This window comes from Lactuca sativa, chromosome 3 (genome assembly GCF_002870075.4).
Source record: "Lactuca sativa cultivar Salinas chromosome 3, Lsat_Salinas_v11, whole genome shotgun sequence".
NCBI lineage: Eukaryota > Viridiplantae > Streptophyta > Magnoliopsida > Asterales > Asteraceae > Lactuca > Lactuca sativa.
This window is the reverse complement of record NC_056625.2, coordinates 10,340,463-10,403,868: the sequence shown is the minus strand read 5'-3', so window position 1 is coordinate 10,403,868 and position 63,406 is coordinate 10,340,463. Positions and strand designations below refer to the sequence as shown.

The window sequence follows — 63,406 nt, the reverse complement described above, 5'->3', positions numbered from 1 at the left end:
CTATAAGCTCAAAAATGGAATTCTAAGCTCTTTAAGAGGTCATGCACTCCATGGGGTCCTTAATCACTTCAACCACAGCAACTTTATGCTTCTAACACGTCCATAAAGTCTAGATCTGAAGTCCTTTCGGATTATCAAGCACAAACACATGGAGTTTGGTGTTTTAGGGCTTGCAAACCACCAAATTGGGACAAAATGGGATCTAAAGAACTATAGATCAAGGTAGAGACTTTACTACCTGAATGAAAGCTTCTCCCAAAGTAGATTTCGGATCTACTCCCTCTCTTGCACTCTTCAAACTCTTCTTTTCTTCTTCTAAGCTCCAATTCCCTTCACCAAGCAAGGACTCACTCACAAGCACAAAATGGGGGATTAGGGACTCTCACTACAGCTCTCTGGAAGTGTTAAGGACAAGGGGTCGAGTTAATGTGCTTAAATAGGGTGACAATGCTCGGGTTAGGTTTTTTTCCCAAACAGGGCCTACTCGCCGAGTCGGGAGACCTACTCGCCGAGTCGGGAGACCGACTCGTTGAGTCCACGGCTCGGACCCCGTGTCCGATCTCGCTCCTACTCGGCGAGTTGGTCCTTCAACTCGCCGAGTCCAAGGCAAAATGCAAGAATTAAGAATTTAAAATTACAAGAAGTACGTACCGGGAACCAGGTGCTACACGTTTCTAGCAGAAGTTCCACGAGAAACTGGGCACGAGGTTGCATTCCAACACTGCTTATCGTCTGCATACCGGTTGCCAAAGTGAGCGTGCGATACAGACCCTTGAGGATATGTTGCGGGCCTATTTTATTGATTTTGGTGGGAGTTGGGTTTCCTACCTACCTCTTGAAGAGTTCTCATACAACAACAATTATCACTCCAGCATTGGTGCTCCGCCTTTTAAGCTCTTGTATGGTCGTAGATGTCGTACCTTGATTTTTTCCGGGGAGGTTGGTCATAGGTTCATGGGAAGGACCAAAGTAGTCCTTCAGATCACAGAGCTTATTCAACAGATCATGCAGAGACTGCAGACCGCTCAGAGTCGACAAAAGAGCTATGTCGACCGCCGCCGATCCGATTTGGAGTTTCAGGTCGGTGATATGGTATTACTTAAGGTCTCACCTTAGAAAGATGTGATACACTTCAGGAAGAGGGGGAAGTTGGGTCCCCGGTATACTGGACCTTTTCGAGTGGTTGCCAGGGTTGGTAAGGTTGCTTACAGGTTGGATCTACCTGTGGAGCTCAGTTAGATCCACAACACTTTCTATGTATCGCAGTTGTGAAAGTGCGTATTGGATGAGGATGTAGTGGTTTCCTTGGATGATATTTAGGTTGATGAGAGCTTGAACTATGTTGAGAGACTGATAGCTATTCTAGAAAGAAAGATGAAGGTCCTTCGCAACAAGGAGTTACCTTTGGTAAAGGTACAGTAGCAGCATCGGAGGGGCTCCGAGTGGACCTGGGAGCCAGAGGCTGAGATGCGGGAGCATTATCTTGAGTTATTCGCTGCAGCAGACTTCAAGGACGAACTCTTGAACAAGTGGGGGAGAATTGTAACATCCCGATGATAAGTTACTTCAAATTTCAACCCTATAATTTTATTATATTGCATTTTGGTCTCAGGTTCAAGTAATGTATGCAAAAAGGGCCTCAATGACATTGTTGTAATTTTTTGCCTTCGGAGTATGCCATGCGTACGTGGTGTACACTAAGCATACTAGGGTGCGCCCTAGTACATTGGGCGTACATCAGTCTACGCTGGGCGTACTTGCCAGATGAGGAAACCCTAATTTTTAGGGTTTGGTTAGTATTTAAGCATCCTTATGACCGTATTTCCCTCACCTCATCAGTCTCCACCCTCTCATTCGTGTTTGTAACCCTATTACACCTTGAGAAACCATTTTTAGCCTAAAAGTGTGTGTTTGTGTGCTTAGAAGAAGAAGGAAGGAATCCAAGATCATCTTGGAAAAGGGAGGCACTTTAGATTTGGGGCTTATTCTTCATTTGCAACCCTTCAAAGGTATAAAGCTTGCAGCTTTATCTTTCAATTATGTAGATCTAGAAATGGGTGTTTTAGTGATGCTTTTTGGTCCTAAATGTCTTATCTTGAGCATGACATGTTCTTGACGATTTGATTTGTCCTTTCAGACCCAAAGATGGATCCTAAGCCATAAAAATGAAGTCCCAATGGTTAGTTTTGCTTCATGCATCTTGTAGAAAGTCGTAATGGATTAAGACCTAATCCCACTAATGACCAATTTCATCAAAATCCCAAAATACTCAAAATACCCTCAAGTTTTCGGTTATCTGTTGGTAGAGGGATGTCGTAGGGACTATATATAGTCACATAGGATAGACTGGGGACTTTTGATCTAGGCTCTCTTACCGGTTCATTTATATCATTATGTATTCAATTTACTTTATTAATTAAGGAGCTAATACTAAAAAAAATATAATTGTCTAAGACAAAAAGAGTTAACTAAAAGTCAGTTAATTATAATTTTATAAATTTGAAAAAAAAAATATTAAAGTAAACATTTAAATACATTATTTATAAAATTACAATTTAAAAAAATATTTATTAATTACTAAATATCAAAAAGAATTAACTGAATAACCAACCATAAAAAAGCATATCAACTAGTTTTTTTGTTTTATATTTAAATTCAAAAAATAGTAAAGTTATGTTTTTGTGATTTCGGTTCATTTGATTATCAATATCTCTTCTACTGAATATGTTAAAATAACATAATAAGTGGATAAAAATTACACAATTGAAAAATATTCAAAAGGAGACCACCTTCTCCTTTGCACTCCCGTAAACCACATAAATCCTCCCTCCTAAAAAATCGCTACTCTCCCTCGATTTCCTCCCTATCTCTGCTTCCGATTCCCAACAAATTCAGGTTCTCTCGTTATCCTTTCCTGTAAATATAAACGTATATATATTACATACACCTAATTTCGATCTCTAAGCTTCTTATCGAGCTGCAAATTCTTAAAATTAACGACGAGTTCTCTGCATATTGCTCTATCTCTTTCGGTGTCTGCTCCTTGTGCTTATTTAATTGATTAGGGTTTCTGGAGCTGTAATAGATTTACGAATTTATATTATTCGACGTTAAAGTTCGAATCTTTCTTTCTGAAGCCTGTTTCCCTTTTTTATGCGTTTCCCCCTTTTTGCGACTGTCCAGAATAATTGATACAGTTTTCCCACAAAAAAAAAATTCCTTTAACTTTGTGGGAATCGAATCTTTAAGTTAGGGTTTTTGTTGATTCCACGATTGTCGTTTGTGTGAGCTAAAGTGGAAACTATCCAATTTGGTTAGATTATCAAAATTTGGTCGAACCAGAGTTTGATAGTTGTAGACATGGTTGAATCCGTCGCTGCAACATCCCTTTTAGGGCATACACCGATTTTAGGGCATTACTTGAGAAATGTTTCTGTTAATCAATATGTGGCTATGCCGTCCCGATTTCCAAGATTTCCAGTGATTAAAGCCCAAGCAATGGAGTTGACTAAGGAAGCGAATTTGTACAAAGAGAAAGACCGATTCCCAAGATTTCCGCAGAGTTTCAAGGAAGAAAAACCAGAGTTGTTTCCACCTAAAAACAAGGCTGATAATCCTTCATTACATAACCCATTGGCTCGACAAGAAAGAATGGGTTGTGGTTGGTTAGGCGCTATATTCGAATGGGAAGGAGTTTTAATCGAAGATAACCCAGATCTGGAAAAGCAATCATGGCTTACACTTTCTCAAGAAGAAGGCAAATCCCCACCTCCAGCTTTTCTTCTTCGAAGAATACAAGGCATGAAGAACGAGCAAGCAATCTCAGAAGTCTTATGTTGGTCAAGAGATCCATCTCAGTTGAAACGAATGGCTTCAAGAAAAGAAGAGATCCACCAAGCTTTACAAGGCCGGATTTACCGATTCCGTGATGGGTCTCAGGAATTCATGAATATCTTAACCCGTTACAAGATTCCAATGGCATTGGTCTCGACCCGGCCACGTAGGAATCTTGAAGAAGCGATTTGTGCGATCGGAATCGAAGGGGTTTTCAGTGTTGTGGTGACTGCTGAAGATGTTTACAGAGGGAAACCGGATCCGGAGATGTTTTTGTATGCAGCTGAGCTTTTGCGGTTTATACCCGAAAGATGTATTGTGTTTGGGAATTCGAATTTGACTGTAGAAGCTGCTCATGAGGCAAGAATGAAGTGTGTTGCTGTGGCTAGCAAACATCCGGTTTATGAGCTTTCTGCTGCTGATTTGGTGGTGAGGTCGCTTGATGAGCTTTCGGTGGTTGATTTGAAGAATCTTGCTGATGTTGAGTTGACTGAATTTGGGTCAACGCCGGAATTGGAAATGGAGTTGGAGGAAGAAAACGATGGGCACCCGCCTTCATCCGTAGCGGTTGATGATGGTTTCTGGTAGTTTTATGGGAGTTTGTACAGTGGTTTATGGTGGTTGGCTGGTGATTGGGTGCCCTTTGTAAAAATGTAAATGGGAAACCTGAAGTTGGAAAGGTCAAAGGGTTATCTTTGATATATAGATTACCAATTGTGCGATGGTGTGTCATGATTGTATGTATGTATCAATTGTTACATGGGTTTGTGTTATGTATAGAAAGGTACTTATGTTCTCTTGTTTATGGTGTTTTTACTCTTTGTATTTCATAGGAGTGCGCAAGTAATGGAAAAACCGACAACAAAACAGAAATTAACTGAAAAATTGAACCATCTTCTTTCTATATTCTGGGAAAAAAAAGTTAAAAAATTAAAAAATAGCCAATAGACCGTCTAACTAGCATCCATCTATTTTGAAGATATATTACTCAAAGAAAAAAAAAAGGCAGAATAATTAGGGGTGTTCGTTTGGATGGATTGGTTTGATCCGATCCAATCAAGTAAATCCAAATTGATTTCGATTTTCAAAACATGGATCCGAATTGTCCAAACTAAATTCAAATCCGATCCAATTACAATTCGGTTGGATCGATTTTTATAATTCGGTTTTCAAAAACCGAAACATTTTAAAACGACATATAATTATAATATTACACAACTTTACACAATAAGCAAAAACAAATCATTTAGTTGTGATTTGAAATTTATAAACAACTAATAAGAATATATATTATAGTTAAATATTTTATAGATACAAAACTTTCGAGAGAAAATTAATATTAATGTTTTTTTTATCGGGTGAAACATTTTGAACCTATTTGAAAAAATAAATTACAAAATTAATATATATATATATATATATATATATATATATATATATATATATATATATATATATATATATATATATATATATATATATAAGAAATGTTTATTCGGTTTTTTTGGACTTTTCGGTTCTTATTTTATAAATCAAAACCAATCCGAAATCCAAAATACTAATTCGGTTTTGTTGAAAACCGATCCAAAAATCCGAATATCCAAACCAAATAGTCAGATCCAAATTGTCCAATTGGATAGTTCGGTTTTATCCGAATAGTGAACAGCCCTAAAAATAATACTTTCCAACCTCTTTTATTTATTTATAGTAAATCTCCGATAAAGTCCCAATATTTTTTGTCAGTTTACGGTTTAATCCAAACATTTATTTTTTTAACAGAAAAATCTTGATTATCTATTTTTATACGGTAATTTGTAATTTTTTTATTGAAAAAAAAAAATAAGAAATGTTTCGCTAGATTTGGCTAAATAATATAATCAAGACTTTCATGTTTTAAAAATAAAAATAAAAATTAAACCATAAACTAACCCAAAATATTTGAACTTTATCAGAGATTTCCACATATCTTTTATGATAAATCTATCAACTTTATCCGAAAAAGTATGGATTTTGCAATTAAAAACGTAAGGGGGATATTTATTTTGTATTTGTTGTTCAAAACATATAACTTACAAGAAAATGTTTCCTTGTATGGATATTGGTCATATCTGATTTTTCTAAACTTGAAGTTGGGGGAAGCAGAAAATCATTCAGAGTGATGCTTTGATTGCTTTCCCTTTACAATAGTGTGTTGTTTTAAGTTGTTCTAAACTTGAAGTTTGAATACACACATACATAAGAGCCACAGATACGTTCCTTCTGTAAAACGGGGCATTTAATATATTATTAGATAGCTTGAGAATCGGCACTACAACCAACGAGCATTTGGTAAAGGAGGAGAAGGCATGAATCAATCAGAATTCAGAATTCAGAATTCAGAGCAAATGCATATGAATACCATTCAGTTAAGTTAGTAAGTACATATAGATGGATGGGGTATGAACTGGAAAACCGAGTTTAAAATATCCAGACACAACATAACATGCCATATTGCTTCACACTGCTCTTGTATGCATTCTCTCTTTCTCTCTCTGAGTGGTGTATTTTGTTTAGACAGACATAAAATATGATAAAGCCTAGAAGTCTGCAGTAAGGAAGTTCTCAGACAAGGTCACCTGCAAAAACCATCAAAATAACACACATTAACTATTATTTATTTTCAACAACTCGCCATGTTAACTCATGTTTCATAACCACAAACACAAACCAACTACTTTGTAAATACAATGTTGAAAAAAAAAACTTACCTTCTGGCCCAGTTTGAAAGGAGGAAGACCCTTGTAAGGGCATGTGCCACACCTGAATGCATCACCTAGTCCACACTGCATTTTCAATTTCAAGATTCAACTATTACTATTAAATATTCTGAATAACAAAATATAAACACCAGCTTCAGCTTCAGCTTCTATGAGTATAAGCATAAACAAATATAATATGTTGTAAACATGGAAATTAAGTGGTAATGCAAATATGCAATAAACAAAAGGGACTTGACTTACACTGCCACAGGCTGACTTGGGGTTCTCCAACTGTTCCATAGTCACTCCCAGCTTTTGCACTTTCTCCTCTTCTTCAGCACGTCCACATGAGCAATTTTTGCATGCTTTCCTTGTGCTTCCAACTTCACAATCACCAACTGCAAAAATAAGAAAAAAACAAAATTATCATCCAATTTAACAGTTCACATCCTTATCCTAAAAACAACTAAAACTCCTAAACAGTTACCAGGTGGAAGCTGAGGTTTCTTCAAGTCCTCTTCAGATAACAGGCTGTCCTCATCAATAAGATCCATGTCATCAACAATCTGGACTTTAGGTAAGCTTTTCACTGGCTTCTTAAGAGAAAACGAAGAACCAATCTTCCAGGTAGGTTTCTTAGCCTTAATCTATGGATAACAAGATTATTAAACCAATTTATAATTCTCACAATATTATCTTGTATCCAGCCATGGATAATGGGCTTAAAACAGAACAATATGACATTGGACATGATGGATATAGATTCAAATGAACTTACCCCAAAAGATTGTGCTTCTGCGATCTCAACCACCTCTATATCTGAAAACCCTACAACCAATAGTTTACGCTTAAGAGAAGATTTCATCTGCAAAATGGTCAAACAAGATTATTAGTATACTCAAACTCAACTCCATCCATCATGACTCTGCTTTAAGATACTAATCAGATGCATTACTGTCTCCTTGGCAGCAGCAGCAGCACAAGTGTGATGGAAAAAGATTTCTCCACCAGGCTTCAACACCCGTGACAATTCCTCCAGCAGCTTATCACCAGGAAAATCTGATGACTTACACATGGATATCACAAAATCAGTGGATGATGAATCCACTGCCAAAGAACCTGCCACATATCAATGTAAAAAAATAATAATAATAAGAAACTTGAATCATTTTTAAGCAACACAATAGTTTGCAATCAATACACAAGGTCCTAAAAGAGGTTAAAGACTTGTTAATGCCAGTTACTGAATTACATCATTGAAAAAATAAAAAGCTGGGACCTTGTAGTTTCAGGTCCAAGTAGCACATACTGCAATTATAAACTAATGATGCACCATCAAGCATCAATATATTAAATGTGAATTGTGAAGGTGATATACAAAGTTACAAACAAACAGGGTATGGGACTCAAGATGAAAGCATATATATTAACAGTTACAGATTCAGAGAATGGTAGAGACAGAAAGGTACTTAGTGATGCAGCTTGATTGATGATCAAAGGATTAAAATCCTGAACCACCTCCTTCTTGACCATTCTTACAGCATTCAAAACTTCATCCAGTGACACCACGACATTGTCAGTGATTGCCAACACACTACCTTGCACCACTTTTGTATCCTACAAAATCAGCAAGCAAAATTAATAAATAAAATCATAAATCATTATATGTGTAAAACTGTTTCTATGTTTAGATACTATATTCTCTTTCAATATAGTATTCAAACCTGACGTGTAGATGCTGCAAGGGGAATACGTTAATTACTATCAGCTGTCAACTGACCCCGCCTCAAGGATAACCCATGGAGGGAGTTGTCAGCGCATCAAACGGTACATCCATGGGTATGATTTATTCAAAACAGGTAATTGATAGACTAGTGAATTCATCTTTGATCCTTGATTTAAATATCAAAAGCAGTCGAAACTAACGCATAAACCCACACGAATAGGAAATACCGAGATGAAAACAATCAATATTATAGAAATTCTAAATAAAGGGTTTTTTAGGATGGAATCTCACCATTTTAGCACAACCAGTATAGCTTCTGTACGACTGATCAATAAGAAACCAAACAAAAGGCGAATTAGGGCCTGCACGTATACGGATATGAATGCGCGGATACAATATTACCACAAATCGACGGAGGCGGCGACGGGAAGAGATGGAGAATAGCGACTTTGATAGGAAAAAGAGAATGAAAATCTTGGTTGCGTGAAGCCGTTTAGTACTTCGATACATGTACGTTAAACAAATATGGATACGGTCCGACCCGGATAGGTTTAGACTTTTTCATAGGATTTTAGTTTTATTTATTTATTAGATTACAACCCGTGAAAATAACGAATAAGAAAGAAAAAGAATATTGATGATAAAAAATATAATAGAAAATTAAAGAATTATAAAATTTTATTAAAGTAGTTTATTAAAAATATAATAGTAAAAAATTATTTTGTAAATAATAATGTATACACAAATGAATTTAGATTCCAAAAAAAATCCGAATTGAATTGAATATGGAATGAAGGAGGGGTATAATTGGAAATTCACTTTGATGTAAAATGTTTGGTGAAAATGACACGTGGACAAAAGGTTTCATTTATTAAATAGGAATATATATTTATTTATTGACAAACCTATATAAATTTTAAACAAAATTTTACATATGGTATGTTTTAAAGTTAGTTCCTAAAATAGTCATTATTTTTTAACAAAATTGCAAAAATGGTCTCTGTGGTTGATAGAATTTTATAATTTTTGTCCAAAAAGTTTTGGTGGTATACTAATGGTCCAAAATTGGATCTTTTTATTGGTTTTGGTCTCTAACCCCTTAAAAAGACAGTTATACCCTTATATTTGTTTTTTATTTTTTATATATAATTTTAATGATTTTATATAATTAAAAGTTAGAGAATGGCTCTCTCTCTCTCTCTCTCTCTCTCTCTCTCTCTCTCTCTCTTCTCTCTCTCTCTCTCTCTCTCTCTCTCTCTCTCTCTCTCTCTCTCTCTCTCTCTCTCTCTCTCTCTCTCTCTCTAGTGGTATCATTCATCTCTTTCACTATCTTAGGAAAACACACACTCAAGAACATCCCTACTACCACCACCATTCTCCAAGCACCGATACCGCCCAAAAACCTTCACGACCCCACCGATTTATTCGTACATTGGGGAAGGATCGATGAATTGGGTCAACATAAACAACGAGGAATTTAAACCTAATTTGAATCACCCACCATACATGGAGCCTTCGGTAATGGTAGATCGGTTGTAAAAGATGATAAAAAATTGGGTTAAGACCTTTTCTTTACCCACCACCAGCCGACTGCCATAACCAAACAACCTCCACCAAGCTTCACTAGACCACCATCACCGCCAAGCTTGATTTCACCTTGCCCAACTTGGTCCACATATGCTTCCTGCTTGTCCTTCACCGGAAAGCACTAGAGTTGCACTTTAAAAAAAAAAAACTAGCTCACATCTTCTAGTCGAGCATCATGTTCACATTGAAGCCATCGTCGGAGCTAGAACCTTAACTTTATGTCGTTGTCGTCTATTGTATCCGACCACCAAATTGTTGTCCTCTGATTTCGCCAGCCGCCATGGTTAAACCGAAGACCATCACAGCTTCCCAACTCCATCTCCAACAATGAGAAATCGATTCAAGTCTTAATCTCAGTCGTTCTCTACTCCACTACGTACCCTACCATTGCAAGGTCAATCCTCTAAAATCTATTGAACCCCCTTGCTATCTCTCTCTCTCTCTCCCCTCATTCTCTACACCACTACCGAATTTTAATTTTGGTTCCTGAAACAAGATTGGAAACGATTTTTGGATTCGATTTTAGAGGAGAATTTAAAATGGGGACTTCGGTTTTTGGATTTGAATTGGGATTTAAGTTCGTTTGGGGCAGCTACCATCTTGAAGACATATGAGATGGAAGTCTCACAGATGTAAGAACCGGAAAATGTCCTCCATCATAAAAGGGTGGTCCGATGAAGTCACACCGATGAAGCTAGTGTTCTAGCAGAAGATATGGTGGTGGTGATGTGGGTTTGATTTTATTTTGGTGGTGGAGGTTCCGGTTGGGAGGATGACATCTATAGGAGAGAGAGAGAGAGAGAGAGAGAGAGAGAGAGAGATTTTCTTAAATTATAAGATAAGAAGGAGGGGTGGGGTGTGATGGGTTTGATTTTCTTTATGTTTTTTTTAAATTATAAGATAAGAAAATAATATAAAGGTTAAAAAAATAATTATTTAAAGGGCATATTAGTCATTTCATGTTGGATTTTGACCAAAAACACACAAAAATGTCAATTATAAGGACCAAAACCACACAATGTTTCCAAAAATGGACCGTTAGTGCATCGTCAAACTTTTTTGGACCATAACCACATAATTTTGACAACCATAGGGACCATTTTTGCAATTTTGTCTTATTTTTTTGCGTGAATGGTCCATAATTATAGATTTTGTGTGTCACACCCCAAAACCAGAACGACGGAAACATTCGGGGGCGGAGGACGTCATGTACAATATCATAACAGTTGAATAGTAAAGAAAGTACACACAACCATCATATACATAATTGAAAAGTTTACATGATTGTAGTATTACATGTTTGCAAAAGTCAATTACAATATGATGTCCAAAAGATTAAACTAACGCCTGAGCGTAAGTCTTCAAAATCAGTTGCTAACCTGGTTTAGCGATTCCCTGAGAATATAAGTTATTTCAAAGAAAAAGTGTCAACATTTAAGTTGGTGAGTTCATAAATCACAAGCTTTATTTGTGTAAATGAATGTCATTTGAAAGGTTCACGTTTGTTTTTAGAAAACCCGATATTTTCTTAAAAATGATGTTGTAAATCGTTATTGTACAAAATGAATGTATTTGAACCAGGAAAATCCTATATTTTCCTAAAAGTGAGGTGTAGTCTTATATGAACTAAGACCATGAATGTAAGTAAATATGTCATACTTAGTTTGATAACTTGTAATTTTATTATTAACTAAAACTAGTTGTAGTTGTATCTATACTGAATTATGAATGTGATGATAATACCCTATCATGATTACTCAGTCCCTACAAGTTATATATGACTAAGACTTGAACCGACAGTCGATTGGGTGATTCTACCCTAAGTCCACAACCAAACAAGGAACAGGAAATGAAACTGAAATCACACATCCAACTGTCTATCAAATGAAAACAATATATAACCCTGATGTAAATACTAAGTGATCATATAGTTATTATCCCCCGAGCTTGATTGAGTTGAGTATCACTACGTGTATGAGTCATTGTTTCCGCGTGCGAGTTCCTATAACCATGCTAATATGACGGATATCCATACTATTAATGATATTTGTCACCCTTGAACTGTCGTTCCAACTATAGCTAACAGTCAAGGCATGGGATTGTCTGTCCCGTATAGATCTATACACAAAGTCACGCTCTCCCTCCAGGAGACTCTGGCTGTAAGTGGTGGACTTTCGTTTGATACTAAACAAAGTCGTTGTCTCACAGATGATTCGCTAACAATAAGTTCACGAGTAATATGTTGAAAAACCTTTTAGTAAATAAAAATAGCAATTTTCATTTATAACTTTGTACAATAGAAAGAGTGGATTGACTTATAAATTGTACTTATCACAATTTATATACGTGTTTTCCTATCGTTGGTCCTTTTAACTTGTAATTTCCATAAAACTATACTTATCATAGTTTCCATGTATATTATTTATATAATGGAAATTTGTTATTAACAACATTTAGAAGTTTATAAGTTTTATAATAATGTTTGTGATTCGAAGTCGATATTTTTGTGTAATACATACGTAAAGTATAAGAAAACGTAATCAATAGTTTGAAACACAAGTTTCCTTATGTTATACTTGTATTCCCCCCTATAAAACATATAAAAAGTTTAGAAAAGGTGTAGGGGTATGAACTCACTTGGTAGAAATGACGATTTGATAAAATGGATGTTTAACTCGGGCAACACTTCGACTGGAAAGAAGAAAGTTTCTCGGGAACTTCGGGACTTTGGGCTTCCGTCAGGGCTTAAACGCATAACCAGGGCGTCGAGGTAGTCTTGGGATGATACCGGGGCTTCGGGGGTACTTCTTTGCACATAAATCAAGGTAATATGGGTGAGAGAAGGGTGAATTAGCAACCTTGGCCGGCTGCCCCTTTAAATCTATTTATAGGGCTGATTTCTCGATTTTCACGTCGTGAACAGTATTTTCACGTCGTGGGCTTGATCGTCACTGCATGCGTCATCACAAGTTGGGTCTGGCAGACTCCAGGAGGTGTCAAAAGACATTTCACGTCGTGAACACTATTTTCACGTCGTGGTTTCTGACAGTTTTGGGGTTTCGCGCCCCGAACTTCAAAAATTCATAACTTTCGCATACAAAATCCGTTTTCGACGTTCTTTATAACGACGCGTAGGTGAGATTATGCTCTACAAGTTTCATTTAGACTTCGTTGGTTAATTTTGAATTTATTTTATTATATTTTTATTATATTATTTTTAGTAAGTCGAGATAGGAAAACTCCGTTAGAAAATCATAACTCCTTCGTCTGACGTCCATTTTCGTATGTCTTTTCACCGTTGGACTACTATTGACGAGATCTTCAATTCTCGTTTAGGTTGCATCGGCTAAAAGTCGCTCGATCTCTACTTCGAGTTTTTAGCCGTCTACTACTATATCCGAAACTTCGAAAAATCATAACTTTCTCATACGAAGTCAGATTTGGACGTTCTTTTTATGTTTGTTTACGGTTTAATGATATCTACGAATTTCATTTAGATATCTAATGTTAAAAGGTATTTTATTAAAACTTCGCCTTTTAGGTTTAACAGTGTTTTACCGATTTTGTTGCGGATCTTCGATTGGTCATAACTTCTTCGTTATAACTCGGATTTTAGTGTTCTTTATATTTTCGAAAACCCAGTTACGATATCTACCACTTTATTTACCCCAATTAAGGTTATTGAATAATTTATTTTTGACCTAAATTTGACTGGTGTTACATTGTGACGTCACCGTTCCTTTTCACTGACACCGTTATTTTCTGATAAGTTTAATATGAAAAGACCTTTTACCCCTCTTTTATTGTTCTATCTGGAAAAGATTTTTTGTGTGTGCTCTTCGACTTAAGAATCAAAGATATGAGGTGATTTTTGTAGAAATATGTGTTCATCTTTGAGTTCATGTTCTTGATTTTCAAGAAACCCGTCATTCCAAATGTAACGACCCAAAAATCAGGGGCAAAAATTTCATTTTTAATATCACCCAACCATAATTACTATTTATTCCAAACATTTTTAATTAGAAACATTTATCAGAGTTCGTCCCAAAATCATTCATAGCGGAAATCATAGGTGTGTGCATTGCGATCAATCCGAGCCCTTCATTTCCAAATCGATAAAACCTGAAAACAAAAATGTAAACCGTAAGCACAAAACTTAGTGAGCCCCCGACACATACCCCACACACAATCCACATAACACATATCGTATGAGCTATAAAAGTTATCTCTATCGTCGATCATACGTTGGAAGTAAGTATGAAAGAAGACTGTCATGAGTAACTATGAAAGAAGAATGTCATGAGTTGGATTGTAGATTGTCTAAGGCGTTAGGCATAGCAACAGTTTGCTATACCATTCATGAGTACTTCTGAAATTAGATTTGAGTATTAGATCAACCCGCACCCACTTAAATCACTTCATGGAATTTATCACGAGTGATCGTGAGATGATAATATCATATAAGTCTTCAAACCTAGATATATGAGTTGTTAACTATGAATTAGTTGTGCATTGATGATACGACAATGCATCAGTAACATGATGTTATAAAACGTATCGTTATGCATGATTTAATGAGTAGTTAGTACAAGCATATAATGTCGAAGTTTATCTGTTCCCTTTTATCCTAAGAGAATTAAAACGATATCTTGGTCCCCTCAATTATTATGTTTTGACTTGTGTATCGGGCCCAATTAGAACTAAATTGATGTGTTTGGTTATGTTCTATGTCAGACGAATCGGAAATTGGGAAACAAACTGTTGGACAATAAGTATGATATTGTTCCATGTATTTGTCCAGCTAATATCTTGAGAACAAAGGATTATATGATCCTTTATCTAAAGGATGCGTCACTAACTGGTTCAGAGTTTACTGCGACTTTTGAAAGCTTACGATTGCTAAGTCGGACCCTAAAGTTACATTGGCAGCTATAGTTATTAGACTTATCCAAGTGGGAGACTGTTGGATTAGTGTCTAAGCCCATAACTATAATTGGGATGTACTTGACCCGATTGTAGCATGGTCCTTTTTGGGTTGCCTTCACCAGTGCAATTTGATAGGATGGATTTTGAGAATAAGGTTATTTATGGTTTATTAATATATTACAAGTATAATGTATTAATATGAAATCATATTATTTAATTAGTATTGATCAAGAATTAATTTGGAGTTAATTTTGTGGTCAAAAGAGACTAATTAAATATATGGGGATTGATTATGTAAATTAATGATTCTTGTATTGTGGGCCAATGATCTATGATTATGTAGATGGGCTAAACTAATCCATGGATAGTACATGGAGGTTAAATCCATGGAGCATGAGAATGTGGAAAGTCGTGGGTCATTAGGGTTTACAAAGTGTAACCCTAACATGTGCAACACTATAAATAAGCCCTTTTTAGAGCCAAAATCGGTTGCCACTTAATTTCTAAGAGGGTGAAATTGATTTTGTGCTAGTAACCTATTCTCTCAAGCCTCCTCTTGCATTTTGGTGTTTGTGAACCAATAGAGGCATCACACTTGAGGTGCTCAAGCTTTCAAAGGTTAAGAGCTCTACCCTACTCAAGAGGTAAGCATCCAAACTAAGTTTATATTGTATAGCTTCAATTGTATGCTAGCTAGGGAGAATGCTTTGGAAAAATTGAAAATGCATGTATAATTAGAGAAAACATAGATCCAAAGCATTTAGGGTTGCATGTGCACCATAGGAGTGTTATAGTGCTCAAAACCATACATTACCCTCAACAATAGAGAAAAATACCACCATCTTCCCCCCGTCGCCTCCAGAAGGGGCTCATTCCCACACCAGCGAGCAACGCTTCGGAATAGTCCTCAGGGGCGACCTGTATACTTTTCAAAAGATCGGCTACAGCCTAATTATGAGGAAACAACTTAGGGGTTAATCTATGAGGCCAAAACCATTAGAAACTACATATAGGGAATGCGACATTGGCTTTATGTTCACTTTCTTCAATTTGATATTTGGACTAAAGCTTATTGATGAAAGTACCTTTTTGTTTAGAAGTGATACTCTTAAAAATAAGGGCTGAAAATACCTTTGAGGCTAAAAATTCCTTTTGAGACTTAAAATACAGCCCAATCTTTCATTACATTTGGTTCAATTGATATCTACCAAAGATGAGTTTAAGTTATCACCTATCACACAAACAACCAACAGGTTAATATTAGCATGATCACTTTTCTTACCATATAACATTATACTTCCATTTTACTATAACATAAAGAAACTATATGAGAGTGAAAACCAATAGTTTACTCAAAAATAGACCAAGTGGTAAAGTCAAATATGAACATGCTGACATACATTGTGACATTTCTATTTTTACGGCCAAAAAATACCGATTTTGTTTATGTTTTATAAAAAAATCAGAGTACCTCTTTTAATAAAAAAGTTGCAGAATTTGTTCCCAGTAAAACATGATAAATACGTTATCAAAGTATTTCCGAAGAAAAGTATTTTTATTCATTTTAAAACATTTGGGATGTCATCGTCAATATATAAACATAACTTACATTCATTATCACTAGTGATTTACATCTCCTTAATCTCTCAGTGTAGTGTAGCTTTGTATCGACACCTGTGATACAATTAAGCTGAGTGGGTCAGGTTGGGAAACCTGGTGAGTACATAGGGTTTTCAACTCACAATAATATAATTATTATGTTTAATCATCAAACAATTAACCCAATTACCCATCCCCGTTATCTTCTTTACTCTTAAGGATCTACCCTAAGAATCAGTTATTTCTCATTCATTCATTCCTAAGAATTATCCTAAGGAACAGGTACGAAGTCCATCGTTGTCAATGACACAGCTGTCAAGCACAGCTGCTAGTTCTATCACTTAGGCGCAGCTGCCATAATTGTGACATTCTATATGAGGCGCAGCTGCCAGTATTGTCCTTCGAGCACAGCTGCTAGGGTTATCTCGTTTATTGACAGTATCATTTTCGAGAGTCCACTCGCAATACATGTCAATGGGTTTTTAGAGTACACCGGTGAACACATCGTTCACAACACCTACAAGTTGCGAGTCTGCTAGTGTTCCACTGGACTGTCTAGAATAGTTTGTGGTTGTCATCCATACTCTGTTAGATGACGGGGCCAACATTTGGGAACAAGGATTCTCACATCTTCCACCTCTTACCCTTACCTCATGGTCTATATCACCTCTCAACTCATCATCCAACTCATATTTCATCTACCCATGTTTTACCCAACATATTACATAGATATAAATACATAAAAAGTTAAAATCATATAAAACTTGTATAAAATTGTTCATCCAGCATAGATAGCAAGTATACATATAATATGCACACGTAACACGTAGTTTATATAAAATACTTCATATCTATGTGTAAGATGAAAGGGACCATGCACTCGCTTGAAAAGGTGGTGATTCCGAACTCAAACAGCGCTTCGCTTCTTAAAAATAATTTTCTTCGACGAAACCTAGTATTATTACCACTAGAGTTTAGTCTATTATTCGTCGAGACTAATTAATAGTCTAGTTATTATTACTATTATATAAGCGTTAAACAATACTTATATAACCCATAATAATAGCCCAAGTACTTATTATAAGTTCCTAATAACGTTACTATAATTAAATAAAAGCTATATTAAAAATAGCGTAGGCGTAGCTCACTTACAGCGTGTTTTATAGAAAACCAGACTTTTCTTGGAGCAGCGTTCCCGAGCTGAAAAGTTCTTCTTCACGGAGCCGTCGAGCACTCCGGGGCTTCCGCCTCGTGCTAGGGAGGTTCCCTAGGCTTTTCGGGGGGTTTCGGGGCTAGAGAGAGGTTCTAGTGAGAGACTAAAGAGAAGAAAGAATGGGAAAGATGTGAAGAAAATAAGGGTGGGAGAGGTTCTATCTATAGGGTGAAAATGGCTGAACTTGGTGCCACATGTTACCATCTAGTGGCAAGACTTAGGGAGAAAGCAATGGCCAAGATTGTGCCACATCACCCATTTTCGCACAACACACTTCCGACTTCTAAAATCCGTAATTTTCACATACGACCTCCGTTTTTGACGTTCTTTATATCCAAGCGTAGGTAAAAATAAGATCTACAACTTTCATTTTGACTCCATCGGCTAATTCTCGACCGATCTTAAATTTAACAGTGCGAGGAGATTATACTGTTAAATGTTCGTGTAAAATTCATAACTTCTACATACGGACTCTGTTTTCGCCCGTATTTTTACCGTTGAGTTCCTATTAATGAGATCTTCAATTCTCATTTAAGTCGCGTAGGCCAAAAACTGCTCAATCCTAAAATTCGAGTTTCGGGTTGTGCACTGCTAAGCCAAATCTTAGGAAATTCATAACTTCCTCATACGAAGTCAGATTTGGACGTTCTTTTTTTGTATATTCTCGGTTTAACGTATACTACAACTTTTGTTTAGATTTATAAGGCTAAAAATCCATCCATCGTAAATTCACTGTTTACACGTCTCCCGGTGTCGTGCCGATTTTGCCGTAAAACTTCGACGGACCATAACTTCTTCGTTATAACTCGGATTTCAACGTTATTTATATGTACGGAACCCTTGTGACATATACTATAACTTGGTAAAGATTATTTATTCTAATTTATATTATATCAAAAATGTCATTTTTAACGCTCATTGTCTCTAAATTGACTAGCCCAAATCTGCGGGCGTTACATACATACTAAAAAAAAGCAAAATAGATTTCACAGAGGCACGAAGTATTATGTTGATAACTTGATTGGATGAGTTTTGTAGAAACACAAATTAGTTGAAATAAAAGTATACTATAATCGATAAAACTGACTTGGTGACCAAAGCAATTTAGTGAAATCAAAATGTAGAGTGTATATGAATGTTCGGAATACAATAACCGCGTGTCATGCTCTCTCCGACCAGCAAACCAAACCACCATATCTGTGAAAATTTTAACAGACTTTCAGATGTTAAATCCCTATAAATTGTGGTTAGCAAAATGGAATTAGAGATTTCTAAATCCTCCCAATAGATCCCAAGACAAAGTGCAAATGCAATATCCTAACCGAATCCTTGTTTATTGATTTATTTCTCGATTGGCTTTTTTACCTACTATCCAAGCCAATTGAGCAATGGCGTATGCAAGAGATAACACCCAAGTCCCTATAACAGAGTAAAATAAAGCTATTTTTTTTTTTTAGAAAACACGAACATACAATATTAGAAAAAAAGAATACCAACAACAAAATCGTTGAAAGATAGTCATCAAAAACAATATATGTAGAAAAATGTTAGTCATTGAGGTATTTTGTCAAACAGTTGGTGTTTATGGATACTAAAAAACCCAAAAAATGAAATCCAAAAATTATGTTCAACAACCTAATTCGACAATGCTGAGATGGGTTTTGGAGATGAATTTAACCTGATATCAATGCTTTCATTATTCATTATTCATTATTCATTATTCACGTTTTTTTGGCTTCGACTCTACAAAATATCATCGGTTCATGATTTTGGAGGCTAGATTTTTGGTAGCAAAGAACACAATAACAAACTGTATGAAATGAAAAATTAGGAAACTTTTGTGCGATTCCTGAACGACATCTAGAATTTGAGCGGTAAAAGCAAAAATGGTAGCCTAAGAAGATGACCTTTCCATATGCTGAGGAATTTCTCTTGACCGGAGTGTCGAACCCCTGAGTCCCCTCTGTATGCGTTCCTAAAATACTTTTCCATATGTGGTGGTTTATGATCGTAAACCAGCAAGAGAGAGACATATTGTGTGTGTAAGTCTTTAATCGTCAAAAATTGTGTTATTTCGTTGAGATGCTACCGTTTTCTTGAGCAAAGAAACATGTAGCAATGGTGGTTTTGACCAAAGATAGATAGATAGATAGAGAGAGAGAGAGAGAGAGAGAGAGAGAGAGAGGCCAACGACTGATGAGCGGCTAGATTATGGTTTCAAATTGATGAGCTGCTGTCTCTCGATGATAACGAATGAATAAGAGGCACAAAGGGTTGTTTCGGAAAATCACTTAAGTATTTTAGGCGGGATAAATTGCTAGGGGCGGGCTAATAAAATGTCATGTGACAAATTTGCTCTTATTTATTAGAATAGGGGATCATTCAAAATAGTCAATATATTATATCAATTTAGTATATAAATTATTATATCAAATTTAATAACAATGTTATTATTATATTTAATATATATATATATATATATATATATATATATATATATATATATATGTATTTGTAGTGATTTCAATTAGTTAGGTCTTCATGCGCAACATGCGTTGACATTCGTCTAGTTAATCTATAAAGTTTGTTTGTTGCCAACTTGCCATACTAATGACGTTATTATTAGGAGTGTTCGTTTGGATGGATCGGTTCGATCCGATCCAATTAAGTAAATCCAAACTGATTTCGGTTTTCAAAATATGAATCCGAATTGTCCAAACTAAATTCAAATCCGATCTGATCCAATTCAATTACAATTCGGTTGGATCGGTTTTTATAATTCGGTTTTTTCAAAAGGCGTAACATTTAAAAGCGATATATAACTATAATATTATCCAATTTTTATAGAGAAAGCAAAAACAAATTATTTAGCTGTAATTTATAATTTATAAACAACTACTAAGAAGATATATTACAATTTAATATTAACAGATAAAACATTTTTGAAAGAAAATGCATATTAATTTTTTTTATTTGGTGAAACCTTTTGAACTTTTTTGAAAAAAATAATTTATAAAACTAATAAATAGTTATAAATATATTAAAAATAAATAAATAATAAATTGTTATTCGGTTTTTTTGGACCATTCGGTTCGTATTTTATAAACTAAAACACGCATGTGTCGATCTTACAGGGGTATCCCCTCTCGTGGGCCTGAGGGCTGGGGGTTTTACAGCGGGACATGCTGCTTTAAAAGCAGCCACAAGCAAAGTCACCAAACATGAGAGATCGTGCATGGAAAATCAACATGTGTTCATACCATTTGCATTTGATACGTTTGGTTTCCTCGCACCGGATGCGATAGAGCTTCTTAAAAGAGTACAATGAATCATGCATAGTAATGTTATATCTCCTAGCACCCCGCTCCCGAGTTGTAGCAAAAAAAAGAAGAGAAGATAAAAGAAAGTAAGGAAAGAAAAGAAGAGAAAATAAAGGAAAAAGAAATTATCATTTGTGCTCCCGAGTTGGAGAGAAATGGAAAGAAAGTTAAACATTTTGTTCTTTCTTTTCAAATCCTCCCAAATTGGGAGGAAAGTTATGAGGGAAAGTTTTCCTTCCATTTCCTTCCATTTCTTTCCTTTAATGAAACTCGGGAGCACCATTCTCTCTTACTTTCCTCTCATTTCCTCCCATTTACTTTCTTTTCTCTCTTTAATTTAAACTCGAGAGCGGGGTGTAGATCTCCGGATGTAGTCTTTAAAAGAATTAGTTTTACCATTCAAAAAGGCTTAGCGGCACAGCTTGTTGCCCGTTTGTCATTTCACTCATTGTATGATGACAATTGAACTTTTAGTTTAATGGAATTGAATGTGAATTTAAAAAAAAAAAAAAAATCCAAAATCCAAAATAATAATTCGGTTTTGGTAAAATCCAATAATTCAAATATGCTACCCAAATAGTATGATTGTCACCTGCGTAATTCGGTTTTATAGGAACAGAACAACCTATTATTATTATGATACATTATCTGCTTTCATGAACTCCGATTGTAACAGTTGTGAAACAAGACCCCTGAAATGCCCACAGTCTCCTATGGCTTCTTGTTCTCCGACTTTGGCCATTTTGAATTGTATCACTAGATTGGGAAAACAACACTTGTGGGTCCGATTCCATCATCATCATCATATGGAAATAAACTGATTTCTTCATTATCTGGTGATAGAGCCGTAGAGGAAACCAAATACGACCATAGTAATATATCTGATACAATTTGGTGAATGTGGTTATAGGTTGTGACGGGGTGAATCAGAAGGATATATCTTATGATTAAAATTCCCCCCATTTTTTGTTTAACATCAAGATTACCACAAAATCTGATGTGAAGTCCAGCTTGTGTGACACTTTTGGTTTCAACAACAAAAGAGCCATAGCTCATCAGAGAAGGGGAGGACGAGAGTTGAGGTCATCAGCCACCGACGAACTCCCTGTACCCTTGTTATCCTCTATTCATCATCTTATCCCAGATCTTTTATTCAGCCGGGTCTCGCCTCATGACCCATTGGAATCAATAAAGAACCCTAATTTTTCGTCATTCACTGTCCACTGTCATAATTTGAGAGTGACCAAGTGAGAGAAAGCGTGATTACGAGTATTACCAGGAGAGAGAGCGTATCAATGTTGCCTCATCTCGCCTACCGCAATTCACTGTCCACTGTCAGTGCTGCTGCCTACCGCCTCCGTTAGTTCCAACTACTTTTCTCTATCTTACTATTTTATATAATTACACAATTCTATTTCATCTATGTTGATATTGATTTTAGGGTCGTATTTATTTTCTGGGGATTTTTAAATCGGTGTTCGACACTTCATTGAATTTGTGAATTGTATTCACTTAAACTTGATTGGGTACTTCGTTTTTGTGTGCTTAATTACACTGAATGGGTTTGTTTCTTGGCATGAATTGATGGTGTTTGTTACCCACGTACCCAAGAAATAATCCAAGAGTTGTCGAGTGATTGTGAAAAGAGTTGCTTTTACTTTCTTAAAGCTTAAATTAAAAAGCGAATTGTGTCTGTTCAAGCATCAAAAAAGGTGACTAGTGATTTTTTGAGCTCATTTTGATTTCATGAGCTACTAGGATGAATTTCAACATCCAAACATTATATATGCACAGAGTTTCATGTCTAATGTGAGTTATGCATTACAACATGTGTGTGTGTGTGTGTATGAATCATGGTTTCTCCTGGCCACTTTGGGTGTACGTTTGCTTGACATATTTTGGTGTGTCTTAGATATATTCTTATCAATTTTATTGCAATTAGTGTTTTAATGTATGAATCATGTAGCTGACTCATTATTTGTCAAGATTTTGATTTTGTACAATTGTTTAAAGAGTCAACGACAATGCACACTCATTGAAGGCTATCATTTTACCAAAATCAAACATTTTTTTTATTAAATTTGGCCTCATGTGATATCTATCTGTATGATGCAAGGTTTAACACCAGGTGAGATGAGAAGCTCCTGGAGTTGTATCATGGGAAATTGGGACTAAATGTGGATCCTGTATTTGAGGAACTGCTGTGTACTAAGAAGAAGATGATCCACTTGTGAGAAGCTCCTTTTGGTTTCTTTCTATACTGTATGCAATAGTACACCACATCATATACTATGTGTTTGTTTGTAGGAATAAGCAGTGATGATCATGCAAAACATGTGAGGTGTGATAATTATTATTGCAGCAATCAGTGAGTGGGTGAGTTGTACCATTTAATTTACTTTGATCCATCCAGCAACTGCAACAGTGTAGGGTTGTTTGTACACCTACCTGCAGTCTGCAGAATAACTTACGAATCAATGATCTGTGTGTACTTTTGTTTTTTGTAAGTGAACTATTTTTCATGTTGTATTGTATTGAATTATGAATTTGAAGCATTGTTATCTTTATGGCACGTTTGTTTCTTCCCCGTGTAGATATCATGCATATGAGACTAGTATGGCATCCATCAATCCATCATCCGTATGCATGCAAGCAATTATTTAGTGTGCACCACAATTCACAATTCACAAACATATAGGGGAGAAGCCATTCTGCATATGTCCATGTCATGTGTAATCTGACATGTACCCATGTGCATGTGCCTTTCATGCTCTCAACTCATGCTCTCAGTTGACCTACCATGTTACTTGTTTACCAATATACTTGTTTGGTTACTATTATTATTATTATTATTATTATTATTATTATTATATTTGTGATTATCTGCACCCAACCCAGGTTCATGTATGGTGGACACAGTGAAAGTAGCTTAAGCTATATTTACATATGAATATAAAGTTGTAAGTTTTTATGTTATGCTCATAATTGGTCTCTTGGTTTAATTATAGAAATTCAAAAAGTTTCTTTTTGGTTGTGATTATTTATTTGATCCCTTACTTGGTTTGGTTTAAAGAAATGTATATATTCGTTTTGAGAATTAAAGTGATGCTGATGGGAATGAAGTGAAGGCTGACCTTTTAAGAAGAAATTTAAGATGCTATTATTCTATATAATCAAAGACAAAGACAACTTACCCTTATAATCACATTGCTTTAGATGTTGATAACCCCGATTGATTACTTAATTAATTACAATTATATTATCACATTGCTTTAGATGTTGATAAACCCGATTGATTACTTAATTAATTACAATTACTTGACAAGGCCATTGCAACCACACCTACTTTGAGATGCATATGCATATTACCCAACTTGTTAACAAATGATATGACTACATTAAGTAATGTCCCTATTTTTGTTTATTATTTTTTTCTTTCTGTTAGGTTGAGTTGCAATAGTCTAAGAATCATTTATGTACTACTTGTACATGAAAATATGATTAAAGTACTTCTTTGGTTAAACTTCTCATCTCGTTTGGACCATCAATCAAATGTCGATGTTGCCTTTTTGCAAATTAAAGAGAGTATGTTAAGTGTCTTTATACATACTGAATAAGCGTATAAATTATGAATCTTTTATTACTAATCCTTCATCAATAGTTATTATTAGACTCACTCGACTCTAGTTAAACATGGCTTACTTATGTCCGTTTTAGGTGATGGTGATGGTGATGGCACCACAAAATACAAATGGTAAAGGTCTATAATGCCTTCCTTATAAGTTATTTTTCCGATAAAGGATTATCAAATTAATTGACAAAATTTTGTTAGTTAACAAGAAAACCATTTCCCATTTCTAGTGATTAACCCTCTTATACTAAAATTAAGAACTAAGCTTTAATTACAATATACCACATTGGATGCCTTGAAAGGATGTAAATGACCGTTGAATCCTCGCATTGACCTCAATAATTTCTTGATCCACAATCACAATGTAGTGTAGTATATTCTACTCTATACACACACACTCATTCGTTTCTCAAATGTCATTTATACCCTTTTGCTTTTATTTTTATATAAATTCTACATATCCATACGATCATATACCCTATTTTTTATTTTCATATATGCGATCCCATAAAAGAAAGATCAGTAACTTACAAATTCAATCACTCTTACGCTCAGATCTCGAATCTAATAATTAAAGGTATTCTTATTTTACACTGTTGTTGGGTTTTGGCTTTTTGTTTCTTCTGATAAACAATTTTTTTTAATTGAAAGGGCAAACTTGGAAATTCACCATGACAAAGGCCACTGCACCAGTGCACCTTGCTGTCTCCTCTCATGTCCAGCTCATTAAATCCTGATGGGCTTTGGATATGGCCCACAAAACAAAAACACAACCACATGGAAATTATTATTTTAATTTCTTCCTTGAAATTATTCTCCATATTTTATTTTACAACACGATAAAAATATCAGTGTCTCCATCTCAGACTTTGCTACAAAAACCCATTCCCATTCATCATCCATTGCTCCTTCAAACTCTCCCTCCCTTTCTCTAATTTCCCAGTCCTACTTTCAAGAATTAATTTCTAATCCAATTTTCAAGAAAATGAGAGAAATTCTTCATGTACAAGCCGGACAATGCGGAAACCAGATCGGAGGGAAGTTTTGGGAGGTCGTGTGTGACGAACACGGCATCGATGCCACCGGGAAATATGTCGGTAACAGTCATGTTCAACTAGAAAGAGTGAATGTGTACTATAATGAGGCTAGTGGCGGTAGGTATGTACCTAGAGCTGTGTTGGTGGACCTAGAGCCTGGTACGATGGACAGTCTGCGTACCGGGCCATATGGTAATATTTTTAGGCCTGATAACTTTATCTTCGGCCAAAATGGTGCTGGAAACAATTGGGCTAAAGGGCATTACACCGAAGGTGCCGAGCTAATTGACTCGGTTCTTGATGTTGTTCGTAAGGAAGCCGAGAATTGTGATTGTTTGCAAGGTATAATTTATTATCAAATTGTTTTTAAACCGTAAAATCTTATATTTGAAAAAGATCAGAAAGACATTGATTTTCGTTTACAGGTTTTCAGGTATGCCATTCGCTTGGAGGGGGGACCGGATCCGGTATGGGTACCCTACTGATATCCAAGATCCGGGAAGAGTATCCGGATCGGATGATGTTGACTTTTTCGGTTTTCCCTTCACCGAAGGTGTCGGATACAGTTGTTGAGCCATACAATGCCACCCTTTCTGTTCACCAGCTTGTCGAGAATGCTGATGAGTGCATGGTTCTTGATAATGAAGCACTGTATGATATATGTTTCCGAACACTCAAGCTCACAAACCCAAGCTGTAAGTCAACTAAATTGTTTTTTAAGAAAATTATTTTTAAATGGTATTTCAATACATGTGTTTCTATTAAAAGACAATTAATTATATTTATTGTATAATTGTCGGTGACAGTTGGAGACCTGAACCACTTGATTTCAACTACGATGAGCGGCGTCACCTGCTGCCTCCGGTTTCCCGGTCAACTGAACTCCGACCTTCGCAAGCTCGCCGTGAATCTCATCCCCTTCCCTCGCCTCCACTTCTTCATGGTCGGATTCGCACCGTTGACCTCCCGAGGATCACAGCAGTACCGTGCCCTAACTATCCCTGAGCTCACTCAACAAATGTGGGACGCTAAGAACATGATGTGCGCTGCCGACCCCCGCCACGGCCGTTACCTCACTGCCTCGGCTATGTTCCGTGGAAAAATGTCAACTAAAGAAGTCGACGAGCAGATGATCAATGTGCAAAACAAAAACTCTTCGTATTTCGTGGAATGGATCCCAAACAACGTGAAATCGAGCGTCTGTGATATCCCTCCTACCGGACTCTCAATGTCGTCGACGTTCATGGGGAATTCGACCTCCATTCAGGAAATGTTCCGGAGGGTTTCTGAGCAGTTTACGGTGATGTTTAGGAGGAAGGCTTTCTTGCATTGGTATACAGGGGAAGGAATGGATGAGATGGAATTCACAGAGGCTGAAAGTAACATGAATGATTTGGTGTCTGAATACCAACAGTATCAAGATGCTGTGACCGATGAAGTTGAAGAAGATGAATATGATGAAGAGGTTGAGGAGAATTAAAAGTCAAATTTTGTGAAATTCAAATTCAAAGGTATGTAATATTTTAAAGGGGTTGATTTGTTTGTTTATTTTGGCCTTTTGGCATTCTCCAATGTTGTTATTCTTGTATGATTCCTTTCTTTTATCCCCAATAAAGTGTTCCACTTTTATCTTCAACTAGTTTGACTTTTTGGGATGCAATATAGTTGACCAAAGTCTATATGGGTAACATTACGACCCATACTAAAAAGTTATTAGTTTTAACCCGAGCGAGCCGACATCACCATGTTGACCAACTTGCTCTATACAAACAAATCAAAATTCGATAAATCATACATATAGGGCGAAAAAAAAGTTAATGGTGCAGTTTCATAAGAGTATGAACAAGCCAATATTATCCACTGTTGGTAGATTACAGCATTGCAAATTAAACATCTACAATCAGCATGGATTTGAATCGACAATTTTCTGTATGAACTCAGAGATCACTCACCTGGCATCAAGGGTAAAGATGTGTCATTCAGCACCTTGATAACACAATGCTAAGATAGCAAAAAGAAGATACAAGCAAATCAAGCTCAAACTCAAACTCAAACTCAAACTCAAACATTATAATCACACCCTTTTCTTTCATCAAGCTTTCTTTTTTACTTAAAAGTGACGCCTTTTCTGTCAAGAATCAGCTTTCTATCAATCCCCTTTTGATGTTTTCTTAGATGCTGTAAAGGGCAAAGTTTTCCAATTAAAAACCATCAAATCAAGTGATGTTGTTTTTCTCTTCAAGGACTGAGCCTTCTTTGAGTGCAATTTGTGCTTCATTTTCCCTTTTCAAAGCGAAAAGCGCAGCAGCTTGTAAGTAGGATGCTATATGCCAAATTGGGGATATGACTTGTATTTGTATAGCATCATTCAGTGCCTCATCTGGCATATCATTCATAAGATATGACAAGCTTCGGCGTGCATACACCGTTGGTGAAATCATAGTTCCTACATCGATGAACTGAAGAGGAAAACACTCGCAGATTAAATCCAAATACTAAGCAATTGTAATTGGCTACTTTTTTCAAAGTATAATCGCCTAATATGAAATTAACTGAAAGTAGGATCATGCCATAATACACCAATAGATTAAACTATGTTGCTATTCTTGCATTTAGCCTCTTAACCATTGTTTTATGAAATAAAACACCATTAAGGGGTATTTAAGGCATTTGTTAGTGTTCTTTTTTTGCAAGAATGGTGATTTGCTCATAATAAAAAGCCAAGTAAGATGGTTTCTTTTTTGCACTATTGGAGGGAATTTTAAGAGATTTGCACTATCATTAACCTGTGTATAGTAGTCTATTGCAGTTTTGAATTCTTTATGGCGAAAAGCCACATCCCCTTTCTTCTTGGAGTTCAATGTGTCCTGCATCTGATTTGTCCACATATGGAATGACAGCTGCAAACCAATTTCAAAAAATCATGACTCATGAGTGCCATGAAAGTTGACTTTGAAAAGAAAAGGTCAAACCTCGGCTGTTGCTCCCTCATCATCTTTGTAGGCTAAATTTTCCAAGATTTCATGTATGGCTGTCAAATCCATTCTCAAGCAGGCTTCACCGAGCGGGGTTAGAGGCATAGCAGCACCACCACCACCTTGTGTTATGCCCATTAATACATGAGAAGGCTGCTGTGAAGTGACATTTAACATAATAAGTGGTGTATGGATAAAGTTTTGTCCGGATAAAATAAATATAGATGGTGTTTAAATTTAAAAGATACCTCTGTTTCCTTTTGGAGAGGAACCAAAGCAGAAACCAATGACTTTGGATTTGGGCGCTCACGTGGCTCATATTGTAAGCATCTTGAAGCTAACCGAACCAATTCGGTTCCCTCATCATTAGAAAATTGCCCTTCTAAGCAAGAGTCAGTAAGCATTTCAAGGTTCCTGTCCCTTATTAGGTCAAGAGCCTGATAAATCAAATCCACATGCCATTCATTCATTATTAGATTATAAATAGATTGCAACATTTTTCAAAAAGTACAAAAATAAAATCACCCAAATATACAAAAAATTTGGACATCTAGAATACATACATGGCTAGGCGGAATATGTTTTCCACTTAGTAGGTCAAGCAAAAGGGTGCCAAAACTATACATCACACTTTCCGGTGTTACCCTCCCTACAAATTCAAGGAAAACAAGTGTTAAAAGATCAAGAAATAATAAATAAATAAGTTTCTTATAGACGTGAAGAGGCAAGACTTATCTGATAAGCTATATATGAGTGTGTGTGTGTGTGTGTGTGTTTTATTTAATGCAGAAAGAACGACTTAATAAATAAAGAGAGCCAAGAAAACGAGGCTTTCCCCATTAAGTCCTAACTTGTTACAAATTTGATCCCATTTATCTGTGCCATACATAAGTAAGAGTAAGTACCAGTCCTTAAATACTCGGGAGGGGTGAAAGCCAAATTTGTACTGTAACTCTTTCCATCTCTACTGTTCTTCATCAATCCAAAGCAAGAGAGTCTAGGGTTTGCATCCTGTAACAAAATACACGGGTCACATAAAATAACCATGAATCGTATGGGTTATAAAAAAGCAACAATGAAAGGGTAATAACTAATAACATAACATACATCATCAAAGACTATTCTATACGCATTGAGATCATGGTAAAGAGCACGCCCTTTACTTGTACAATATTCTAAAGCTTCTGCAAGATATAACGCCACCCTTAATCGCATTGCCCATTTCATTGGTTGTGTTTCCCCTAATTCAAGAATCAAGATGCAAATATAATAAAAAATTGGATCAAAACAACTAGAAATATAAAAAATCCACAGCACTTACAATGAAACAAGTGCTTTGCAAGTGTTTCATGTGGCATAAACTCAGCAACAAGTAGTCTTTCATCTCCTTCACAACAACATCCAAGTAGATTCGCCAATCTAGGGTTTCTGAGTTGACCGACTGCTCTTGCTTCATCCTGTTATATTTTGCAAGAATGAATGCTTTTGAACAAAAAGTTTTTTTTTTGGGGGGGCATTTATATTTCCAAAAACATACAAAATAGAATCTTGTATGGTATAATGGTACCAAAGATGTACATACCAAGAATTGCCTGGAATCAGGCCATGCAGATCTATTGAAACGTTTGATGGCAACCTGTCTTTGGTTTTGCAGCTTTCCTTTATAAACAACGTTAGGGGCTTTTTCACCATGTTCAGAGACTATATTCTCAACAGCAAATCCAGATGTCGCCATTTTAAGTTGTTCAATGGAGAATTCATGAAATGATGGCAAATCACTTGCCTCGTCTGCCTCTTCTTTTTCTGAAACAAAATAAAAAATGGTCAAAAAAGTCTTTTAGGCGACAAAAGGAGGCAAATTCGGAAGATTTGCATACCGACATCATGGGATTTGGCAATCACTCCATTCGGTTCTATAATACAGCAGCAGCAACACGAGCAGAGTCTTGAAAACTCACAGCCCATTGCCGACTAATCTTTTAAACTTCCAAATTGATCGAGTTGAACATCAAAACTCCTGGTGAATTGGATGGTTTATTCAGTTGTAAAAGAAAGACACTTTACGTATGTATACAGCTCGCTTGGGCGTAACCCAACTTTATGTACCAGTTCTTAAAAAACACCTTTTAAATTCAGAAAATGACCAATAACACGCAGACTGATCAAGTTGATTATGATTGTCAAAAATCAAAGCATTTCACACTTCAATTTTCCAAATTAAAATCCATTTCACATTCACATGACACGTCCCCATCATAATATCTGGAAATTTGCATTAATATCAGATAATAGAGCGTACACGTATATCAAGTACCTATATCAGCAATCAAGAAATATGAAGTGGAACTGCAGAAGTACCAAATTAGGGTATTAAAGTCCAAAACCCAGATCAGCAGAGCTTCGTCTTCCAAAGAAACAGGCAAAAATGAGCTCCTTTAAGCTGAATAAGATTAACCACGTATGGGTAACTATCAAGAAATTCAAGAAAGGGAGAAAAATACGGACTTTTTCAAACCTTTTGATTCAATTTACATGAGCCGCTGCAGCTCATGGACCCAGTAGGGTAAAAGTCTCAAAAGGACAAACTGGGTCTTGGTTTCTCTCTCCTCTCACTAAAATTATATGCGTGTTGAACGAATCAAAAAGATGATTGGAGAAGAAATTTGGGGTGTTTCAGAATATTAATAAGTTAAGCAGTGTTGTAGATGAAATGAGATGCGTACGACCATTAAGATTTGCAGATCTCTTGCCACTTGATTTCAAGTTTGCACTCAATTACTCTCTTTAATTTTTCATTTTCCACCGACTTGATCTTTTTAATTTGTAATTGTCCTGTCTAAGCATTAGCTTACAGAAACAACCCATGACCATGAGAGGTACTTGTTATATTTTAAAATAATGGAAGTGCTTTTTATCATGTTGTTTGGCAGTTTTTGGCTTTTTGCCGTGAAATACTCCAAAATAATCTAATAAAAAACATATTATGATCTTTGTTAATTAAAATCAAAAGTGAAGTTTGTGTTATAAAATTTAGGGGAATTGAGTAATCTAACTATGTTTGTATTGTTTTTTTAAAAGATAACAATTTTTTTTTCAAAAAAATTAAAAAATAACCATCTAGTTCGGAATGGACCATTCCGGAGTGAGGTTATCCAGCACGGCCCGTCCATTTTTGTATTAGGTTTCAAAAAAATGACACTACATAATTCATTCTAGAATGCATATCGGAATATCAGACTCGGTGGACAAATAATAAATGACATCTGATTTCAATGAATGTGTGGTTTTACATGTAGGTTCTTGACTCATTTACTTGTTCTTGTTTAATTTTCTTATTATAAATTTAAAAACATTAGTCTGAAATACGAAGAACTTGCCCAAAACAAAAAAAAAATAAAAATATTATGTTAATTAGTAGTAGATGCCTTAATTAGGTAGTTTTATAATATTACTAAGACAAAATTGTAAAAGTGGTCTCTATGGTTATAAAAAAAATATATTGATTTTTTTGTGGTATTTCAGTGGTTTAATTTTGGATAATTTGGGTAGTTTTGGTCTCTATGGTTGACATTTTTGTGTGATTTTGGTCCACACCCAACAAATGACGAATATGTCATTCGATGATTATTACTTTAAATATTTTCTTATTATTTTAAATAATAAACAAAAAAATCTCAACCACCCTAACCTTCATAAGTCACACCCCACCCTACCTTCTTTCTCATTTTGGACACCACCGCCACCATCGTCGCTACCCTCCTAACTGAAACATTACATCCTCACCGGAACACCGCCGTTCTTATCACACACCTGGAAACAAGACCAACCCCCTCTTTCTCATTTATAAAAACTTAAGCTTAGGTTTCCACTAACATTAGGGTTTGTAGGTGTGCGGTGGAGATGAACAGATCCACCAATATGGCTTCCCCCAAACCATTAATTTAGGGTTTCCGCCAACACCACCACGACTAATTGGCGTTCCAACTTATGTTTCTATTGTGCGACATGAAGAAAAGCCAAAAGAGAATGCAGTTTGAATGGGTTTTTATCATCGGCGATTGTAACTGTGGGGATTTACTGATAGAGGATTATAGGTAGATCATAGATTTTTGGTGGTGATTGATATTGATCAGTAAAGTTCACTCGAGTTGTTGGGTATTCCAAGAGTCCCACGACAGCAGGATAAAGAGAATCGATGGAGAAGAGAGGGTTCCAGTAGGATTGAGGGAGGTTGTGGTTGTGTGTTGGAAATGAATTTACCAATGGGAGAAAGAGAAATATGAGATTTGGGTTTGTAAGTATACGACGACAGAGATGAACCCTAGTGTAAGAACCTAGAATTTAAAGAAATTTGACTTTTAGTCAAATATCGACCAAAATGACAAAATGGTCAATTATGAGAAACATATGAGATTATGAAGTTGCGACTTCATGAAAATTGCCAAAAAGAGTTTAAGTCACTTGAAAGATGTTAGATGAGTAAGTTCAAGAGAAAGAATGCATGGGAAGATGCATTTTTTTGTCAAACTAGTAAAATGGAAATTTTATGTTTTTTGGACCAACTTTGTGACTTAATAGATTAAATATTTACACTTGTACTAGTATTGATGAACAATGGTAAAACAAAGTACTTGATATGTTCTGAAACCTTTCTATTAACATTTATATGTGTACTAGTATTGATGAACAACAATAAAACAAAGTACATGAGATGTTCCGAAACCTTCCTATTTTGGTAATTGCTTTAATTATAGTTAAAAACTAGATTATGACCAGCGTAAAACGCGGAGAACATATAAAAATATACATATAAATGTATAAAAAAGTTGGCATTATAAAAAAAAATAAAGTAACAAAAACAGATTTAGTATTATTGGTAATATTGAAATGTCTGAAAAAAGAAAAACAATGAAACACTTGAATATTTATAATCGTTGAAGGATCTCTTTGTAGACATGACTTTTTGTTTTATTAGTTGGACGGCCCTCGTCATATATGAGTACTTTCAATCATTTTTCACTTGTGACACAAAAAACAAAAAACATATAACTAACAATGAGTGAAGACGGGCCTACGCAAGTATAATCCAACATTTGATAATTATTGTCATTGACTTTTGTTGATGGCCATAACAAAATAAACAACTATGGGGAATTGCCTCCGCTAAAAACAGAATGAGATTCTTTTATTAGACGGAGTTAAATTCATGCAAGGTATATAAGTAGACTTGTTGAAGAATCTAGCATATATGATTCAGGCTTCAATGACGTGTCTTCCAATCCTAACAATATGTAACCTAGTACCAATGCATAGTCCTTTGGTTTGTTCGATATTATGAAGTAACATGACTGGAACACCTATTTTTAGTGTAAGTTTATGGTTGGAAATTCTAGACGCCTTAAAACCATTCAACACAACTGAAGAGTAGATTGATTCCTCAAAAAAATCTGGTAACTCTATCTCACTTATATGAGCTTATTTAGTCATAGAAATCATTCATTATTTTAGTAATTATTGTTGATTTTATATCATTTAATGAACAAAAGGTACTTAATTAGCTTAATATTTCAATTTCAGCAATAAAAGACATGCTTGGTTGAAAAAGGAAGAGGATTGAGTGATTGGAAGCTTGGAGATCAAGGATTAAAAGAAGGAGCTAAATAAAAGAAGAAACTCGACGAGTTTTTACCATAAACTCGACGAGTTTATTAGAATATTCTAGATTTAAGGATGCCTTGCCGTACACGCTGAACACGCGAATTTTTAGAGAAACTCGTCGAGTTATTCTCAAAAACTCGACGAGTTGGGTCGATTTTTGGAAACTATAAATAGATAACTTATAGGCCCGAACCCTAACTTTTAGTGGAGGCTAGCTGCGATTTTTGAAGATCAGAAAGGTTCTTGGAGCTGTTATTTTCGAGATTGCAACCTAAGAAACAATTTTAAAGAGAATCAAAGGCAAATAATCATTCTTCTTTTCTTAATCTTTGTTTTGAACCATGTTTGAATCATTGAATTTTGATTTTAGGTTATTACTTGCTGAAGATATGAGCTAAAAGCTTTTTACTTCTATTGGATGAGATAATCTTATGAGCATGGTTTGATTGAGTGGTTGAATTGATATTAATTTGGTTATTCATCTTGTTAAGCTTATTAAAGATCCTTATGTATTGATAATAAATGTTTTTAGTTAACAAATAAGTGATTGAGTTGCATGAACATCTTCTTGATTACTTGATTCATATAGTTTTATGAATATAAGATTGTATGCCTAGGAATAGTGAATATGAAACTGGGGTTAACTATAAAATATGTAAATCAATGTGTGAGCATGTGTGATGAACATCTATACATGAGTTGATTGAATTGAACAAATTTGATTAACTATTATTATAAGTCTTGCTTGATACGAATTGAACACTAGGAAACTTGTTAATTTAATCACTTGATCACTATTTGAATTAACTTGTCTATTAAAGGATTGGTAATAATGAACATGAACCCAATCATATTAGGAATCGGTAACCATTGATGTATTAATTCATTGCACTTGCCACGAAATCAACCATAGGAATAAGTGAATCGAATCTAAACAGAAGTCTCTTTTATCATTGAATCTAGTTGTCCTTTCTTGCTCTTCTTAGTTGTTAATTGTCTTTGTTTGAAAGTTAATTGATTGATTAAGTTTCTAGTCTTGCAAAACTAGAGAAACCCCCTTTTTTATTAATTGTTTTTAATTAGGTAATACTAGTACTTAATTTGATTGTTACCGTTCCCTGTGTTCGATACCCTACTTGCTTACTTAATTTGATTATTACCGTTCCCTGTGTTCGATACCCTACTTGCTTAAACTTAACTACTATCGATAGGTACACTGCCTGTGTGTGTTTGTTTACATTTGAGTTTTTTAGGATTAAAACTAGTTCGTTTTACACACATCACTCACATAAAGAGTTTGAACTCATATATGTTTTCCCTTCATCTTTCGTTAATCCTAAAATGTAGTTATTGGTAACATCGAATTTGTAACACCGTAAATTTCAAAACAATTTTTTGCATTTTATAAAAACATGATTCATTTAATATTCATAAAAACATCCATGTTTGAAACTCAATCCATGCCATATAAAAATCCCAAGATCTCATAACATAAAAATCCTGTGTGTGTGTACTGATCAAGCCGGCGCCTTCCCACGGTCATCACTAGTACCTGAAACAAATAACACCAAACACTGTAAGCACAAAGCTTAGTGAGTTCCCCAAAATACCACACATAACACATATTAGCCACTCGAGGCTATAACTCTGTGGGTCCGTGGACCCTACTATGTGAACCCTCTGGTTCTATCTCTGTAAACCTTCCGGTTCCAACTCTATAAACATGCACAGCATAAATCACATAGAAATAATGCAGTACAACACATAACATACATATAGCATACAAATACTTTGTCACATAACTCCGATTACCTACTCAAGGTAAAGTATAGTGAGAAGACTCACCTCGCGTATCTCAATAACTCGTAAATCCCGGAAATCACTCGCGCTCGATCCCCCGAGCTATAATCCTCCTATAACACAATATATCTCTAATTAACACTTTCACAACTAAGGTTGACTAACCCTATCAAGTCAACACTGTTCAACTCTGGTCAATGGTCAACGGTCAACTTTGACCGGACTCGGCGAGTCTATACGTGTTCACTGACTCCCTCGGATCCTCTCTTGACACGTCGAGTACTTCCCTAACTCGACGAGTTCCAACTGGCATGAATCGCGGGGCCACCACGACTCAACTCGCCGAGTCTCAAGAACAACTCGGCGAGTTCCGGCTTGACTCAGCCCCCTATTGACTCTCCCTGACTCACTGGGTCATCCCCCAACCTGACGAGTATACTCGCTGAACAATTTACATGAAACCCCAACCCTACTCGTCGAGTCTCAAGAACAAATCGGCGAGTTCATGCCATGCACAAACTCTATTGACCTTCTAAGGTCAGATCTGCTTCCCCAAACTATAGATCTGGCCTTCCCAAGCATGAATGTCATGTAAAGTTCGAAACTTGATGCTTGTATAACTCCCACAAGGCATCAAAAGGAATTTTGGTCCCAAAAATGACAAACTAGGTCCAATAACTCCATAATAACCCAAAAAGCTCCAAGGGTTAAGGTCTCTGGACCTATTTGAGTCCAGATCCAAGGCACAAACTCGAAGAGGGACCATTTGCTTCACATAACCACTCTCCAAAGGGGTTATTAAACCCTAACTCTAAAGATCAACCCTAAAACTGAAGGAGATTCGAACTATTACCTCAAAATGAAGCCTCTGGACTCTGGATCTGCTGGAATCTCACCTCCTCCTCTTGCCACCTTCTTCTTGCTAAACAAGGAATACAAAGGCCCAAAAGTGACTTCCTCTCTCCCAAAACGATTTAGTTCTCTAAGGGTTCTCTCAAGGGACTGGTAGCCGCAATGGGAGGCTATAAGTGCCCTTAAATAGGCTCCAAACCCGGGGAATTATGTAACATCCGGATATCTAGATATGGGAATTTGAGTATTTTATATTGAGGAATGAGGAGACTCGGCGAGTTGACACCTCAACTCGTCGAGTAGGATCGCGTTTTGGGGACCAGTTTAATGAAGGGACTCGATGAGTCGGGTATTTGGACTCGGCGAGTCGGCGCTGTCAAGGAAAACCCTAATTGTCCGGGTTTGGGACCTATTTAAAGGCCCTTATGGCCTTCAGTGGCGGCCACCTACACCTTTGAGAGACTCCTATCGAACCAGAGAGTTGAGAGAGTGAAGAAAAGCCATTTTGGAGCATTCTTGAGGTGGTTGTGCAATGGAGTAGTCATTTCCAGCAAAGGGAGGTCAAGGGGGGTGTCGATTCAGAGCTTCTAAGCTTGCATCTTCATCGTTGAGGTATCAAATCGTTCTCTCTTTTCTGTTTTGGGTAAGATTGGTGATTTTAGGGTTTTCTAGTTTCTTTTATGGCTTGATTTGTGGAGTATAGTGTCCCATTGAGTGTGAAGCCATAGATCTGGACCCAAAGAGGTCCAGAGAGTCCCTTCCATCCTGCTTTATGCGTTCTATTTGGAGTTTTGAGCTAGGGTTGTTATGTAATGGAGGGTTTCACCCAAATGAGCTTGTAGAACCTTGCATGAGTGCCCAAGGTTCGACCTTTTCGTGGTTATTGGCTTTGAGGGAGTTAGATCTATGGTTTGGTGAAGCAGATCTGACCTCAGAAGTTCAGATGAGGGTTGTCATGGGAGCAACTCGCCGAGTCCATAGGCAAACTCGACGAGTTGAGTCGGGGTTGCCCCGCGTTTCGTTGCCGAGTAACTCGACGAGTGGAGAGGGAACTCGTCGTGTCTAAGAGGTTTAAAAAGGATTTAGAGAACCCGCATGGACTCGCCGAGTCACTCTTGTGTACTCGCCGAGTCTGGTCAGTGTTGACCGTTGACTTGAGTTGTCTTATGTTGACTTTGGGAGTTTTGGTCAACAGATGTAATAGAGGTCAGGGAGGGGTAAAATGGTCTTTTACCCATTACCTGACTAGAGAGGGAAAGAGTATTCGCCGGTTAATTAGAGTTGGGACTTCGAGTACTAATTAGAGATATTTGCCTTATGTGTTAGGCGGTGGCAAGTCCGAGGTTCGCATGTGCAGATAATTGCTTTCTGATTTCCAGGTGAGTCTTCTCACTATACTTTACCTTGAGTAGGTAACCAGAGTTATGTGACAGAGTATTTGTATGCTGTGTATGTTACGTGTTGTACTGCATTATTTCTATGTGATTTATGTTGTGCATGTTTACAGAGTTAGAACCGGAAGGTTCCCAGAGTTAGAACCGGAAGGTTCACAGAGTAGGGTCCACGGACCCACAGAGTTATAGCCTCGAGTGACTAATATGTGTTATGTGTGGTATTTTGAGGAACTCACTAAGCTTCGTGCTTATAGTGTTTTGTGTTATGTGTTTCAGGTTTCTCTCAGGATCACGGGACGGCACCGGCTCGATTGTACACACCAGAGAAAGAGTCATGTTTTGAGGATCCTGGTTTATTATGCAAGTGAAAATGGAATTATGTTTTGTAATTCGATTATGAATGAGATTTTAAGCAAAGTGTTTTTAAGAATTAAACGATTATTTTTAAATGAAAAATTGTTTTGAAATTTTCGGTGTTACAAGTTGGTATCAGAGCCTTGGTTTGAGGGATTCGGATGCGCCTTCGGGTAAATCTGGACTCAAACTGAGGAAGTAAGAAAAGTTTTCAAAGAAATAATTTTCTAAAGCGAATAAGAGTTCAAAGAGAAAGCGAGAAAGAGCAGTGTGTACAATCAGCCAGAGTCGGAACGATGATTTCCCAAAGTACCCTTACTTTTGTGTTATGAGATATTTATGATGCACTTTATGATATATTATTGCATGCTAGAGACAGGCTAGGTATTCCATATCTTAGGACTAGAGTGGTCTGATTTGTGATGCCTTAGCCTAGGAATTGCTGTTATATGCGATGTGCTTTTGAGTATGTGATGAGTGAGAATATTTAGTTGGAATCCTTTAGGGGATTTGAGTAGAGGAGTAATCTAGGGGAGATACCTAGATAAGTACCATGGTACTTAGAGACATAATAATTAGAACCCGTGAGGGGAAGAGTTGCAGAGTTCGGTGGTACTTTCGAGGATGAGCAGAGCAAGCGGAGTTATCACCCAGAGTGAGTCATATATATTCTTCGATGCTCGAATGCTGCTTGCTTCGTGCTTTGTGGAACTCTCGATGATGGGAGTCAGCTACCAAGCGAATATGACGATATTCAGGAGGTAGATGGTTGGCATCATTAGGAGCTCTTCAGCAGCTGATGGCAGAGAAGTGTGGGAATCTAGGAAGAGCCTAGGGAGTGACCTTAGCTAGATGAGTACGCTAGCAAAGTAGAGAATTTCGTTGGGGAGCGAGCGCGCGACGGAATTGGTGAATGAGAAGGTCGAGCAACTACTTAGGAGCTTCGGGATAGTCCGTGTGGAAAGTATGGGTAGATGTGGCAGGTAATATGGGCCCTTACTACTGAAAGCAGAGGACCCATACTTGATACAGGGAGTATTCTGAAGGTTCTAATGAGCGGATGGAGGAGTGATGTTAGGGTTCGAGTACCATACATCGAAGCGTATTGAGGAGTGATGTTATGGTTCGAGTACCATACATCGAAGCGTATTGAGGAGTGATGTTATGGTTCGAGTACCATACATCGAAGCAGATTGAGGAGTAATGTTATGGTTTGAGTACCATACATCGAAGCGTATTGAGGAGTGATGTTATGGTTCGAGTACCATACATCGGAGCAGATTTAGGAGTGATGTTATGGTTCGAGTACCATACATCGGAGCGGATTGAGGAGTGATGTTATGGTTCGAGTACCATACATCGGAGCAGATTGAGGAGTGATGTTATGGTTCGAGTACCATACATCGGAGCGGATTGAGGAGTGATGTTATGGTTCGAGTACCATACATCGGAGCGGATTGAGAAGTGATGTTATGGTTCGAGTACCATACATCGGAGCGGATCGAGGAGTGAAGTTATGGTTCGAGTACCATAAATCGGAGCGGATGAAGGAATGATGTTATGGTTCGAGTACCATACATCGGAGTAGATGGAGGAGTGATGTTATGGTTCGGGTACCATACATCGGAGCATATTGAGAAGAGATGTCATGGGATGAGTACCATGGTTCGTAGTGAATGATGCTTGTGGTTCTCCAGTTATCCGGTCACGATTGATGAGGTAGAGATTGGACGCTATGGGTTTTAGGCCTGTGGGCCATGATTGAGTTCGAAGAGGCGTCCCTCGAGAGGGAGGTCGAGAGCCTTTCAGAGTATTTTGGTAAGGAGTCAGAGGGAGGGGATAATTTCGGTCTGAGTTGAGCCATTAGTCGATAGAGGAGATGTCACCTTCTATGACCTGGGTGGTGCTCTTTATGTTTGTGTGCGGAACATGAGAGGCATGATGTTTAAGTTTTGGGTTTGGGGGTAAACCCTACAGGTTGTCATTGATGATGATTTTCCATCAGAGTATCAGGTAGCATGTGTGCCGCGAGGCAGTGATTTACCATGAGCAGATAGTTAGTTGGGACTGAGATATTCTAGGACCATGTTACACCAATTTGAGTATAGTAGGGCGTATTATAGAGGTATCAGTGGGGAGTCCAGTCGAGTTAATCAGTGCAGTGGTTTTTCTATCTATGTTGGGTATTGAATATGGGAGTGGGTCCCTGTTCTTGGGATGATCCATGTGTTGGAACGTCGGTTGATGAGTCGAGGTGGGGGAGTATGATGATTTCGTGGTCCAGTCTATGAGTCAGTGATGTTATTGGACAGTTGAGTTGTTTGGTATTGGATTGGTACGAGACTTGGAACGACTAGAGGCAGTCGTGACGAGAAGTTCTTGAGGATTTCATCTGAGGTTCAGAGTTATGAGATCGATTGATTTCCTTAAAGGGGATTATCGGGCGTTGCGTAGCACTTTACAGGGGCAGGTGCGTTATTGCTGGTGAAAATAGTTCGTGAGGTTGTTGATGTGTCAGATAGTGATGGTTCGAACCCTAAGTGGGGGAGAACCGGGTGGTTTATTGAGAGAACCGGAGATTTGTGCAAGAGCGGTTAGGGGTTGGATACAGAAACCTGCGGCTTGAATTCATGAGATCAGGGTCATTGGTGATCAAGGAAAGGTGCAGGGAGAGATAATGCATGTGGTATATGTCTGAGAGAAAGATGGGTGTCCCCACGGCGGGTGGTCAATGGTCAGGAATCTGGTGGTGGTCAAAGTCGTTTCAAGTGGAAGACTCGTAATGATGGTATGGGCAGTTGAGAACTTCTGGGTTGAAATATGGGTAGAAGATTGTCGAGTAGCCAACTCCCGGGCTGGGATGTGTATTCTTGCTTGGATTTTGAGCAGTAGTGGAAAGGGTTTCGGAGGATCATCAGTGTGTTCTGAAGGGTTAGCACCTTCCTTATATTCCAATTGAGTGTTTGGATGCACTGAAGTTGCGCATTGAGTGAAATAGGAAATTATTATGGGATTCAGAGGAAATGTATTGTTGTATGTGTATGGTGCTGGGAGTAAGGGAATCAGTGGTAGAGGCAGGACATTGTGATGCTTTGTTAGGGTGTTCCGTGGTTTCCGCGTATAGCGTCCCGATTTCAGAGTTATTTAGAGTCTTGGGTTTAAGATGACTAGTGATGTATCATGTATTCACGGTTCCAGTAGGAGCCCTTCGTGTATTGTCATCAAGAGGGATTATTTAAGGAAGTGGATCTCCGCAGAGGTAGGTTCTGTGTTATAGCGGTTGCCGCCAGAGTTTGTAATGCATATCGGGGCAAGTGTGTGTGTAACTATCTATGATAGTCTTCGGTGCATGAGTTAGTGAACATAATGTGGCGTTGTAATGAGAATGAGAGTATAGGGTGAAGCTACGGGGAGTCGTAGTATTCACCAGTCAGAGGGTGTTGTGATGCTACGGGGAGCCGTAGTACTCACAAGTCAGAGAGAGAGAAAGTCGTGATGCTACGGGGAGCTGTAGTATTCGCCAGTCAGAGGGTGTTGTGATGCTACGGGGAGCCGTAGTACTCACAAGTCAGAGAGAGAGTTGTGATGCTACGGGGAGCCGTAGTATTTGCCAGTCAGAGGGTGTTGTGATGCTATGGGGAGCCATAGTACTCACAAGTCAGAGGGAGGGAGTCGTGGTACTACGGGGAGCCGTAGTACTCACTAGTTAGTTAGCGTTGTGATACTACGGGGAGCCGTAGTACTCACTAGTCAGAGGTTGTCGTAATGTTGTGGGAAGCCATAGTACCCACTAGACGGCAAGAGAGTGTGATGATGGAGTGTTCTCCGATAAGTGCATGATGCAGAAGAGTTTTAGGCTTGAGTAGCCCTAGTGTTGAGTTTTTGGAGCCTAGTGGTTAAACCAGGGCGAGACTGGGGTCTCCGTCTCTGTCGGGAGGGTCAGCGAGGCGCGTGGGAGAATATGCGCAGCAGACGCCAGAGGTTAGAGCTGAGTCGATCTTCGATTGGATTGTATTTTTTATGAGGAAAAAGGGAATTTCGTGACTTGCGTGTCACTGGGCCGTGATAGTGGTCACGGGGAGGAAGTTAGTGAGATGTTTTGGATCATGTTATGTGTGACCTTTGGGGGTTCAGCTGTGGGGCCAAAAGTTGACCTGGTGCTCGATATCGAAGATGAATATGAGAAATGAGCTAGAGTTTACCATGGTGATGTATGCGGACACTTCAGAGCGAGCGAACGATTCAGATGCTCGAGGATATGTTTCGGGCATGTGTATTAGATTTCGGGGGGGGGGGGGGGGGGGGAATTGTGGCCCGTATTTGCCCTTGGCAAAGTTTTCCTACAACAATAGCCATCATTAGTGCATCAGTATGCCACCCTTTGAGCTGTTGTAGGGAAGGGAGTATCGGACCCCATTTGTGGGGGAGAGGTAGAGCAACGTGTGATGGGAAGTACAGAGATCGTGCTTCAGACGTCAGAGCAGATACAACAGGTCAGGCAGAGGTTGTTGACCGCTCAGAGTCACCAGAAGAGTTATGCAGACAGGCGCCGGTCCGAGCTCGAATTTTTGGTCGGTGACTTTGTACTCCTGAAGGTCTCTCCTTGGAAAGGAGTGATCCGATTCAGGAAGAGGGGCAAGCTGGGGTCCCGATATATCGGTCCTTTTCGGGTGATCGCGAGGGTAGGCAGGGTAGCCTACCGGTTGGAGCTACCTGCAGAGCTAGGTCAGATCCATGACACTTTCCATGTGTCGCAGCTGCGAAAGTGTGTAGCCGAGGAGTCGGCAGTAGTGCAATTAGAGGAGCCGGAGCGCGAGATGCGTGAGCAACATCCGGAGTTGTTTCCAGAGTGAGACTTCGAGGGCGAAGTCTGATTCTAGTGGGGGAGAATTGTAACATCGAAAATTTCAAAACAATTTTTCATTTAAAAATAATCGTTTAATTCTTAAAAACACTTTGCTTAAAATCTCATTCATAATCGAATTACAAAACATAATTCCATTTTCACTTGCATAATAAACCAGGATCCTCAAAACATGACTCTTTCTCTGGTGTGTACAATCGAGCTGCGAAAGTGTGTAGCCGAGGAGCCGGAGCGCGAGATGCGTGAGCAGCATCCGGAGTTGTTTCCAGAGTGAGACTTCGAGGGCGAAGTCTGATTCTAGTGGGGGAGAATTGTAACATCCGGATATCCATATATGGGAATTTGAGTATTTTATATTGAGGAATGAGGAGACTCGGCGAGTTGACGCCTCAACTCGTCGAGTAGGATCGCGTTTTGGGGACCAGTTTAATGAAGGGACTCGACGAGTCGGGTATTTGGACTCGCCGAGTCGGCGCTGTCAAGGAAAACCTTAATTGTCCGGGTTTGGGACCTATTTAAAGGACCTTATGGCCTTTAGTGGCGGCCACCTACACCTTTGAGAGACTCATATCGAACCAGAGAGCTGAGAGAGTGAAGAAAAGCCATTTTGGAGCATTCTTAAGGTGGTTGTGCAATGGAGTATTCATTTCTAGCAAAGGGAGGTCAAGGGGGTGTCGATTCAGAGCTTCTAAGCTTGCATCTTCACCATTGAGGTATCAAATCGTTCTCCCTTTTCTGTTTTGGGTAAGATTGGTGATTTTAGGGTTTTCTAGTTTCTTTTATGGCTTGATTTGTGGAGTATAGTGTCCCATTGAGTGTGAAGCCATAGATTTGGACCCAAAGAGGTCCAGAGAGTCCCTTCCATCCTGCTTTATGCGTTCTATTTGGAGTTTTGAGCTAGGGTTGTTATGTAATGGAGGGTTTCACCCAAATGAGCTTGTAGAACCTTGCATGAGTGCCCAAGGTTCGACCTTTTCGTGGTTATTGGCTTTGAGGGAGTTAGATCTATGGTTTGGTGAAGAAGATCTGACCTCAGAAGGTCAGATGAGGGTTGTCATGGGAGCAACTCGCCGAGTCCATAGGCAAACTCGACGAGTTGAGTCGGGGTTGCCCCGCGTTTCGTTGTCGAGTAACTCGACGAGTGGAGAGGGAACTCGTCATGTCTAAGAGGTTTAAAAAGGATTTAGAGAACCCGCATGGACTCGCCGAGTCACTCTTGTGTACTCGCCGAGTCTGGTCAGTGTTGACCGTTGACTTGAGTTGTCTTATGTTGACTTTGGGAGTTTTGGTCAACAGATGTAATAGAGGTCAGGGAGGGGTAAAATGGTCTTTTACCCATTACCTGACTAGAGAGGGAAAGAGTATTCGCCGGTTAATTAGAGTTGGGACTTCGAGTACTAATTAGAGATATTTGCCTTATGTGTTAGGCGGTGGCAAGTCCGAGGTTCGCATGTGCAGATAATTGCTTTCTGATTTCCAGGTGAGTCTTCTCACTATACTTTACCTTGAGTAGGTAACCAGAGTTATGTGACAGAGTATTTGTATGCTGTGTATGTTACGTGTTGTACTGCATTATTTCTATGTGATTTATGTTGTGCATGTTTACAGAGTTAGAACCGGAAGGTTCCCAGAGTTAGAACCGGAAGGTTCACAGAGTAGGGTCCACGGACCCACAGAGTTATAGCCTCGAGTGACTAATATGTGTTATGTGTGGTATTTTGAGGAACTCACTAAGCTTCGTGCTTATAGTGTTTTGTGTTATGTGTTTCAGGTTTCTCTCAGGATCACGGGACGGCACCGGCTCGATTGTACACACCAGAGAAAGAGTCATGTTTTGAGGATCCTGGTTTATTATGCAAGTGAAAATGGAATTATGTTTTGTAATTCGATTATGAATGAGATTTTAAGCAAAGTGTTTTTAAGAATTAAACGATTATTTTTAAATGAAATTTTTTTTTGAAATTTTCGGTGTTACAAATTAGGGTTTCACTAAACAACGTGGACTCGCCGAGTCCACTTTTGGACTCGCCGAGTCCAGACGCGAACCCGTGCCCATAGCCGCGATCATACTCGGCGAGTTTGGGCTCCAACTCGCCGAGTCTCCTCACAAATCACCAAAAATATAAGAATGAATAATACCTGGGAATCCGGGCTGTTACTGAATTCTTCATTTGTAGGTACCAAAATAGCTTTATATTGAAAATATGATGGATCATCAAGATGGTTTTCAAATGATGGATAAATGGTGGATACAGTTGAATGAATATGGTCACCTGTAGAGCGAACAACAACGTCTTCTGGAAATTCAACTTCAACTTCACCATCATTAGGGCCACCACTATTACCTTAACTAGTTTTAAGAATCCACTCATCAAATACTTTTGTCTCATCCAAATCATTAGTTAGACAACCAAACTAAATCCTTATGTTTACGGTTAAACGTAAAACTATACATTCACGCCATAATTCAACAGGGGAATCTAAACAATTTACAATATACCTAAATAATCAAATGCATATCAACTCGATAACATTAATTGAAAATGTTCAAGGTTTAACGTTGGAAGTTTGATTTACAATGTAGGAATTGATTTTAGATTTATTACAGTTCAAATTTCATTATCTGTTTTGGATGATTACTCAAATTATATTGCTAATCTTAGTGGGGGTCACTAATATGGTTGATGGTCTGATCTTGGTCGATGTGATGTGTTCTTCTCCATCATGAAATCAATGTGGATAGTCCGCAGACCATGTGTTGAGTAACACCTAAGTGAAGCATTTTAACACATTTAGAACAACATAAATCCATTAACTTGCATGTGACAGTTGGGTAGGACCAATCAACTATTACAGGAAGACCTTATCATAATAACTTAAGAACATTAGGTTATGAATATGCAACATTGTTTTGTATATTGATCACATTCTTTTTGGTAAAAAAATCCTTCAAATGTTTCCCGGTAACGATCATTAGAAAGTACAAAACATGTCAAATAACATTTTAGCTTTATTACATCTCGAATTTATTTCATATGTTATTTTGAGAGCATCTAAATGGTGTGTAAGCTACTCAAATGAATAAAGATTTTGAATAAATTGGGTTAGTCAAAACTGAGTTTTTCTTTTTCTTGTTCAGGTTGTCATATCAGGATTTTATCCTTTTCCAAAAAGATTTCTCCACATATGTTCATCAAGACAGGCATTCAAGGAGTCTACGTGCAGTGAAAGAATTCCAAAAAAAGTTATTTTTTTTAAAGTACGAAGATATTAATGAATTTTTTTTACTAAGTTCAACTCTATTAATGAAATTCGCTTCCAGAACACTGTCCTACAAATGAGCTTCAATGTTGGAAAACATGAAACGTTTCAATATCATCTAAAAATATTCATTATTTTTTTTAAAGTACAATGCCATTAATAAACTTTTGTTCTTTGCAAATTTAAATACTAAAAACAATTTTTCCTAGAAAATTGTCATATTAATTACCTACTAATTAACATTTAAAATTATATATTACATAAATGGTTCACTTGTAAACAAAAATACATAAATGGTCCATATCTGAAATGTTTTTTTTACATAAATGGTCTATATGCGAAAGAAAATGAAAATGTGTTTTCCATTAACAACATGTTTTCAAAAAAATCCTATTAATTAGCTCTAATGTACATAAAAATAAAACTTATCTAGATTAGCCAAGAAGAATACGAAAAAGTCCTTTTTTGAAACTACGATGCTATTAATGAACTTTTTTGCAAAGTTTAATGCTATTAATGAATAGTTTGTTTTCCAGAAGACAATCATTTAAATGATCTTCAATATAAAAAAAATGTAATTTTCCATATCAACTAAAAATAATTCAAAAAAAGTCATTTTTTTAAGAGTGTGATGCTATATATGAACTTTTTTTTTCAAAGTTCAATACCAAAAACATTTTTTTCCAGAAAATGTCCTAATATAAGGTTAAAAGAGCATATTGTAAAATACTTATCGATCTATATGAGCAAGAATTAAACATTTCCATCAATACCCAAAAAAGACATATAAATCATGCCTCATTCTGTAATTAATTCCAACGCCACACAATGTGGAATCCTCTCAGTGGCAGCATTCTAGAACTCAAACCACAATGGATAATCAATATGAAGAGAAGTTGCAATAAAAAATAATAATTGTCACCATCTTATACAAATATTATAGATTATTTGGGTGTTAGATAGGGTAATAACTTGCCAACAAAAAAGATATCAACACCTTGATACTCACAATGTTACCAACCCTATTTTCAAGAGTGTAGGGTGTACCCATTTATCATTAAGAAAGGAAACTCAATAAGAAGATTAAAACCAGTTAAACGAAAGAATAAGGTTGTGCAAGGTTCTTACTATGCTTCTCGGCATGCCCAAACAACACAAGTTAACCAAAAAAACCCTGCTAATTAACCAAAAATTAATCAATCTCAAACATTTTCCAATAAGATTTATTGATGTAATTTGCTTACATGATATACCAAAACTTTATCTTTTCTTTGCTATTGAGTCTAAAAGATGTTTTTTTATAATATTAAAAAGGGATAAGTTATAACTTATTTATGAGAGCCCACTTTGTATTTTTAAAGATGTTTTTTTACAATAATTCAAAACACATATCACTACTAGGTTTTGTTGAGTTGTAGAATATGTGGATCACTCAATGATATAAGGGTTTGAATTTCATCTCCAAATACAGGAAGGGATCGGATTAGTAAAGCATTATAGATATTGACTCGAGTATATCTTCCATTCACGATCTGGTAAGCCACAAAAAAATCATTGACTAAATGAATATACAAAAATGTAAAAATAAAAAAGAAAAATGACATATACAAATTCACTACCTAGTGGACATATCTTTCAAATTGAAACAATGGATGAGAGGTAGCGGTGCTGCTGTGTTTATCATTTTGCTCTCTAGATATCTATAACTTAAAAAATCAAAATCAACAATACAGATCATAAGAACAAAAATCGGAGCAAATTTAGAAAATGTAACAATTATGGATTTAAACTTAAATCGAAAAGTTTTATAGATTGGAACTTCATAGCTGAAACAGAATAAAAGAAACATAATCTAAAAGGTACCCAAAATTGATCTAAACTACGACCAAATTAAATTAGAATCCAAAAAAATTCTCTCTATATCATTCCTGCTTCTTTAATGATGATCGAACACAAGACTAGTCTACACAGATCGAAGCCGACATATATATTCTATTTCTTCTTTCCCCATTTTCTTCCCCTCTACAAAATTTACGTTAGATAAATTATATAAAGAAAAAAAGGAAAGAGGGTAGGGGTCCAGGTAATTAGGGATGGGACGGAACAATTTTTTCATTTTATTTTTGGTGAGATTTAATTGTCATTAATAGAATTCATAATTTAATTCATTTTATTTTTGGTGAGATTAAACTGTTATTCATAGAATTCCTAATTTAATTCATTTTATTTTTGGTGAGATTTAATTGTGATTAATAGACTTCCTAATTTAAAACGTAATATATGTTTTATAAAATTTGCTGACAAAAATAAAATGGTTGACAAAGATGATGTCAGCAAATAATCCAATGGTGGAAAATATATGATTGAAATGCAATCAATGACCCTAATTTCTTCAAGTTATAATTAAATGTTCTCTTTTAATAATATTTAGAGATAAAAAAATAATAATAAATTAAAAAAAAAAACTTCGTCCTGTGGCGAAGCAAGGGAACATCTCTTAGTTTCATTCAATAACTGTTGCTTTTTTTAGTTAGAAAATATGAAAGATTATTGCATAAATGACCTTTTACTTTCTACTTTAATTACACTACGTTAAAGAATTACATTATATAAACAAAATATAAAGTTAATATATAGTGGTATTTAAAATTTTAGTCAGACAAATTATTATAATTTTTATTGAATTAAATAATACCCGCTTACGAATAAGAATATTTGAGTTTTTTAGCACACAAAAAAAAGTTTCTTTTAGCCCCAAGCATAGTTCATTTAGCTCAAAATCAATCGGGAGCGGGGTAATCCAGGAATTCGAGGACGGGGGATGCAACCTCATCCCGTTTGCCCCCGTTGACATCTATGTTCATACTAAATACGTCATGTATTATATGACAAAAATAAAGACAATTTAATTGATCAAGTATACAAGATATTACCGGTATTTAAACATATATCATTTATTAGTTTGAAAAAGACAATGATATGAGAGTCATTGCATAGTTAATGTTATAAAAACTATTATATATACGGTGATATTTTGATCATAATCTTTATTTTTGTTTTCTATTATGTTTTGAAAAACTTTTTTTTGTCATTAGTGGATTGTTCATATAGGGAGTGAGTTTGGTTGATATTTTTTTAACGACAAATCTAATTTACTCATAAACTATTTATTAATTCTATTTATGTCAATGACGGAACTTGAACCTTTGACTTCAATGGGGAGGACAATACTTGATACCGCTGAACTATAAGGCATTTAATGGGTTTGGTTGACATGACATGTTGATGTCATAAAAGCCATTATTTATTTGTCATTATTCTATTTTATCCCCATTTTTTTCACATTTGCTATTATTTGTTGATTTTTTTTATTAAAATCACTCTTCATACATCTTTATATGTTAATTTGTTATTATTTTGTTTGACATGTTGACTATGTTGATGTTTTTGGTACATTGTAACACCTAGTTTTCATGATGTTTCTAATTTTTGGATCATAGACTGTAATTTGATCAAATAAAGGTATTGGGTTTCAAAGGAATAGAGTTTAGACCCTATCGGATATTGATAATGTTGGTAAAGTGATTAAAGTCCTCGAATTATACCTTGGACCGAAGGGTAAATTCGAAAAGGTGATCATTCGGGCATCTTGCATGTAATAATGATTTTAGTGCAGTATATTTTTAGTCAAAAGTAACTAGATATAATTATGGGGCTCGTCAATTAGGGATGCAAACGAGTCAAGCTACTCGCAGGCTACTCGAGATCGGATCGTTAGGGCATTTTTCTCAACCTCCGTCTCATTTATAACTCAATGGGAGCAACATTTGATGAGTTTTGAACATTACAACATTCCTATGGTGCACATGCAACCCTAATTGTTTTGGATCTAGGTTTTTCTCAAGTTATACATGCATAATAATTTTCCAAAGCAAAACCCTAATCTAGCATACATATTTTCGAAATCAATAACTAGACCAAAGTTAGAAGAATACCTTTTCCTTGTTGATTGGTTGATATTGGCATTCAAGAGCTTAGTGTCTCAATTGTTGCACCTCTAATAGAGTCACAAACACCACAAGCAAAAGATGAACAAGAGAGAGGATGAAGGCTACTAAAATCAGCTAGGGTTCTCTATAAAAGCATAGGGGCCGATTTTAACTAGCCAAGGGGTCCTTATATAGTTGTGGTGCTAGGGTTTTTGACTGAAACCCTAATTCTCTGCTTAGGCCTTAAGCAATCTATGGAACTCTTCTAGAAGGCCCCTTGGAAGAGTTCTCTTATGGGCTTCCCATATAATTCGCCCACCCCTTCTATCAGGAGTCTACAACCCAACTTGCAGCTAACAGTAAACTACAATACCACTCCCCATACATCTAATCAGTCTCTTTTGATCACCAAATTAATTTCAAATCAATTTCTGATCAGTACTAATTAAATAATATGATTTCTCAATTAATATATTATTCTTATAATATATTAATAAATTATTTATCAACATCTTTCTCATAATTCATCATGTCAAGTTGCTATGATGAAGGCAGCCCAAAAAGACCATGCAACTATCGGGTTAAGTACATACAAATTATAGTTATGAGTTTAGACACCTAATCCAACAAAATTAGCCTCCATATTCATGATTTGAGCTTCTCCCCTTTCCTCTCTCCTCTTTTAGGTGTTTTGATGAAGCTTGAAGATCAAGAAAGTTATTTTGTTTGCAATGAATGTCGTTTAAGTTTGGATCCATCAAAGTCACCCCATTTGTGGATTGTTGTGTGTATAAAGTTCCTATCTTGCTCTTTAGTTCTTTAGATATCTTCATTTAGGGTTTTTGACACTTTTGGTCCATTTCATGGGTGATATTCGAGTTGAGTGGACTCCAACATCTTTTGATCACTTTGGAATGCTTCTTGGACCGTATGGACTATGAAAGTTTTGATCTTTTGCCTTTCCATTAATCCATGCAATATGTTGTGACAACCCAAAATTTCCATTATGTACAAACCATATCAAGTCAGTAGAAGATTAGAACAGTTACAATGAATTTCCATACTTTTAGGTATAAGTTTGAGTATTTCAGGATTTACACTTAAGGAGATATCAGGAGAGTGGATGCACTAGGGTTTTGTGCAACACTGTTATTTCAAAACTCTATGATATTAGAGTTCATTTCGTGAATAAAATATTTTCTGCCAAAAATCTCAGGACTATATATATATATATATATATATATATATATATATATATATATATATATATATATATATATATATATGAATCTTAGAAATATTATTTCATTATTTCCAATTCCAACTAGAGAAAAGCCAATTTCTCTCTCACGGATCTTCGGGTTTTCATCCCAAATCGTGAGTACCGCTCTCTAGTTGTATTATATAGCTTGTTAAGTGCTTAATAACATAGAAATCATATCAAAACAGTAAGATTTGAGAGTTTACCGCCCAAGAACACCTTGGGGAGTAAACTCTTTTATAAGGGTCAAATGGTGCCTAGTCCATTCCTTAAGCAGTGAAACTAGTTTGGACTTGTACCCTAGTGTGTTTAGGACTAGCAAACACCATTAGAACACCAAGAGTAAGGCGTTCACGGCCCAAGAAGTTCCAGGGCCGTGAACTCCAAACAATAGGGTCAAATGGTGCTATAAACTCTTCTAAAGCCGTGCACACTAGCCTAGTTTAGTTACTAGTTAAATTAGGGACTTGAAAACACCACAAACACCCTTCCAAGGGAGATTACGGCCGTAATCTCCATGGGATTTGGTCCCAGGGCCGTAAACTCCTAAAAGGAGTTATATAATGCCCTAAACTCTTTCATAGACCAAGCCATAAAGTAGGAATGCTTCTTAGGGCCTTATAGAGCATCAAACATCAAATGGTCATATAAGTATGAGCTTACGGCCGTAAACTCATTTGGTAGTGTCATTAGGGTCGTGAACTTCATGATGGAGTATTCCTTGAACCCTTCATACAATAGCTTTTCCCTACAAACACTTAGATGCAATCCTAGAGGCTAATAACACTTGATAAAGGTGTTTAGCATGTCCTAGGGTGTCTTGAATTATTTATTAGTTGTTTATAGACTAATTTGATACATATATGTGATATTATATGTTAACTAGTATCATAGAGTGTGTTCAAGACTTCACTTGACACCTAGCCATCCTACCTCTTCAGTTCATCCGTACCACTCACAACAAGTGAGTTCATACCCCTTAATCAATGTTTTAAATGTTTTTAAATATTTTATGGGGGCGATACAAGTAGAATCATTCTAGTTATTATATCAATCACATGTGATTAATAAGCGGCATTCAAATGATTTACTACTCATTAACTGTTTTACCAAACAGTTTTCTTCACATGATTTTCATAAACGTTTTAGATGTTTAAAACTCCTTATTAAACTGTTCATTTTACACTGTATGTTTCATTTCAACCTCATTTACAATTGTGTTTCCACCAAATGTTTATTTATACTTAAACTGTTTTATCAAACACATGCTTTCAACCCGTTTTATAGATTGACATCAAGTCAATCTTTTCTTAGATAATAACTATGTTCAAAGGTTTTACAAAACTCATTTTATGCTTTTATATTATCAATTGCATGCCTATATATGTATAGTTATATAAGAAATGTTTAAAAGACTTGGGAAGGCTATCCACCCTATTTCCTTTTCGCGCTTGAGATGTGGTCTGGTGGGATATTGGGTACTCGTCCAAAGGTCGTTTTGTCACACCCCCGAACCAGACGGCGGAAACGTCTGGGGGCTGTCGTGACTTCATTGAATACCATAACATTGAATATATATGAAACATAACATCATTTGTCACCATGCATTAATATAGTACAACTGATAAAGTTTACACTGAGTACATTGTCTTAGCATTACATTCCCAAAAATAAATTGTTCTGTTCATAGATAAACAAACTGCAAGCCATCACTGAGTACATTTTTCCTTCGGTTTACTTGTTACCTGAGAGTACAAGTATTTTGAAAAAACGTCAACATATGAAATGTTGGTGAGTTCATAAGCGATATTTGAAAAACAATGTTTTGTATTGCTTTGAAAAAAAACTACCAGAAAATCCAATATTTTCTGAAAAGAGTTTATGAAAAAGTTTGTGAAGATCCATAAGTATGCTTGTTTGTTTCTATAGTTGTCAAAATTGTTCATTAAACTTGTATACATTTCGAAACCGTATGCATTGAAAAATCCTAGGAAAACCCGATGTTTTCCTAACACTTTGAATTCCATGTAGTTGTTGTACCATCGCGGCGTGTGAAGTCATTGATTCCAGGCGACGTCGGATTATTGCGCATGGTGAATTGCTATAAACACGCGTTACGCAAACGACCAGTTTACAACTATACTAACGATCCCGTAGGCGTCGTCCGTACTATTCACGTAATCCAACCGCCCTGACTTCTTGTAGTCCCACATCCGAAGAGAAAGAGGGCACGAAGACCTCGATAACTCCGTTAGTCGGTTGGGGATAAAAAGAGTGCGAAGGGCCCTTGACCCGACTCGCATTAGAATAACCGACTTTACTAGCAGTACCAAAGGACCCTTGGGGACCAATAGTATAAAAGCCATTGAAAGTACTTTTACGCTGTGTTGGATCATGTAAGACCCAACAACTCGTAAGGTTGAAGTCTTCGGGCCTAAAGATCAGGTCATTGGGCTAGCTAGGCCCAACAAACAAGATTTTACACTTTGGGGCCCAAAGATGGTGCGTCGACGTCTGTGCACTCTCACGTGTGTATTGAATTCCCAAATGTTACTTGTATGAATCGAGTTATCGTCGTGTTAGTAGTTTCGGGTTGTTATTGATTCGAGACCGAATCAATTCGTTTAACAACGATTTTTGGTATTGTTGTGTATTGTATTTCGTCGGTAGTCGCGGTGCCAATATTTGATCACAACGGATGTATCGAATTAGCATTGAAATTTTTCTGTTTTCAGTCCCTCTTTATTTTGTAAATTTACTTTTTCAACCCTTTGCATAAATAAATTTCCGGTTTAATCCTTAAACTATTTTTCTTGGCATTTTAACATCAAAACTCATTGGAATTGATATTTTTCAGCACATTTTTAGTTGAAAACAGTTTTAGTCCCTGAAAATACAGTTTTCTCGGTTGAAACCTTCCTTTTTTGCAATTTTACAATTTTTGCCCAAATTGGAAATTTTTTGCAACTTTGGTCCTTTTTAATTTTGAAAAGCATTTTAAACCTTAGAAAAGGACTTGGAACACTAATAGTCCACTGTTTTACATAAAAACACAGTTTTAGCCCTTCAAAACATAAAATTTCGCATATTGGGCCCTATTGGGCCAAAAATGCCATTTTTAGCCCATTAAGCTTGAAATTTATATTTTTAATCCTCCAAAAGAATGTATTTCCAGAAAACACTTTATTGAAACTGTTTTGACTCATCTCACCCATCAGAATTCGTAATATGTCATTTTGGGCCCTTTAACTTTATATTTTTAACATTTTGTGTCCAAAAAGTGAGTTTTTAGCCCAAAGAAGATGTTACTAAGCCACTTAGCTATTTTTCTTGAAATACTTTGTATGTAGAAATATAATTAATGATAGTATCATTTAACATAAAGTATATCTCGATTTTTAGGGGCTTATGACTAGATCCAACATCATAATCACACAAAAACACACATATAAGCATAGAAATCATACAAGGCATACAAATACATATAGATCTACACATTTGCTTGTATTCCCCCCCCCCCCACACACACACAAAACTTATAAAACAGAAAAATAGGGAGTATGAAGCTCACCTTAGGGTGTAGTTTCGGTTTTTGAAGAAAAGATGGAAGAAAACTTGGTGATTTTTGGCCCTAGGTCCCCTTGATGAAGATCTCGAGTTTATGGAGTTTTCTAGGAGTATGATTACCAAAGAAACTTGTTTAGAATAAGTGATCTTATAGGAGAAGGGAGTTTTGTAACTTAGACATGGAAAAACTTACCAAAGGATGATGATTATCTTGTAAAATCCTCTTGAAACACAAGAAAAATTTCGAGATTTTGAATGGAGAGGAAGAGAGAAGTCTTGAGTGATTTAGAGAGATTTTTGTGAGATGTGTGTGTGTGTGTTGCTCACGGCCGAAACAAGGAGAGAGAGAGAGATATAGACATGAAGTGATACATGCATGGAAATATGGGACATGCTGCATGGAGAACCCAAAGATAAAAATGAGGTGGCATGGTAATAGTCAACTTCTCCTCTTGGGTTTGTCTTGGGCCGAAATTTTGGGAAGAAAAGAGAGTTTTGGGCTTTTATGCCCTCTAGCCCATGTAGAAGTTAGGTTGGATGAGGTTGACCAAAAAAAATATATAATATGATTTTAACACTTTGTTGGGCTAGTTTAGGTTATTCATGGTTCAAAACTTTTAATTTATTTCATTCTAGGCCCAGTATGGCCCAAAATGTTAAAATAAATTAGTGTGGGTTCAATTAGAGCCCAATTAAGGGTTCTAAGCCCATGATAGTCAAACTGGAAGCTTATTGGTCTATTAAGTCCAATAAGGAAGTCCTAGTCCAAAATGGACCTAAACAAGAACTTCTAGGGTTTCCAATTGCTTGTTGACTATTTGCCGTATTTGTATGATGTATTTGATTGAAGTTTTTGATGTCATAATAATAGGTATCACACATGCTCTTAAGTTTTTGATTCAACATTTTACTTAAGTATTGTGATTACAAGACACAAAATTTCTAGTTGTGACACGTTTAAATATTAGTTATACATCATGTGTACATATATAGTCATAAAGGTTCTCCCAGTTCATTCAATACCCGTGGGTAGCAAGGGTATACTTCCATGTTCATACGTACCGGTTATAATACTAGTAAACTACAATAGGCGTAGTTTAGGGTATTACTAATGCTAATACTAGAAAAATAAATCACACAAAGAGTCAGTTCATACATGAGTCATAATACATAGTGATGAGAAAAAAATATAATACATAGTGATGAGAAACAAACATAATACATAGTGATGAGAAACAAACATAATACATAGTAATGAGAAACAAACATAATACATAGTGATGAGAAACAAACATAATACATAGTGATGAGAAACAAACATAATACATAGTGATGAGAAACAAACATACATGCTAGACATAGGAAGAACACATAATACAACTAGCATATACATTACATATACATTACATTAAGTTATGTGAGCTATTAAACGGGTCATGGCACTACCTGCCATGACCGTTTTTGTATCCATAATCTCCTTAATTGGGGAGCGTATGAGTTTGCGTATAGATCTATACCGGATTGACTATCCTACACCTTGTTGCTCGCTACAGTGGGACTTGCAAGTCTAGGGGTGCCAAATGTCATTTCTTACGGCGTCTTACATCGTCGTTTTACTATTGAGTCGGTAGCAGGGTACAGGCCGATCACATTGTACTTTAAATAACAATTGGTTTAAGGTAGTTAGTACAACAATAGTTACTTAATACAACACTACAGTACTATAATAATTATCCCATTACATTCACTTCGTGAACTTTCACACGATGCACGGTAATGTTAAAACTATATTTTTGGTTAATGATAGTCAGATTTAGGAAAATACACACTCTTACAAGAGACACACACACAGACACTAGATGCCTTGGTAGAAGGATACGATTAGTAGGAAACATAGGGCTTCCTAGGATCATTCAAAACATTTTCATACTTACAGTTCATATACATTTTCAATACTTACAGTTCATATACATACAAATACTTACATACAAATTAAGACACTAAAATACTTATGATCTCACCAGCTTTAAAGCTGATACTCTCTTTCAAAATAACTTGTATCCTCAGGTCAACCATAGACAGGTACCGATGCAAGGTTCAGAGAAGATGGTGCTCGTTCGAGACTCATCTTTCATTTTGATTTATACTTTAGTGTCTATTATATATTGACAGAGCACACTTGTATTAAAATTATATTATTAATGCAATGAATGATGTTGTTGCTTGTTTACTACTTTTCATTGTTGTGATATTGTACACGACGTCCTCCGCCCCAGAACGTTTCTGTCGTTCATGGTTTTGGGGTGTGACAGATTGGTATCAGAGCATTGTTTATAGTGAATTAAGTATATCAACCCATAAAAGATATACAGACTATAAATACAATGGGATTAAAAATACTCTGACCAAGAGTTTATACTTTAAATAATAAAATATTTAATTAAGTATATGTGCCTGCATTCATACTAAAATCAGTGTCACTAGGACAGTACAAAAGAATTACGATTGTTGGGCAACACAGGTGGACTTAGAGACATATGGTCAAAACTGGGAAGATATAGCCTGATCAACTATATTATCCGAGGGTTGACTAGCATGTGCCTAAGTGTAGTTGTGTGGTTGCAACAAGTCTAAAATCTTACCAACAATACCACAAGGAGAAAAGTAGAACATAACATTAAACTTAAAATACTATAGGGGTATTTGTTGTTACTATAAGTACTTCATACTTGAGAACTAAAACGGGATCTTCATTACTAAGTTGATAGTTGCTAAGTGGATACACTAAGGCTATATGTAACTAGTATGTTATAGACTTAGAATATGTGAAAATTTTGCTTTACCCCTATTATGTGTGAATTTGGAGTTAAGATCACTTATTCGAAGTCCTATCCTATTTCGATTACATATAACTGGTATGCACTTCACAAATAGCGATGTAACTAATGAAGATTTTCTAAATAATTATTTAGATAGTTCGTCTAATAATTATTTTCTTACCCCAATTCTCGCGTAGATAACATGGCTGGACTCCATCCCCACGGCAACCAGTACCTTCCGAACGAAGTCATTACTGGATGGTTTGGAGAAGAACCAAAGATTGATCATCATATCCCATTGAATGATCACCATGATGAATACCTTTCGAACGATGCTAACTCCGAACCCGAGGTTGAGAACCTACCCCAGGCAGCTGCCTTTCTAATTCCTAACCCTCGTCCGACTTTTCATGGCCCGACACCCGAGTGGATGAAATGCTTGGAAACATGGAGCCAAGGACAAGACCAACCCATGCCATTTAATGGTGACCGAAGCTTTTACGACCTGAGCAATGGGGGCTCAGCAGACAAAATCTTGCCAATCTTGGTCCGCAGAGTGGCCCAAAATGAGATTCAAGGCAGGACAACCCTACATCAGATCACAGAAGTTGTCGCCGATGAGAGAATGCATACCCTCCACACCATTCCTCTAGAAGATGCTCGTGAGAGATCTGAGAGAAACCATGAAACCCTACTTCAAGCACTGGCTGAATCACGAGCCGAAGTCATAAAGCTCCGAGTACGCCAGAGGATATACGAAAGACACTTACTTGATATGGAACGTCAACTGGCTGAACTGAGAGTTCACCAGAGGGATGACCGTCGCCAGTAGTAGATGCTTTACTTTATTTGCCTTGTTAAAAGGAATCGTTTTTCTGTCTATGCTCTATGTGTTGGGTTTTGAGCAATCTAACACTTCCTAAGTGTGCATGCAACCCTAATAAACCTTGGATCTATGTTTGTCTAAATACATGCAAAATAATAATTTTCCAAGGTTTATAACCTATCTAACATGGCATGGGGAACATTTCAACATAAAAGAGTTAGAAGAGATTACATACCTTTGTTGTGTTGGGTTCTTAGGAGTTTGAGGGCCAAGCACCAATAGTGTGAATGCCTCAAATGGAATCACAAACACCACAAACTCTTGGAAAACTTTGAGAGAGTATACACACTCTTGTATTTTTCGGCCACACACATGCACACACACACTAGAACACTAGCTTTCTCTTAGGCTATCTTAGGCTCATTTTCATGCTCCATAAGCATGCTTATATAGTATGCATGGTTAGGGTGAAACCCTAATAACCCATGTCCTTTCCTATACCAAGGATCCATGGGTAAAAGCTCCATGGACTATCCATGGACTTCCACATAAGCCTAGCCCATTAACAAATGAGTATTAGCCCACACTATATAAAACAAATAGCCCATAATTTAGTTAGTATTCCTTTTAATCTCTAAATTAATCCATAATTAATTTAAGACTAAAACTAATTAAATAACGTAACTTCATATTAATATATTATAACTCATAATATATTAATAAACATATGTGTATAACTCTCATAAAATTATCCATAATAGTTTGGATGAGATGCAACCCAAATGGACCATGCCGGTCGGGTCAAGTATATACCAAATAAGTTATGGACTTAGACACCTTATCCAACAGACTCCCACTTGGATAAGTCTAATAACTATATTTGCCTATAACTTCAGGAACCAACCAACAATCGTAGCTCTCGAAAACTCCCTCGAACAATGAAGACTCTGTCGAACTATGAAGCGCCATTTTAGATAAGTGATCACATAATCCTCTGTTCTCATGATATCAGCCGGACAAACACATGGAACTATGTCTTGCTTATTGTCTAGCAGTTGTTTCTCGATTATCCGATTTGTTTGACGAAGAACTTCACTGAACACATCGGTTTAGTTCTGACCAGGCCTGGTACATGGGTCAACACAAAATCATCGAGGGGCCCGGATATCGCTTCTATATCTAGAAGGAACAGATAAACTTCGACTGATATGCTTGTTCTACTACTTATTGAATTGTACACAAAGGCACGTTTTATAACATCAAGTTACTGATGCGTTTACGTGCAATCAATGCACAACCAACTCATAGGTAACAACTCATATCTCTAGGTTTAAAGATTTATATGATGTTATCGTCTCACGATCACTCGAGATAAATTCCATGAAGTGATACAAGTGAGCGTGGGTTTATACCAATACTCATAACTTATGAGTACTCATGAATGTTGCAGCAACCATTGCCATGCCTAAACACCTTTAAGGCATCTACAAACCCAATTCATGACAATCTTGATTCATACCTACTTCCGACGTATGATCGATTGTGGAGGTTTGAACAAATTAATTATTCTGGAAGTCAAAACATGCAAAACTGAAACAATAGTAAATAATTGACAATGATAGTAACACTTTACTCATAAATAAATCACAAATTTTATTCATCATCAAACGTCGATTACATTTTACAAGTTTCAGGAAAACTATCTAATCTGTAAAACTAATATCGTCCCTCAGCCCGATGCGTCTCGCATGCTGAAAATGCTTAACCCTCGTCAGTCCCTTCGTAAGGGGATCTGCAGGATTCTCATCTGACGATATCCTCCTTGTCACAAGGAGTCCTTCTTCAATCTTGTGCCTTATGAAGTGATATTTTCTGTCAATGTGTCGGGATCTGCCATGATCTCTTGGTTCCTTGGCTAAGGTAACCGCAGCATTGTTGTCACAGAAAATTTCTATAGGTTCCTTAATAGCTGGTACAACTCCAAGGTCTCCGATGAAGTTCTTTAGCCATATCGCCTCCTTCGCTGCTTCACTCGCTGCTATATACTCTGATTCACAAGTCGAATCAGCCACCGTCTCCTGCTTGGAACTCTTCCAAGAAATTGCCCCTCCATTTAAGGTAAAGATCCAGCCCGACTGAGAGCGGAAATTATCCCTATCAGTCTGAAAACCAGCATCACTATACCCTAATATTCTCAAGTCATCACTGCCACCAAGGGTAAGGACCCAATCCTTAGTCCTCCGCAGGTACTTGAGAATGTTCTTTACCGCGGTCCAATGAGCCTTGCCAGGGTTCCCCTGATACCTGCTGACCATGCTCAAAGCAAATGCCACATCAGGACGGGTACAAGTCATAGCATACATGATCGAGCCAACTGCGGAAGCATATGGTAATTGGCTCATCTCAGCTATCTCAGCCTCTGTACTCGGACTCTGAGTCTTACTCAATTTGGTATTGCTTTGGATCGGTAAATCTCCTTTCTTGGAATTCTCCATGTTGAACCTTTTCAACACCTTATCCAAGTAGATACTCTGACTAAGTCCAATTAGTCTTCTACTCCTTTCTCTTAATATCCTTATCCCTAGGATATAGGTAGCCTCCCCTAGGTCCTTCATAGCAAAGCACTTCCCAAGCCAGGACTTAACCTCCTGCAAGGTTGGGATGTCATTTCCTATGAGTAGTATGTCATCCACATACAGTACCAAGAAGCTAACTATACTCCCACTAGCTCTGACATACACGCAAGACTCATCTTCGCTTCTCAAGAAGCCAAACTCTTTTACCTTCTCATCAAAACAAAGATTCCAGCTACGAGATGCTTGTTTTAATCCATAAATGGATTTCTTAAGCTTGCATACTCTATTAGGGTACTCTGTATTGACAAAACCCTCTGGCTGATTCATGTACACATCCTCAGCCAACTTTCCATTAAGGAAAGCGGTTTTGACATCCATTTGCCATATTTCATAATCATGAAATGCTGCAATGGCTAACATAACCCTAATAGACTTAATCTTGGCCACCGGCGAGAAGGTTTCATCATAATCAATACCTTGAGTTTGAGTAAAACCCTTCGCAACCAGTCGAGCCTTATAAGTATGCACTTTTCCTTCCATGTCGGTCTTCTTTTTGAAGATCCATTTGCACCCGACTGTTTTACGGCCTGGTACATTGTCAACCAAGTTCCAAACTTGATTATCATACATGGACTGTATCTCGCTGTCCATAGCCTCCTTCCATTTAGCAGACTCCGGGCCTGCCATGGCTTCCTTAACACTGCTAGGTTCATCCAAATTTACTAGTGTACTATCACTAATAAACGTATCACCTTCCGTAGTAATATGAAAACCATAATAAAACGAAGGTGTGTTCCTAACCCGTGTGGAACGTCTCGGAGGTACAGACTCGTCAGTTGGATCAACAGGAGTTTCTTCCTCAGGTTGATTGCTAGTGTCTGAGGTTCCTTCACCAATTGATTATTGAATTTCTTCAAGATCAATCTGCCTCCCACTGTCTCCTTGGCTTATAAATTCTTTCTCGCGAAAGATCCCTCTTCGTGCTACAAAGACCACATTCTCACTGGGTCTGTAGAAAAGGTAACCGAAGGATTTCTGTGGGTAGCCGATGAAAATACACCTTTCACTTCGGGGTTCAAGCTTATCATGAGTTTCACGCCTCACGAAGGCTTCGCAACCCCAAATTTTGATGTGGTCCAAATTGGGAACCTTCCCAGTCCACATTTCATGAGGTGTTTTGGTAACCTTCTTTGTAGGGACTAGATTAAGGATATGGGCGGCAGTCTCTAAGGCATACCCCCAAAAAGAGATTGGTAACGAAACTCGACTCATCATAGAGCGAACCATGTCCAACAAGGTACAATTACGCCTCTCAGCTACACCATTCAGCTGTGGTGTCCTGGGAGGAGTCAATTGTGAGACAATCCCACACTCCTTAAGATAGTCAAGGAACTCGGTACTAAGATACTCACCACCTCGATCGGATCGAAGCATCTTAATGTTCCTGCCCAATTGATTTTCTACTTCCTGTTTGAATTCCTTAAACCTTTCAAAGGTTTCGGACTTGTGTTTGATCAAGTAGACATACCCATATCTACTATAATCATCAATAAAAGTCACATAATACCGATTAGCGTCCCTTGTGGCGGTTTTGAATGG

At 36.9% G+C, this 63,406-nt stretch overlaps 4 protein-coding genes and 1 long non-coding RNA gene across 7 annotated transcripts; 3 read left to right on the top strand and 2 right to left on the bottom strand.

The window, feature by feature from the left end:
• Window positions 1-2,767: 2,767 nt before the first annotated feature.
• LOC111920836 (5-amino-6-(5-phospho-D-ribitylamino)uracil phosphatase, chloroplastic) lies at window positions 2,768-4,637 on the top strand. Its single transcript, XM_023916415.3, has one exon. It carries the CDS (start codon window positions 3,361-3,363, stop codon window positions 4,420-4,422), a length of 1,062 nt encoding a protein of 353 aa, XP_023772183.1. The 5' UTR covers window positions 2,768-3,360; the 3' UTR covers window positions 4,423-4,637.
• A 1,543-nt stretch (window positions 4,638-6,180) lies between these two features.
• On the bottom strand, window positions 6,181-8,823 carry LOC111920835 (anamorsin homolog). 2 transcript variants are annotated; one of them, XM_023916414.1, is made up of 9 exons: window positions 8,701-8,823; window positions 8,590-8,622; window positions 8,042-8,189; window positions 7,528-7,691; window positions 7,351-7,437; window positions 7,060-7,219; window positions 6,834-6,970; window positions 6,582-6,656; window positions 6,181-6,449 (listed from the first exon to the last, which is right to left on the bottom strand). In XM_023916414.1, exons 1-9 carry the CDS (start codon window positions 8,806-8,808, stop codon window positions 6,411-6,413), a joined length of 951 nt encoding a protein of 316 aa, XP_023772182.1. In that variant the 5' UTR covers window positions 8,809-8,823; the 3' UTR covers window positions 6,181-6,410. The 2 variants fall into 2 exon arrangements, with proteins under 2 accessions (XP_023772182.1, XP_023772181.1); XM_023916413.1 differs by having other exon boundaries at window positions 8,590-8,823.
• An 11,874-nt stretch (window positions 8,824-20,697) lies between these two features.
• Window positions 20,698-23,515, top strand: LOC111920834 (uncharacterized). Its single transcript, XR_002860008.3, has 2 exons — window positions 20,698-22,302; window positions 23,060-23,515. It is a non-coding gene; the product is annotated as an uncharacterized LOC111920834 (long non-coding RNA).
• Window positions 23,516-25,467: 1,952 nt separating this feature from the next.
• LOC111920833 (tubulin beta chain) lies at window positions 25,468-27,247 on the top strand. Its single transcript, XM_023916411.3, has 3 exons — window positions 25,468-25,953; window positions 26,037-26,306; window positions 26,418-27,247. Exons 1-3 carry the CDS (start codon window positions 25,560-25,562, stop codon window positions 27,089-27,091), a joined length of 1,338 nt encoding a protein of 445 aa, XP_023772179.1. The 5' UTR covers window positions 25,468-25,559; the 3' UTR covers window positions 27,092-27,247.
• Window positions 27,248-27,409: 162 nt separating this feature from the next.
• On the bottom strand, window positions 27,410-31,425 carry LOC111920832 (serine/threonine-protein kinase BSK7). Of its 2 annotated transcripts, none has more exons than XM_023916410.3 (12): window positions 31,102-31,425; window positions 30,901-31,026; window positions 30,464-30,603; window positions 30,169-30,389; window positions 29,908-30,043; window positions 29,694-29,827; window positions 29,492-29,597; window positions 29,150-29,235; window positions 28,835-29,023; window positions 28,584-28,739; window positions 28,398-28,511; window positions 27,410-28,070 (listed from the first exon to the last, which is right to left on the bottom strand). In XM_023916410.3, exons 3-12 carry the CDS (start codon window positions 30,549-30,551, stop codon window positions 27,828-27,830), a joined length of 1,473 nt encoding a protein of 490 aa, XP_023772178.1. In that variant the 5' UTR covers window positions 30,552-30,603; window positions 30,901-31,026; window positions 31,102-31,425; the 3' UTR covers window positions 27,410-27,827. The 2 variants fall into 2 exon arrangements, with proteins under 2 accessions (XP_023772178.1, XP_023772177.1); XM_023916409.3 differs by having other exon boundaries at window positions 28,584-28,742; window positions 31,102-31,424.
• Between the last annotated feature and the right edge of the window lie 31,981 nt (window positions 31,426-63,406).

Coding starts and splice junctions, on each gene's coding strand:
- LOC111920836 (XM_023916415.3), top strand. CDS start 3,361: ATGGTTGAATCCGTCGCTGCAACATCCCTTTTAGGGCATACACCGATT.
- LOC111920832 (XM_023916409.3), bottom strand. CDS start 30,551: ATGGGCTGTGAGTTTTCAAGACTCTGCTCGTGTTGCTGCTGCTGTATT. Junction 30,390..30,463: donor TGCCAAATCCCATGATGTCG/GTATGCAAATCT, acceptor ATTTTGTTTCAG/AAAAAGAAGAGGCAGACGAG. Junction 29,598..29,693: donor ATAGAATAGTCTTTGATGAT/GTATGTTATGTT, acceptor ATTTTGTTACAG/GATGCAAACCCTAGACTCTC.
- LOC111920835 (XM_023916413.1), bottom strand. CDS start 8,808: ATGTATCGAAGTACTAAACGGCTTCACGCAACCAAGATTTTCATTCTC. Junction 8,190..8,589: donor ATACTGGTTGTGCTAAAATG/GTGAGATTCCAT, acceptor CTGATTTTGTAG/GATACAAAAGTGGTGCAAGG. Junction 6,450..6,581: donor CTTTCAAACTGGGCCAGAAG/GTAAGTTTTTTT, acceptor TGGTTTTTGCAG/GTGACCTTGTCTGAGAACTT.
- LOC111920833 (XM_023916411.3), top strand. CDS start 25,560: ATGAGAGAAATTCTTCATGTACAAGCCGGACAATGCGGAAACCAGATC. Junction 25,954..26,036: donor GAATTGTGATTGTTTGCAAG/GTATAATTTATT, acceptor TTTCGTTTACAG/GTTTTCAGGTATGCCATTCG. Junction 26,307..26,417: donor CAAGCTCACAAACCCAAGCT/GTAAGTCAACTA, acceptor TGTCGGTGACAG/TTGGAGACCTGAACCACTTG.